The sequence below is a fragment of the Thamnophis sirtalis genome, unplaced genomic scaffold (assembly GCF_051295495.1).
Source record: "Thamnophis sirtalis isolate CommonGarterSnake01/CBP01778 unplaced genomic scaffold, rThaSir2_p1.2 scaffold_1, whole genome shotgun sequence".
NCBI classification, from domain to species: domain Eukaryota; kingdom Metazoa; phylum Chordata; class Lepidosauria; order Squamata; family Natricidae; genus Thamnophis; species Thamnophis sirtalis.
In genome coordinates this window covers 176,703,595-176,775,683 of record NW_028261381.1, presented here as the reverse complement: position 1 = coordinate 176,775,683, position 72,089 = coordinate 176,703,595, and the positions used below count along the sequence as shown (strand labels likewise).

General features: G+C 42.6%; 1 protein-coding gene across 5 annotated transcripts; it reads left to right on the top strand.

The window, feature by feature from the left end:
- The first annotated feature begins 24,660 nt into the window (after positions 1-24,660).
- On the top strand, positions 24,661-46,195 carry LOC148049890 (ceramide synthase 4-like). 5 transcript variants are annotated; one of them, XM_087703394.1, is made up of 12 exons: positions 26,549-27,085; positions 29,267-29,440; positions 30,301-30,418; positions 30,867-30,985; positions 34,335-34,464; positions 35,173-35,223; positions 39,615-39,707; positions 42,048-42,176; positions 44,029-44,135; positions 44,327-44,483; positions 44,672-44,751; positions 44,929-45,012. In XM_087703394.1, the coding sequence occupies exons 1-11, from the start codon at positions 27,030-27,032 to the stop codon at positions 44,723-44,725; spliced, it is 1,188 nt and encodes a 395-aa protein (XP_087559520.1). In that variant the 5' UTR covers positions 26,549-27,029; the 3' UTR covers positions 44,726-44,751; positions 44,929-45,012. The 5 variants fall into 5 exon arrangements, with proteins under 5 accessions (XP_087559517.1, XP_087559520.1, XP_087559519.1 ...); XM_087703393.1 differs by having other exon boundaries at positions 26,550-27,085; positions 44,672-44,765; XM_087703391.1 differs by lacking the exons at positions 26,549-27,085; positions 44,672-44,751 and adding an exon at positions 24,661-24,752 and having other exon boundaries at positions 44,929-46,195.
- Positions 46,196-72,089: the final 25,894 nt, after the last annotated feature.

Genomic DNA, 72,089 nt, shown 5'->3' with positions numbered 1-72,089 from the left:
CCACATGTGGATTTTAGTCCAGTATCTTTTAGCTTCAATGCAAGTCCACCACATGTGATAATATGAGCCCGGTATCTGATGACATTTCCAACACTTTTCTGATTTATTCTTGGACATTCTTGCAATTCTCATTGGGGGTAGATGCCACCTGTAAAACATCTTATACAAATTTTCTCTATATGCAGTAGACATTGTCATTTTATAATTTTGAAACCACAATTTCTGCCATTTCTCTAAATCAATCCCATGCCTAAAGTTTTTCTCCCAAGCTATCATAGTTTCTTTAACTTGTTCCTCTTGTAATTTAACCTCCAATAAATATCCTTATAGTTTTTTAATTACTTTTTCATCAGTACCTGTTAGAATTTTATCTAACTCATTTTGTTGTAAAAACCTTTTGATTTTCTATCTTCATTATATCTAGATTGTATCTGTACATATGAGTACCAATTCATTTCTATCCCTTCTTGTTTCAACTCTTGGATAGATTTGAGTTCACCCTCTGCATTCAATATTTCAACATATCTAACTGTTTGTTCCTTTTTATATATTATTGGATATGAAAATGCTTCAATCGTTGATATCCAGACTGGAATTTTTAAGTAGTGTAATATTTTAACCTTTTCCCAGTTTAACAACAAGGGCTCCCTTATATAATGTCTTCTGAAATAGCCATGTGGTTTAGTTCCCTTATACCATAAAAAAGCATGCCATCCCAACAGTAAATCATGACCTTCTACATTCAATAGTCTAGAGTTTTTTAGTGTTATCCACACATTAATCCACATCAAATTTGTAGCTTGGTAATATAACTCCCAATCAGGTAAGCCCAGTCCTCCTCTAGTTCTAGCATCTTGTAACAGTTTGAGTTTTATTCTTGCTTTTTTCCCTTGCCAGATAAACTTCAAAACTCTTTTATTTAGATCTTGAAAAAAGTCCTTACCCAGTCTGATTGGGATTGTCTGGAACAGGTATAAGATTTTAGGTAGGATATTCATTTTGATTGTAGAGATTCTTCCCATCATTGATAGTTGTAGATTTTGCCATTTCATCAAGTCAGTCACAATTTGTTGTTTTAGTCTAGTATAGTTGTCCTCCTTGAGAGTACTGCATCTAGGTGATAAATATATCCCCAAGTATTTAACCTTGCTTGTGATTTGAATCTGCAAAGCTTCTGACTACTCTTCCTTTTGTCTTGCTGGTGTGTTCTTTGTCATAATCTTTGTTTTGTCTTTGTTTATTTTCAAACCTGCTACTTTTCCACATTCCTCTATTCTTTCTAACAATTTGGGTGCTGTTTCTAGTGGATCTTCAAGAATAAAAACCAAATCATCTGCAAATGCTTGCAGTTTATATTCTTCTTTTTTAATTTTCATTCCTCTCATTTCTTCTTCTCTAATCTTTCTATTTAAAACTTCTAATATGAAAACAAAGAGTAACCTTGCAACCTTGTCTCGTACCTCTCTTTATTTCAATAGAATCTGACAATTCTCCATTTACCATTATCTTTGCTGTTTGTTTATGATCTACCATTCGTATGGTTTGAATAAATTTCTTACCAAAGTTCATCTGCTCCAATTGTACAAACATAAATTGCCAGTTCACGTTGTCAAAGGCCTTCTGTGCATCGAGAAACATCAAAGACATTTGTTTTTCAGGATGACCCTCATAATATTCCAAAGTATTCAAAATTATTCTCATATTGTCTTTAATTTGCCTCTTAGGTAAAAAACCATTTTGGTCTGAGTGGATGAAGCTATTCAAATATTTTTTAAGTCTCTCTGCTAGTATAGACGCAAATAGCTTATAATCTGAATTTAATAAAGGAATTGGACTATAATTCTTAGTTTGTGTTAAATCAGTCCCCTCCATGGGTAGCAATGCAATGTATGCTTCTGACCATGATTTCGGTATTCTACTCTCAGATATCACTTCATTCATGACTTCTAAGAGAGGGAGAGTCAAGGTTTCTTCAAATGTTTTGTAGAATTCCCCAGGTAATCCATCCAGACCTGGGGCTTTTCCATTATTTTGTTTTTTAAGTGCTTTCATTAGATCCATCATTGTTATTTTACTTTCCAACATTGTTCTAGTTTCATCGGATATCTGGGGAAGATTAGCATCCTGTAAATACTTTTTAACTCCTCCCTCTTCCACTTTCTCTTGTTCGTAGAGCTTAGCATAGTAATCTTGTATTATTATTTTTTTCTCAGTGTTTCCATACTGAATTTGTCCTTGTTCATCTCTTAATTGGAATATTTTCTTTGCTTCTCTCTCTTTTTTCAACTTATATGTCAGCCATCTGCCTGGTTTATTTGCATTTTCAAAGTAATTCTGTTTAACGCCTCTAATTTTTTGTTCCAGTTCTTCCTTTTCCAATAGATCCATTTTATGTTTAATTATATCCATTTTTATCTTAACACCGTTTTTGTGGCAATCTCTGTAACTCTCTTTCAAGTATTTTGTAATCATTATCTAAAGCTTTATGCATTTGTCTTTTCTTTAAGTTTCTCTTCCTTGTAAAGTCAATTATCAGACATCTAGTGACAGCCTTCATTGTATCCCAAAGATTCTACATTGATGTATCTTCTTTCCTATTTTCTTTAAAGTAAAGGGCTAGTTCTTTTTCCATTTTTTTGTACAAAGTCTTTTTCTTTCAATACAGTATTATTTAATGTCCATCTAGATCTTGTCCTTTGGCCTTTCCATTTAATTGTGATTGGATTGTGGTCCGCCCAAGTGCTTGCTCCAATCTCAATTTCTTGTATGTTGCAAATCAATTCTGCTGAAGCCCATATCATGTCAATTCTGGAGAATGATGAATGTCTATTTGAATAGAAAGTATATTGTTCCTTTTTGGCATTTCTTTCTCTCCATATATCTTTTAAATTTATTTCATCTATCATCCTGAAGAAAGATTTCAGAAGCAATTTTCTATTTATCTTTATTATTTTGTGTGTTTTATAATCCATGTTCTGGTTCACAATGACATTGAAATATCCCATCATACAAATATCAACATAGTCTAAGTCCAAGATTCTTTTATGCAATTTTTTATAAAATTCATCTTGTTTTTCATTAGGGGCATAGATTCCAATTAGAAGTTTTTTTTTAAATATCCATAACTTCCACCATCAAGATTCTTCCCTCTTCATCTGCATAGATTAATTTTGCTGGAATATTATCTTTAATATAGAAGATCACTCCTCTTTTCTTGCAATTCGCCAGTGCTGAAAACATTTTCCCAAGCTTTGGTTGAGTTAGTAGACGTTCATATCTCTTTTGAATATGTACTTCTTGTAGGCAGATTATGTCAAGTTTTAACTTTTCTAATTTATAAAATGTTTTCTTTCTTTTAATTGCTTAATTAAATCCATTAATATTGATTGTAATCATTTTTCTTTCCTCCATATTTATTCTTTATATACAGGGTTTATAGCTCTAGTAGATCTGGGTTCTCGTTTTTCTCTGCATTTTACACCCCCACCGCACCTTCTTCTTTCTCAATTCCACCTACAGCTCCTTCTACTTTTTCAGTCTCAGTTGTAGGTGCCTCCAGTAGTTGTGCCACTAAATCATCTTTCCCAGTTTTCTCAGCCGTTTCTCTGAAATATTCTGCATAGAAAGTTTCTGCCTTATCAATTGTATCTATCCTGTGTCTTTGTCCCTGCCATGTACATAGTAGACCTTCTGGTATGAGCCATCTGTAATTAACACCTTTTTAAATCCAAACTAGTCAAAAATTGGTATTCTCTTCTCCTCTCTCTCATCTCTCTCGGAATTTGTTTGAGAACTACAATCTCCTTGCCTTTATATTCTAATTTTGTATCTCTCATTTTCTGTAGAATGTGTAATTTGATTGTTTTTTTGGTAAATCTTACATGGACTTCCCTTGGAAGAGCATTTCTCATTGCATATCTTGTATGTACTCGGAACTCTTCGTCTATGCTATCCATCATCTTCTCTTTAGGTATCGCTAATACGTTTGTCAATATCTTGGATATTATCTGTGCTAGGTTCTCTCCTTTTTCTTCTTCTATGTTTTGAAATCTTAAGAAGAATTCAGACCCATCCATCTCCCATCTTAATATTCCACTGCTCTCCCTTTACACATCGCTCAATCTGCTGTCTAACTTCTCAGCTTTCTTCTCTCCTTCTTGAATTTTTCCTTCAATTTTTTTGAATCCTGTCTTCATATTTCATCATCCAGTTGTGGATATTTTCCATTTTTCCTTCCATTTTGTCAACTTTTTGTACTATGCTTTGATTTTGTTGTTCTATTGTCTCCATTCTTTTTTCTATACTCTCAGAGTTCTTTACAATGGTGTCTAACTTATCATCCTTACTATCAGCTCCTGCTTGCAATTTCTGTATCGCTTGCATGATTGCCTCAAAGTTTACTCCTTTCTCTTTTTTTGCTGAAGCATTGACTGTATTGACCTCTGACCTCCCGCTGGTGAGGAGGCAGGTGTTGTCATTGTGGAACCAACAGGAGTTACTTTTCTACTCATATTCAACAGTTTTTGAAAATGAGAGGTTATAAATAAAATGAGAAAAGGGCGAAAGAAAAAGAGGGGGGAGGGTGAAGATCTCACTTAAGAAGAAAGGTAAAGAAGTAAAAAAGAGAAGAGAGAGGGAGATGGAAAAGAAAGAAAAAGAAAAAAACTCTTCAGTCCAATTTGCTCAAAATTTAAAGCGAGCCGTCCATTAATGTCCAAATATATTCAAAGAGAAAAAAGTGCAAAAATGAAACATAAGGTAAAAAACAAAAAACAAAGATACTTCAAGCCACAAAAAAAGAGAAAAAAAGGGGGGGGAGTCAAAAAGTCAAGGAGAATAAAAAAAGTCAATATCTCCCCAGCAAGATAATATGAGAGTAATATAGAAACTGCCACCAAGCTAGAACAAATAAATTCAGTCTGTTCCCCCCCAAGATAAAAGTCTTTCCAAGGTCATTCTTGGCTTCCTTTGCTGCTTCTTATTTAGTCTAAAGTAGGTTTTCAGATATTGAAAAAGTCCAGCTGTGTAAACAAAGCCTGCTTTTACAGTCTGACCTAATGGTATGCAAGGGAAACATCTGGTAACAATGTTTCAAATCCACTAGATGGCAGTATTAGCTTGCGTTAGCTTGTATCAAATTGATACTTAAAAATTTCAGTTTAAACGTTTTCTTCAAAAAATAACAACAAAATTTTTTTAAAAAACTTTTTTGTTTTGTTTTGTGTTGCTCTTCTGTTTGTCTGTTTTTTCTGCAGGGCTGATTTCCTTTCCTGATGGAGGGCCGGATGTCAGCCTCTGTTTTGCTGCTTGCTTTCGGCTGCCATTGAAACGGGGAGGGGGGCATGGTATTTGGGTGAGGGAAGTATTCTGTGCAGGAGTAATTGTAAAAAGGGAGTTGTTCTCACAATCTATTGTGCATGCTGCCGAGAGAGGAGTTGCTGCAAAGGCCAACTGTCCAGCATACCAACTTGATGATGATTTTTGAAGATGTCTCCCACATGACACCTGTGGGGTGTTTGGATTGGACTATGGTTTGGGATTACCAAGGGGAGGGGTTGGGTCACATATTGATATCTATGATTACACACGCTTTTGCCTCAGATCTTGCTTTGCCTAGCTACTATCTACTAATAATCAGTAAAAGCTCTCTTAATTCTGCAAAATTGAGTTGAGTGGTTTCTTTCTTGGATACTGAGGGAAGCAGCCCTGACATGCAGGCAGGAACAGCATACACTGAATCACACTACCAAGTTGTCATAAGAATATCCCAATAAAGAGGACCACAGACAAACCACAAGCAATAAATCTTCCTTTAAAACCCAGAGGTTTATTTCATGAGAAATTTGGAACATGAAAAGCCATCATAACATGATTTACATCAATAAACCATTGCAATGAGGTCAAGTTATGGAGAACAACAGGGCTAAGATCCTCTGGGAATTCCAGATAAAGGCAGACAGGCAGATACTGGCCAATAAACCAGACATATTTGGTCATGGAGGAGAAGACAGAGATGGGGATAGATGCAGCAGTGTTAAATGACAGCAAGATCAGGAAGAAGGAGGATGGGACAGGGGCTAAAGGATGAACTGGAGATATGTGGAATGTCAAGGCCAAAGTGGTCCTAGTGATAGGATCATTTTGGGCTGTGACTCCTAAATTGGTAGAGGTGCTCCAGCAGATCCCAGGAACAACAGCAGAGCTCTGGGTCCAGAAGAGTGAAATGCTAAGAACAGGTAACTCACTGTGTCCATCCTTGTCTTACTTGGCTCAATGGTGACTGTGGAGGAGAGACCCCACCCTGGACCTTTATGTGTCACAGGGGTCAGTGCTGTCCCCTCTCCTATTCCACATCTGCATGAGACCCCTGGGTAAGCTCGTCCATCTCCATGTTGTGAGGTATCCACAATATGCTGACGATACCCAATTGAACATCGGTGCTTCTGGTAAATTAAGCACTGCTGTGCATGTCCTGTCCTTCTGTCTGGAGGCTATGTGTGTCTACGTGTGAAAAAGAGGCTTCTAAGGAACCTCAGCAAGACTGAATGGGTTTGGGTTTGGGGGTCCCCAGTTCTAGGGCTACACCATCTATGGTGCTGGGTGGGGTTGCATTGCCCCAAAGAGTCCCTGCGAGAACTTTGCCTAGAAGGGCCTTTTGACATCTTTGTTTATGTGCCAGTTGCACCCATTCCAGGACAGAGGATGCCCTGGTCATCTCTTGGTTGGACTATTGCAATGCATTTCACACGGGTCTTCCCTTGAAACTTCAGCTGGTGCAAAATGCATTAGCAAGAGCAGTTGTATTCTTGGTTGGCCTCATCACTCCTGAGCTTCTGATGGTCCCTCAAGCCTGATTATGCCAACATCCCTCCAGCTATTACTCTCTTTTCTGGTTTTAGTTCTTCTCTTCTAATTTCCTTTTAAATAATTATTGTATAAAGATTTTAAACAAAGGCTCTTTTCATTATTTACAGCTTTTACTGTTTCATTGTTGGCTGCCCAGTGTGACTTTGATCAAATTTAACTAAACCGTCTAAACATTGTCATGATTGCTCACTCTTACTAGGGCCAAGCTGGCTGCCACCATGCCCCACTAGCAACTATTCTGTCTAAACATACTATGACACAGGCCAAACTCCCTAATGTGTAAAAGTGTTCACTTTCAGGTCGTTCAAAAGGTCAACTACACCTTGGCTCTCAAGTCGGTCTTCTCTGTGGATAAGCTACAAGAGTCATAAACATGTTTTTCACTAAGATGACCTGCAAACGACATTGACTTCCCAACAGATAGGACAATCGCTTTCCCCTCCAATCATCAGAAGAACAGTAATTCTTAATGTATCCCCAGTGGATTATAACCCACAGAATCCTTCCAAGGTTAAACCTGCTTTAAGAAATATTCTCTGAGTCCTCCCGGTGGTGGAGGGCTCTACCTTGTCTTCCAACGAAGCTAACTCTGAGATTGGTGAGACTCATCTGACTTTGTGTCAAAGCCCAGACACAGGTAAGAGAAAGCAAAGTATTTTATTGACGGATTAGTCTTGCAGCCTTATCATTAAAATAAAGTACAGCACATAGTCTAATTTCAGAATAGGACAAATAGGATGAAATAAAATGAAAAAAACACAAATGTGTTAATCCAAAGAAATATCAGATAAATTTTCACAGAAGCTTCCTGTTGTGCTAAAGCTCTGCTGAGATTTCAAATGTTCCTGCAATTCAGCTTCTGCACAAACCTTGATTTCTCATCTAGGAGGGAAGGTGAGAAGAATGGCTGGGCTGCCTCTCCTCCTCCTCCTCCTGCTCTTCTGCCCCCTGCCTCCAACTCTTGCTAAGAAGACTCAAAGCACTTGTGCATTGCAAGAACTCTTACGCAAAGGGGATCAATTGGAAATTTACAGGCCTGGTGATCTGATTATTGGAGGGAATTTGCCCCTACTAACTTTGGTGGGGTCCAACTCACCAGATTTTCAAGGAGACCCATTGCCACGTATTAATAATATTACGTAAGTTTCACCTGGAGGGGGAAAATGTGGGTGATTGTTTTCTTTCTTCTCATGCTCATTCTAGGAATCTTCAGATCTTTTCTCAATAAACAGGAAAGTTCAAGAAATAATCTAGAGTAGTCTTTCTGGAACTGTTCCTGAGGACAGAGAAAAACAGCAGTTTTTACACAAATTCTATGCAGGGGCATGATCTGTCTTTCCAGACATTTTCATCTGGATGATAATCAACCATATAAAAGTAAGGAGGGGAAACATCTTGGAAATTTACTGGCATAGTGAAGAAATCAACTTATGATATTAATTTGGACTTAAAATCAAGCATGTATTAGACAACAAATATAAGAATAGACATGATTATGAATGGATGATTGATTGAAATGGATACGAATAAACAGGGACATTAGGACAGGGACGATAGCACGCTGGTGCACTTATGCACAGCCCCTGACAGACCTCTTGGGAATGGGGTGAGTCCAACAATAGACAGTCAAAGGTTAAGGTTTTGGGGTGGGAAGAAACCACAGAGTCAGGTAGTGCATTCCAACCATTTGTCACTCTGTTGAAAACTCTGCAATCAAGTTTGGAGCGGTTCACCTTAAGTTTGTATGTTTGTGTGCTCATGTCTTGTTATGTTTGAAACTGAAGTAGTCATTGACAGGTAGGACATTGTAGCAGATAATTTTATGTACTACGCTTAGATCAAACTGAAGGCGGCATAGTTCTAAATTGTCTAATCCCAAAATTTCAAGCCTGGTGGCATAAGGGATTCTGTTGTGAGCAGAAGAGTGGAGGACTCTTCTTGTGAAATATCTCTGGACTCGCTCAATTGTATTAATGTCCCATATTTAGTGTGGGTTCCAGATGGATGAGCTTTATTCAAGAATTGTTCTAGCAAATGTTTTGTATGCTCTGGTTAGCAGTGCTATATTACCAGAGAAGAAGCTAGGCAAGATTAGGTTAACAACTTTTAACACCTTTTTGGCAATGTTATTACAGTGGGCTCTGGCCCTTGGATCATTAGAGATGAGTACTCCAAGGACCTGGACAGAGCGAGGGTCATCTCCAAGGCCATGTCCACCCAGCTTGTATTTGTACACTCAAAGAAAAGTTTGATCATTGTCCAATGTGGATCTTGTGAGGAAGAAAAAGCCCTCCTGAGCTTTGCAATCAGCAGAGCTGGTGAATAATGGTCCTTAATAAATCTGGGCTGTGTGACACCCCCCCCCCCCCACTGGAGTCTTTTGCTCAGAACTGAAGAAGCTGCTCTGAGAGAGGAAGAAGAAAATGATTAGGGAGGAAGAAGAGCAACTGGGGAGGATTTCAGAAGAAGGGAGGGAGAACAGAGGGGGGTTACATGATGGCCTGGCTTCTCTCTTTTCTCAGAAATCCATCCAAGTGCAATCAAGGAACATCCTTAAAAAATCCAAAAGACACCAATGGAACTTGAGATTTTCTACTGCAAGGCCAGACACAAAAAAAGGTGAGGCCAACTCCACCAGCACACGAGATCGTTCCTCTAATGTTCCCCAATCTTTTTCTGACTATAGACCCCAACTCAAAAACTACCAGCAGTTCCTGGCCTTGATGTTTGCTGTCATGGAAGTGAACAAGGATCTGCTTCTCCTCTCCAACATCACCCTTGGATTCAACTTGTGTGACAATTGGAAGAGGGAGAGGAATATTCTAATATGCAGCCTCTCCCTGCTGTCCACACGAGGTCAAATGGTTCCAGGATATAAATGTGACTGGCAGGACCCTCTGCTTTCTGTCATTGGAGGTGACAACCCCAAATCCTCAAGGCAGATGGCCTCCATCTTCAGCCTCTTCAAGGTCCCACAGGTAAGGAGGCTGCATTGGATACAGCATGGAGCACACAAATAATCTAAGCGCACACAGAAGGCAAGGATGAAAACAAAGGGATTGTGGGGGGAGGGAACACACCCAGGATGAATGATTTAGGCAATCCATTCTAAAGTTGAATGATTTTTCTATTTTATATGTTAAAATACATCTTTATATAACTGCAAAAAATACTGTCATAATTCTGAAAAGCTGTGTTGGTCAAGAGCCAAGGTGGCGCAGTGGTTAAATGCAGCACTGCAGGCTACTGCTAGATCAGCAGTTCAGCGGTTCAAATCTCACCGGCTCAGGGTTGACTCAGCCTTCCATCCTTCCGAGGTGGGTAAAATGAGGACCCAGATTGTTGGGGGCAATATGCTGACTCTCTGTAAACCGCTTAGAGAGGGCTGAAAGCCCTATGAAGCGGTATATAAGTCTGCTGCTATTGCTATTATTCCTGGCTTTCATAAAAGTTGATTGTCTTTCTGCACCTTTCAGTGCAGTTTATTCTCTGTATCAGGTGGGTGTTTTGTCCTTCAACTTCTGATATATCACAACCAGGAAAAACAGGTAACTGTTGCCTCTTCCTCAGAAGTGAGGAAGGTGAAGCTTGTGAGTCAGTCTGTCTGGTGGGGCATTAACTACACAATGGGGAACCCTAAAGTCACCACTTTCTTTTTGAAAGAAGATTCTCCCTTTCTCCAGCTCGGTGTTGGCTTTGAGTTCACTCAGGGAGACAGAAGAGTTTATCCATCCTTCTTCCAGAATAATCCTCAGGAATCTGCTCAGTATGAGGGTTTAGTGCAGCTGCTCCTGCATTTCCAGTGGAACTGGGTTGGGTTGGTGGCCAACCAAGATGATGGTGGGGAACGTTTTGTCTCAACCCTGATACCAAAGCTGAAGGAGAAGGAGATCTGCCTGGCCTTCACTGAAGTAATAAAATTTGAATTTGACCCGGTTCACGATCCAATATTGCCTCATATTTTAAACACCTTCTCTAAAGATGAAGTGATTATATTTTTTGGAGACTACAGTAGTCCTACAAATGAACTGATGGTTATGTTTGCTAATGAAACACAGAGATATACATCATTACTGAAAGTTTGGATCTTTACATCCTATTGGAAATTTAATGCGCTCAACTATCAATATACATTGCCATTTATAAAGCCCTATCATGGAGCTTTGCATTTTAGGGACCACACCAGGGAAATCTCAGAATTCAGCCATTTTCTCATATCTTTAGACCCTTTCAACCCACGAGGGGACACGTTTCTCCCTTTCTGGTGGAAACTGATCTTTGGCTGCTTGATTTGCAAACCAGGAGAGATCCTTCAAGAGTGGCAAAAACCATGTACTGGAAAGGAGAATGTACAGACTCTGCCATCTCACATCTTTGAAACGAGCATGACAGGTGAAAGTTACAACATCTACAATGCCATTTATGCTGTGGCACATGCACTCCAAGCAACTCATGGATCAGGAGCATGACTAGCCATGATGAGGCTTGGAAAGAAGATCTTAGATGTCCAGACATGGCAGGTAATCTCTGTGTTTTTTAATCCAGTCTGAGATCCTTAGAGCTAACATAGAGATGAAGTTCTCCATGTGTAGAACAGAAAAATAATTGAGTTGAAATGGAGGCCGGAGGTCTTTTAACCCAACCCCATGCTCAATCAGGAGACCCTATAACATTTCACACAAATGGTTGTCGGCCTCTTTTTGTGATGGAGCACCCACAACTTTTGAAAGAAAGCTATTGCCTTGTTTGATTGCTTTCACTGTTAGGAAATTTCTCCTTAGTTCCATGTTTCTTCTCTCTTTGGTTAGTTTCCAGTCATTACTTTTTGTCTTGCCTTTTGATGCTTTGGAAAATAGTTTGGTTCCCTCATCTTTGTAGGAGCCCCTCAAATATTGGATCACGGCTATCTTGTCACCTCTAGTTCTTCTGTTCATTAGACTAGACATACCTAATTCTTGCAACCATTCTTCTTCTGTCTTAGCCTCCGGTTCCCTAATCATTTTTGTTGCTCTTCTCTGCATTCCATCCAGAGTCTCAACATCTTTTTTACATTGTGGCAACCAAAACTGGATGCAGTATTCCAACTATTGCCTTCCTAAGGTTTGTAAAGCGATATTAGAATTTCCCATGATTTCATTCTATCCCTCTAATAAAGCAGACTAGCATTGCACTGGCTGTTTGGGCTGCTGCCACACACTGTTGTTCCCTCCACGTAGAAGTAGTTCCATTGAGGACTACATTTGTTAGCCAATAAAACATCACCTGGTGTTGTTTGCAAATTTATTGCCTGATTATCTTTTCAAAGATCTTCCCATGTATTGCTGTCAGGTTGATTGATATCAATTGCCTGTAATTTCCTGGATCTGTTTTTTCTGCCTTAGTTATGTGACCCTCTTCCCATTATTTGTACTTGTCCTTTTTTTTTCTTCAGTTAGTCTGAGAGTTCTTTGTGCAACCATGCTAGATTTCCTTGCTTTCCTTGCTTTTCTTTTTTAGTGTTAGTAAACTAGACTGGGCATTTGTAACTGTATTTTTCAGAGTTTTCCATGCTTCTTGAGTTGATTTGGCCTCTACAATTTTCATCAATGGGATAGTTCCCAAGCACTCTCTGAGTTTGTTAAAATCAGCTCTTTTGAAGTCTAAATCATTGACTTGATTATGTTATGTTCGGTGGCCTATAATATATGCCTATGATAACAACATTCTTTTTTTCCTTTTATGTTGACCCATAAGCATTCTAGAAGATTTTACTCCTTGGCTTTGTGAATCTCTGTACAGAAAGAAGTGATTTCTAACATATAATGCAACTCCACTTCCTCTTTTGTTAGGTCTGTTTCTTTTGAGTTGTTTGTATCTGTCCATCAGTACATTCCGTCACTTCATCCCACCAAGTTTCCTGAATGGCAAGTCTATTATACTTGCCCTTTTATACTAGTATTTTAGGTTGACCTTGTTTTTCTTTCTTTCTTTACCTCTTTACTCCCTACATCTTTCTATGATTGGTAATCTAGTGCTTTTTGCTTGGAATTGAGTTATAAAGGTCATGAAAATTGCTCCCCTTCCCACTCAATTTTACTTTAAATCCCTCCACATAAGTTGAGCCCATCGTTTTCTGAATATATTTCATCCAGTTCTGTGTGATGCATTCCAGGACTCAACATGGCCAAAAATTCATGAAATTGGTTGGTGGGATTGCATCAAAGCATAAAGAATGGACCTCTATGTCCATTGAAATCATAAATCAGGGCAAGCAATGTGTGGAAAACAAATTCTTAGAGGTGTGGGAAAGTGTTAGCAATTTCTGAAGGTCTCTTTTCTCTCAGCTTCTTCCCTATTTGAGGAATGTCCACTTCAACAACAGTGCTGGAGATGAAATCTACTTCACAGAAGATGGACTGGGATCTGCTCGTTATGATCTTCTCAACTGGGTTCTCCTCCCTAATGAATCTTTTGTCCCTGTGAAAGTTGGAAGAATAGATCCTGGGGCTCCTGCAGGACATGATTTCACCATTAACTCTGATGCAATTGTCTGGGCAAAAAAGGTGAGATGGAAGGTAAAATAAATCCAGAAAAAGACTCATTCTCTTCTGGGGATTCAAAACATCTCCCTTGCTGGAAAACAGCTTACGGAATCAAAAATTTGACAACCGTTTCATGAAAAAGCTGTTTTGCATGTAACATATTTGAGGTCTGATTTATGACAGATCAAAAAGGGTGGAGATCAGGAAGAAATTCTTTTTATACCTAGGATGCAGATGGAGCAGCCAAGAGTGGTTTCCATGGACCACTCCCGTTCAGCTGGATCTCCATCACTGTTTCCTTCAGAAAAGCTATAGCTCAATTCACAATCCTTCTTTTGCATGCCAATCCCCAGTTCCAAACCCCAGAATCCATTGGTGGTTTAGAGTGAAACTCGCCTTAATCCTCGAGAGCTTTTCCTGGTTTCTGCTATACTTGAGTTAACCATTGCTTTTGAAGATATTCCAACGATGGAAAGAAAAATATACAAAAGAATAATTGAAGCATTGCTGAATACATCTACATTATTTCTTTTTAAGTGATTTCCATGGATCATTCTCGTTCAGTTAAATCCTCCTGGTTATTTGTTTCAGAAAAGCTGTAGCTTAATCAAAGCTTCCTTTGGCTGCTGAAGTTCTAGTTCCAATCCCCAGCATCCCTTGGAGGGTTGGGAGGGTCATTCATTTGAATCAGCCAGGAAATGCTCCTGGTTTCTGGAAGTGAGCAATTTCTTTTGAAGTTATTGTGAAGATGGAAAGAGGAATATGGAAATAAAGGAAGCATGTTAGTTGCTTAGTTCATCTTAAGCATTTCCCCCTTCTCTTTCAGAAAGTGCCCTTTGCCAGGTGTGGCATGAAATGGTGCCAGGCAGGAGAGAGGAAAAATGTTCCAGAGGGGGAGCAGGTTTGCTGCTACCAATGTGACCCTTGTCCAGAGGGGACCATTTCTAATCAGACAGGTAGAGCACATTTTCAGTGAAGATCTACCAGGGTCAAGGAAACCATTCAGTAAAAACAAATATCAATTGTGTTAACATTTTTGATAGATTAACATTAATCAAAATATGCAGGCGTTTCAGAAGAATCTCAGTTGGTGGATCTAAACTGGCCTCCCACACAAGCCATCCTTCTTTCTTCTTAGCAATTTAATGCAGGATACATTCGTGGCACAATTCATGAGTTCCCAACTAGACTTTCTAGTCCTACTCTTACATCTAACTACATCCACGAAAACCAGAGACCAAGCTTTTCATGAAGCAGTGGGCTTGAGGTTGAAGCTTTGATTTTCATTATTTAGGGCGTGTTTTTCTGTCAGCGCCATCAGTCTCCCATGAGATAGACTTGTTGGAGAAGAGGGAGATCCATCTAATTATTTCTGCCTCCCCCTCCCTGCAAAAAGATTGCAAAATAAAAAGTAGAGGACTTGATCCTAAAAAGGTGAAAACATAATTGTCTCACACTAACCTGTCCCCAAGATAATCAATATTAAAGGATGATTTCTTCTTTTTGATATTCCATGAAATGCAAAGTACTCTTCATTTCAGATTCTGAAAGCTGTGATCCCTGTCCAGAAGACCAATATCCCAACAAGGAGAAGGACCACTGCATTGCCAAGAAGATCCACTTTCTTGCCTATGAAGATCCCCTGGGATATGCTTTATCTTCTCTTGCTCTTTCTCTCTCAACAATCACATTAGGAGTGCTGGCAATTTTCCTTAAATGTCACAATACACCGATTGTCAAGGCCAACAACCGGGATCTAACCGACATCCTCCTGGTCTCCCTCCTGCTCTGCTTCCTCTGCTCCTTCCTCTTCATTGGGAGACCCAGAAAACTCACTTGTCTTTTCCGACAATCTGCCTTTGCCATTCTCTTTTCCCTTGCAGTTTCCTCTGTCTTGGCAAAAACTGTCATGGTGGTTCTGGCCTTCATGGCTACCAAACCAGGGAACCAGACAAAGAAACTCTTAGGAAAAACACTGACCAATTCCATTGTTATAGCCTGTCCCCTGGTCCAAGCTGTTCTTTGTGCTACCTGGCTAGTAACCTCTCCCCCATTTCCCAACGTGGACTTCCACTCCTTGGTTGGAGAGGCCATCTTGGAATGTAATGAAGGCTCAGCTTTGATGTTTTATACAGTCCTCTCCTACCTTGGTTTCCTGGCCTTTGTCAGTTTCTCTGTGGCCTTTCTGGCTAGGAAATTGCCTGACAGCTTTAACGAAGCCAAGTTCATAACTTTCAGCATGCTAGTCTTTTGCAGTGTTTGGATCAGCTTCCTCCCCACTTACCTGAGCACCAAAGGGAAGTCCATGGTGGCCGTGGAGATCTTCTCCATCTTGGTCTCTGGGGCTGGTCTCTTGGCTTGCATCTTTTTTCCTAAATGCTACATTATCCTACTGAGGCCCCATCTTAATTGTAGAGAAAATATAATGAGACACAAGAATCTCTGATTTATGCAGAGATTTGAAATTTTTATTTTGACTTTAGAGCATTTTTGTTTTTGATTTGTAAAAAATATTGAGACAGCAGCTAGTTTATTAAATCATTGGAAATCAACTGAGGGGAGTAATCACAGACCAATCACTAATCACCCACACTTTCATTTTTCATTAATCTCAGTTCACCCCAGTGTGGCCGCATGAATAACTTGGAAAAATGCTTTGATGTTGAATGTCTCTTATGATCAAAACAAGCTTTAAAAATATGTTGGGTTGGTTTCACTATGTTGGGTTGTTTTGAAGCATTTTTATTTGCATTGTTCCCTGAGTGTTTGCCAAATTTCCTACCAACATTTTCATTGAAATGTTTATTAGGGTTCTTTTAATTCTGCAGTTTAAATGAGCTACCATATTTTGCTCTCTATATACTTCATAGAGAATATGTTTTGTTAATAAACACAATCATGTGAAATAGATCTTAATGGATATTTTCCTGCTCCTGCTCTTTGAAATATTTTTTATCCTTTTCAAATGTTCTGAAGAAAGAAGATGGTTGGTTGGAAGAAAGGAAGGAGGTGACCTGAAAATGGCCCAGAAAATGGCCTGAAAACAGCCAAAAATCCAGCAAAAAACCAGGCATGCCCATGCTGGCCAGTTAGTCTTCGTGAGTGCCAGAGCACTGGAAAACAGCCTCAAAATGGCCCCAAAAATGGACAAAAAACAGCCATTCTCCTGTTTATTTCCACATCATTTTTGGGTGGTTTTCATACCATTTTTCAGGTCATTTTCAGCCCATTTTTGGACTGTTTTCCAGGGCATTTTTGGGACTAAAATGGACTGGAAATGGCCCAGAAAATGGTCCAAAAATGGCCAAAAACAGACATGCATGCACCAGCCAGCTCTGACTCTGTAAATCACTTAGAAAAGTCTGTAAAACACGGTAAAGCGGTATATAAGTGCTATTGCTGTTGCTATTAACACTCTCCTACAAAAACAACAAAAATCAGAATCAACAGATTTGAACTACAAATCAGAGAACTTGGGTGAACAGTGGTACGGTACTTCTAGATCAGTGCTGTCAAAGTACCAGCCTATGGGTTGGATGCGTCACATGCTGGCCATGCCCACACCAAGGTTAGCAAAGGTGGGGAAAGTCCCAACACATCATGTGATGCCGCCGTGATGATGTGAGTTTCAAACCCCTGTTCTAGATCATTCTTTCCTCTCTCCCCACTGCAATCAATTTCTCTGTATATCACTTTGGATTAGCAAATGAGACCTTCCCTTATCACAAAACGCAGTAGACATTTTCAATTTTTCTGTTGCATTTTAGATCTTCTCGGCACAAGCAGAAAAATAATGCATGAATACATGGAAGGGTAGGACTTCTGGCTGACGGATTTGTCAGTCTTTTTCTGATTCCAGTATAAATTGGGAAAGAAATGGCAATCTCTCTCACACTGAATGCTATAATAATCATGGAAGTGCCCTATACATATGAACACATCCTTGTCTCTGTCTACAGTACATTGAATTAATTTAAACAAGAGATGACCAAAACATGAGTGACTGAGTACAGAGATTCATGATGCAGGTAAAGGTCCAACTGGCAGACTACAAGATGTTACACAAAGGACCACCTAGTCACAACTGTCACCTGTTCCTCAAGGAAGAGTTCTGAGACCAGGAGGGTCCTCAGCTATCATTCTAGCTCCATCTGAGGCATGGCAGTGGGCGGGAGGATCATCCCACATGTCTGGCAATAGCTGCAGCCCATTGGAGCCCATTGGGGCTGTACAGCCCATGCTGTGCAGGTGGTTCCAAGCACTGGGACTGCTAGCTAGCTGATGAGAGCTAAATAGCTTGAAATAGATCTATATTAGTGTCCCTTTATTTATTTATCAGCACAAATGCAACACAAATATAAAAAAGGCAAGAGTAAAAATAATGGCTTTCTGTCTGGATGGTCTCTTGGGATGAGCCGATAGACAGAGAAAAGAAGCAGTATGCTCCCTTCCATATTTGGGCATACCAGGGGTTGTGACACAAAATACATACATACGTACACACACACACACACACACACACACACACATATGTATTGTGTTGGTGTTAATTTTGTTAGAAGTGACATGGATTTGCTTACCTTTGTATCCTTGTCATTCAGTGCCGGTTAACACTTGATTGCTAAGAGAGAGATAAAAGCCTTGCAACAACAAACTGTCTCGCTATTGGTTTATTCAACGTGATTGCTGGAATGTGACATCACTCTTCATCCTGAGACATTTCCTCCAGCGTGATTCCCCTCCCAAATACCAAAACTCCCTCCCCCTGTTACTATGGCAGCCGACAGCAAGCAAGCGATATAGAGGCCGATACATGGTTTCAGTATAATGAAACTAGGAAGTATCCCCATTCCCCCAATGACACAGGTCACGTTGGCCAATTGGGTTAATTAGCAGGCTCTTCAGGCACTCCTTCCCCAACCTTATCTGCTGCCAGTGTAGATGACCTTGGCTCTCAGGAGAAAGCTCTTTGTTGTGCCTAGTCATGCATTCCAACCTCCTTCCCACTTTCCCCATCTGTGTGGCAACTGAGGAACAGAAAGATTGCTGCGGCCTGGTTCAGTTCAAAGCTGACAGCTCCCTTTGGAAGCTACAGCTGGCACTGAATGGAGCAGGGTGGACAATGTTATCTACACATGTAAAAGTCTGTTATGCCACCCTCTCCCTTTAAATTGAAGAAGTCCTCCTTGCACAAGAACAAGCCATGGGGGCCCTCTAGAGATTGCTGGAGGATCAATGACCCTGATGGCATCTGCAATCCAGCAAGTGGGGAGGGGGGGACTTTGGAAAAAGTGCAGAGAAGAGCAACTCAGATGATTCAGGGCCTGGAGACCAAAACACAGGAAGAACGGTGGCAGGAATGAGGGATGGCCAGTCTAGAGAAAAGAAGGACCAAGGGTGACATGATAGACGTCTCCCAATATTTGAGGGGCTGCTGCAAAGAAGGGGAGGACAACTCATTTCCCAAAGCACCAGAAGGCAGGATAGGAAGTAATGGATGGAAACTAATCAAAGAGAGAAGCGACCTGGAATGAAGGAGAAACTTCCTAACGAAAGAATTAACCAGTGGAACAGTTTGTCTTTAGAAGTTGTGGGTGCTTCATCACTGGAGGTTTTTAGGAAGAGACTGGACTACCATTTGCCTGGAAAGGTTTAAGGCAAAGGTGTCAAACTCTAGTCCCACAGGGCCAGCCTGGAAATATCAAAGGACCAGTTTGCAGTACCCCTGGGCCTGAAAACCAAGCAGAGCCGAGGTGGCGCAGTGGTTAGGGTGCAATACTGCAGTACTACTTCAGCTGACTGTTATCTGCAGTTCAGCAGTTCTAATCTCACCGGCTCAAGGTTGACTCAGCCTTCCATCCTTCCGAGGTGGGTAAAATGAGGACCCAGACTGTGGGGCCGATATGCTGACTCTGTAAACTGCTTATAGAGGGATGAAAGCCCTATGAAGCGGTATATAAGTCTAACTGCTATTGCTATTGCTATAAATGAGCAAAAAATGGGCCAAGAAATGGGCTCCAAAATGGGTGAAAAACAGGCAGAAAAAAGGCAAAAGATGAGCCTAAAACAGGTTTAAAAAAAAACAGGTAAAAATGGGCCTGAAAACAGGCCATTTGCAGCCTCCACGTCCTCCAGCAAAACAGGCTGCACTGGGGCCTTGGGAGGCCCATTTTTGGCTGGTAGAGTGCTGCAGGAGCCCATGGAGGGTGGAAACGAGGTGCACTACGGCTCCTATGCCCCATTTTGGCTAGTATAGTGTGGCAGGAGGCGTCCATCCTATCCTCCTCCCCACTCCCTGACACACGCCCACGTGCTGGCCTGTGGAGGAGAAGTGTAAAGGTGATCTGACCCTCGAACAAATCCTCTTTGACACCCCTGATCAGGGCCGGATTTTCCTATAGGCTAACTAGGCTTCAGCCTAGGGCCTCAAGATCAAGAGGGGCCTACATTCAAATTGTTAGCAAAATTAAAATTACACTATTCTAAAAACAGTGAACACTAAAACACTGAACCGAAAATAAGGAGAAATTCTACGCATATGACTAATAAACAAACATAAAAATGTATTGGTTAAGATCGTTCCAGTGCCGCGGCAGTTGGGGAACCCACCCACATCCCCGGCACCGGCAGTCGGGCAAGAGGCGCGGCCACTCCCAGTAGCTGCCCCGTTGACGTGGAGCCCACCAGCGGCCAGGCAGGTGAGGGCGAGGGGGCTGAGCCGGGCAGCTGAGCGCAGCAGGGGAGGTGTCTGGCCTCGCTGCCTTTGCCGCAGAGCAGAGCCACCCTCCGTCGGGAGGCCAGCTATATATATTGATATATATTGATATATATCACAGTAATGATGTATCTTATTGTCTCTCATGTAGTTTACAAACTTAAAATGGGAGGTGAAAGGACCTCATAAGTGGAATAGCCTAGGGCCTCTTTTCATCTAAATCCAGCACTGCCCCTGATATAGAGTTTCCTGCCTTAGCAGGAGGCTGGACTAGAAGACTTCCGAGATCCCTTCTAGCTCTATTCAGATTGAAGTTCTGGACTTGCCATCCCAAAGAAAAAAAACATGCAAGATAGCCGGGGGCTTCAAGGGGCGCAATTTTGCTTGCGGCATTCTCTATAACAGCATTTCTAAGAGCTGTGGTGGTGCAGTGGTTAGAATGCAGTACTGCAGGGCTAACTCACTGCTCACTGCCAGGAGTTCGACCCTGACCGGCTGAAGGTTGACTCAGCCTTCCGTCCTTCCGAGGTCGGTAAAATGAGGACTCAGATAGTCTGACTCTGTAAACCACTTAGAGAAGGCTGCAAAGCCCTGTGAAGTGGTATATAAGTCTAAGAGCTATTGCTGTTTACAACCTTGGCAACACAAAGAGGCGTCACTGGGGAATTCTGGGAATTGAAGCCCTAAAATTGAGGAAACAAAACTAGCTGGTGTTGAAAACTGGTGTTCTTCCAGCTAAGTGCATTGTGCAAGGCTTGTGCAATGAATGAGTTTGTGGGCGAGTGTCTTGTGCAAATCTGGAACACAGGTTAATATTGTAGTCCATCCAACCTATTTCACACTGGGCCCTTTCTAACACAATGAAATTTAGTGTAGAAAAAAAAAAAGCAAGGTTTTACACTTAGGCAAGTGTAAACTGGACAGGCACAGACTAGATAAATTTGGCTCAACAGCAGAAACTGTGAGGGGATCTTTGGAGTCTTAGTGAACAATCAAATAAATTGGAGCCAGCACTGTGGTGCAGCACCCAAAGGCCAATACAATCCTAGGCTGCATTGACAGAGGGATGGAATCAAGATCACCAGAAGTGATGCTACCGCTTTATAATGCCTTAGTAAGACCCTACTTGGAATACTGCGTCCAATTTTGGTCACCCCAATGTAAAAAAAAAAAAAAAGATTGTAAGAGTGCAGAGAAGAGTGACAAAGATGATTGCGGGGGGGGGCATTTGGAGGCTAAAACATATGAAGAATGGTTAGAGCAGGGGTGTCAAACTCAAGGTTCTTTTTCTCATTCTCTCTCTCTTTCATTCTCTCTGTGTCATTCTTTCAATTTCTCACTCTCATTCCCTCTCCCTCTCTTTCTCATATTGTCCCCATCTGTCTTTTTCATTCTCTCTCTCTGCCTCATTCTCTCTCTCATTCTCTCTCTCTTTCTCTTTCTCTCTCTTTCTCATTCTCTCTCATTCTCTCTGTGTCATTCTTTCATTCTCTCTCATTCCCTCTCCCTCTCTTTCTCATATTGTCTCCATCTCTCTTTCTTATTCTCTCTCTCTCTCTGCCTCATTCTCTCTCTCATTCTCACTCATTCTCTCTCTCATTCTCTTTCTCTTTCTCTCTCTTTCTCATTCTCTTTCATGCTCCCTTCCTCCCTCTCTCATATTGTCCCTTTCTCTCTCTCTCATTCTCTCTCATTCTCTCTATCTCATTCTTTCATTCTCTCTCTCATTCCCTCTCCCTCTCTTTCTCATATTGTCCCCGTCTCTTTTTCATTCTCTCTCTGCCTTATTCTCTCTCATTCTCTTTCTCATTCTCTCTCTTTCTCATTCTCTCTCATTCTCCCTTCCTCCCTCTCTCTCATATTGGCCCTTTCTCTCTCTCTCATTCTCTCTGTCTCATTCCTTCATTCTCTCTCTCATTCTCTTCCTCCCATGTGTTTACAATCGCCAGAATTACTCCAGGGCGGCGTGAGAGATGGGAAGATCCTCTACCAGTTCCAGACCTTGCGCCAGGCGAAGCTTCTTTATCTTTTGCCCACATTCCAGGGAGGCGTCCACGCTGAACTCCGCTCATCCAAGCACGCCCGTCTTCTCTCTGCCAGATCGAAGCTGGCCGAAGAGCAGCCTGAGTCCCCAGCGGCAGCGACGACAACGGCGGCAGGTCTGGCGTTGAGACGGAGAAGACCGGGCGGGGGGGGGGGGGGTTTAGGAACCCTGGAGAGCATCAGTCCGGGCACCCAAAAGGGGGTTGGAGTAAGCGCTGGGAGGGGGGCATCAACGCTGTTTATGGGAGAGGTGGGCGGGGGAGGGAGAAGAGACCCCCGTCCTGTGTTCGCCAAACCAGCCCGGGCAGAAGCGGATGCGAGATGGAGGGGACGCCGCTGTCCGGGCTGAGTTTCCTTTCTCTTTCCCGAGTGGGCCTCCCGCGGTAGAGCCTGTTGCGGGGTCGCTCCGGATGAGTTTCCTTCATGCCCTGGGTTCCGGTGTGAATCCAGAGAAAGAGCGGAAAACCCGGGTTCTCTCTCCCGTCCAGAAATTCCCTTTCAGAGCGTCCGCCGCCAGACCAAAGTTTGTAGGAAAAGAACAACTTTCGGACCGTTTCTCAAATTTTCCTCCCCCTCCCCCTCCTGCTGCTACTACTGCTAATATTAGTAATAATCCATTTGGTTCAATGGGGCAGCCAAATTGAATGTCTCACATGGGGAGGTGGTTGGAAAGGTGCTTTCCCCAGAGGCAACTGAAGCTTCTTGGATGAGAAGCGAAACCTCTTCAGAGAAAAACCAGGAAGTCCAGTTGCCTCTGGGAAAAAAGCCCCTTTGGGACAACCGGGACCAGGAGGACTGAGGATCCCCATTGACATGGGGATGGGGGTCTTCCTGGATATGTAGGGGGGAAACAGGGCAGGTGACAAGCAAGCTTTGCCCCCCTGTTGCAACCCACGCTCTGTCCCTTCGGTGTCCTGATGTTGCTGGCATCGCAAGAAGGAAGGCAATGCTTTTCTGGTGATTCTGATCTTCTGTCCGACAACCAGAGGTTCTCCGGATACAACTCTGGAGTTGCAACTCCTAATACTTTGCAGACCAGGTAGCCCTGCACAGAGGGAGGAGAGCTGGGGGTTGATGGCAGCCTGCCAACTGCCAGGTCTGCTCTCTGTGGGGCCCCCAGTGACTGGGGAAGGGAAGGAGGAGAAGAGCAGCTGTTGGACATCAGGAGAAACTCAGCTGAAGCTGCTTTTATAGGACACATTTTGCCAGATGGGCTCCAGGCCATGTAGGGATTTTCTTCTAAGCTTCATTGGGTGGTTTGTGCAAGGCTTGTGCAATGAATGAGTTTGTGGGCGAGTGACTTGTGCAAATCTGGAACACAGGGTAATTTTGTAGTCCATCCATCTATTTCACGCTGGGCCCTTTCTAACCCAATGAAATTTAGTGTAGAAAATAAGCAAGGTTTTACACTTAGGCAAGTAAAACCAACCAGATAGTCACAGACTAGATAAATTTGGCTCAACAGCAGAACCTGTGAGCGGGATCTTTGGAGTCTTAGTGAACAATCACATAAATAGGAGCCAGCACTGTGGTGCAGCTGCCCCAAAGGCCAATACAATCCTAGGCTGCATTGACAGAGGGATGGAATCAAGATCACCAGAAGTGATGCTACCGCTTTATAATGCCTTAGTAAGACCCTACTTGGAATACTGCGTCCAATTTTGGCCACTCAATGTAAAAAAAAAAGATGCTAAGACACTGGAAAAAGAGTGCAGAGAAGAGCGACAAAAATTATTGGGGGGGGGAAGCATTTGGAGGCTAAAACATATGAAGAATGGTTAGAGTAGGGGTGTCAAATGCAAGGTTCTCTTTCTCATTCTCTCTCTCTTTCATTCTGTGTCATTCTTTCAGTCTCTCTCTCTCATTCCCTCTCTTTCTCATATTGTCCCTTTCTCTCTCTCTCATTCTCTCTCATTCTCTCTATCTCATTCTTTCATTCTCTCTCTCATTCCCTCTCCCTCTCTTTCTCATATTGTCCCCCTCTCTCGTTCTCATTCTCTCTTTCTCTGCCTCATTCTCTCTCTCATTCTCACTCATTCTCTCTCTCTTTCTCTCTCTCTCTCTCTCTCATTCTCTCTCATTCTCTCTGCCTCTTTCTTTCATTCTCTCTCTCTCATTCCCTCTCCCTCTCTTTCTCATATTGTCCCCCCTCTCTCTTTCTCATTCTCTCTCTCTCTCTGCCTCATTCTGTCTCTCATTCTCTCTCTCTCATTCTCTTTCTCATTCTCTCTCTTTCTCATTCTCTCATTCTCCCTTCCTCCCTCTCTCTCATATTGTCCCTTTCTCTCTCTCTCATTCTCTCTCATTCTCTCTGTCTCATTCTTTCATTCTCTTTTTCATTCTCTCCCCCCTTTCTTCCCCCCCCCCGCGTCTCTTTACAATCGCCAGGATTACTCCAGGGCGGCGTGAGAGATGGGAAGATCCTCTATCAGTTCCAGACCTTGCGCGCTCCTGCCAGGCGAGGCTTCTTTATCTTTTGCCCACATTCCAGGGAGGCGTCCACGCTGAACTCCGCTCATCCAAGCACGCCAGTCTTTTCTCTGCCAGATCGAAGCTGGCCAAAGAGCAGACCGAGTCCCCAGCAGCAGCGACGACAACGGCGGCAGGTCTGGCGTTGAGACGGAGAAGACCGCGCGGGGGGGGGGCTTTAGGAACCCTGGAGAGCATCAGTCCGGGCACCCAAAAGGGGGGTGGAGTAAGCGCTGGGAGGGGGGCATCAAGGCTGTTTATGGGAGAGGTGGGCGGGGGGGGGGGCAGAAGAGACCCCCGTCCTGTGTTCGCCCAACCAGCCCGAGCAGAAGCGGATGCGAGATGGAGGGGACGCCGCTGTCCGGGCTGAGTTTCCTTTCTCTTTCCCGAGTGGGGCTCCCGCGGTAGAGCCTGTTGCGGGGTCGCTCCGGATGGGTTTCCTTCATGCCCTGGGTTCCGGTGTGAATCCAGAGAAAGAGCGGAAAAGCCGGGTTCTCTCTCCCGTCCAGAAATTCCCTTTCAGAGCGTCCGCCGCCAGACCAAAGTTTGTAGGAAAAGAACAACTTTCGGACCGTTTCTCAAAATTTCCTCCTCCTCCTCCTCCTCCTCCTCCTCCTCCTCCTCCTCCTCCTCCTCCTCCTCCTCCTCCTCCTCCTCCTCCCTCCTCCTCCTCCTCCTCCTCCCTCCTCCTCCTCCTCCTCCTGCTACTACTACTAATATTAGTAATAATCCATTTGGTTGAATTGGGCAGCCAAATTAAATGTCTCACATGGGGAGGTGGTTGGAAAGGTGCTTTCCCCAGAGGCAACTGAAGCTTCTTGGATGAGAAGCGAAACGTCTTCGGAGAAAAACCAGGAAGTCCAGTTGCCTCTGGGAAAAAAGCCCCTTTGGGACAACCGGGACCAGGAGGACTGAGGATCCCCATTGACATGGGGATGGGGGTCTTCCTGGATATGTAGGGGGGGAAACAGGGCAGGTGACAAGTAAGCTTTGCCCACCTGTTGCAATCCACGCTCTGTTGTCCCTTCGGTGTCCTGCTGTTGCTGGCATCGCAAGAAGGAAGGCAATGCTTTTCTGGTGATTCTGAGTGAAAGATCTTCTGTCAGTCAACCAGAGGTTCTCTGGATACAACTCTGGAGTTGCAACTCCTAATACTCTGCAGACCAGGTAGCCCTGCACAGAGGGAGGAGAGCTGGGGGTTGATGGCAGCCTGCCAACTGCCACGTCTGCTCTCTGTGGGGCCCCCAGTGACTGGGGAAGGGAAGGAGGAGAAGAGCAGCTGTTGGACATCAGGAGAAACTCAGCTGAAGCTGCTTTTGTAGGACACCCTTTGCCAGATGGGCTCCAGGCCATGTAGGGATTTTCTTCTAAGCTTCATTGGGTAGGAAAGTCCCCCTATGAGGTCCGTCTCAAGGTTAGAGAAATACAGGCGGTCCTCGATTTACAACCGCAATTGAGCCCGTGTTGTTAAGCGAGACATTTGTCAAGTGAGTTTTGCCCCATTTTATTATCTTTCTTGCCACCGTCATTAAATGAATCACTGCATTTGTTAAATTAGTAAGGTGGCTAAGTGAATCTGGCTTCCTTATTGACTTTGCTTTTCCAGAAGGTCAAAAAAGTTGATCTATGACCCAATATGACCACAGGATTTTGCAACCATCATCAATATGAGCCAGTTGCCAAGGATCAGAACTTTGATCATGTGGCCCACGTGTGTGTGTGTGTGTGTGTGTGTGTCTGTCTGTCTGTCTGTCTGTCTGCCTGCCTGCCTGCCTGCCTGCCTGCCTGCCTGCCTGCCATGGCTGTAAGTGCTTTTTTCAGTGCCAGTGTAACTACAAATGGTCACTAAATGAACTGTTGTAAGTCGAGGACTACCTGTAAGCTGGATATTATAGAGCAAGATTGGGTTCATCGTTGTGAAGTAATCAAGTTGTGGCTAATTTAATGCTTGGGAAATGCTTCACACCCAGTTTTTTTAAAAACACTTTCCACACCCAACTCTTTTTACTTTTACAATTTTGGGGATGTCCTAAGGCTGTGAGATGGGCACTCTGTGTGTGTGTGTGTGTGTGTGTCTGTGTGTGTCTGTGTGTGTGTCTGTGTGTGTGTTTCTGTGTGTGTGTGCGCAGAAGCTTCAGAGCTGCTGTCTTAGGTGAAAAGGGTTCGTGGCTGAGCACATTGAGGGACACCAACTGGGGTCTGAGCCCTGGTGGACTCTCTTGAACGTCACAGGTTTTGTGAGCAGCCGCTGTTCTCGGGAGAAGCTGTATTGCGAGGTCTCTTTTGCATTGCTTGGAGGCAGCCTGGGAGATTGGGTGGAACACGTCTCCCCATCGCTTGCTTGACAAAGACTGCAAAGACCGGCTTTCCTGGGTTTGAAGCCTCAGCCCTGAAGGATCCCTTTGCTGCTGCAGATGATTCTTCAAGTCTATGGAGATCCTCAGTCTTCCAGGCCATGGTTGTCCCAAAGGTGTTTTTTCAAGAAAATCTAGATGCCTTTCAGGGAAAAAGCAACCTTTTAGACAACTTTCTGAATACTGAGTCTATATTCCAAAGCAATTTCCCCATCTTAGGGTCATTGGTGAATTTGGTGGGTGCTCCTTCAATTCCCTTATCTGGGTCCTTTATGAAGATGGTGAAGAACACTGGATCTAAGACAGAATCTTGAGGTACCCAAGTGCATACATCAACTATATGTTGATGTGGTTCTATTGAGAACTGCACTGTCACTGGTCATCCAACTGCAAATCCCTCTGATGGTGGTACTATGCCATATTGTTCTATCTTACCAAACAGATGGCTACACTCTACTTTACCAAATGCCTTTCTGGAGTCTAAGTATACCATATCCTTAGCATTTCCTTACTCCACTGATTTTGTCAATCAAAGAAGGCAATCAGGTTTGTTTGGATGACCTATCCTATTTTTTGGAGTATAAGACGCACCTTTTCCCCCCTAAATGTGGGTGAAAATTTGAGTGCATCTTATATACCAAATGTAGACCTGCCCACCCACCTCCCAGCAATTTACCTGCTTGCAGCAAACAGAGAAAATGGGGCTTGCAAAGGCGGCAATTGGGAGACAGAGGCAAATTGCTGGGAGGCAGAGGCAGATTTTCTTTTCTTTTAATCAGGCTAAACTGAAACAGGCTGTTTGCTCTTTGCTGCAAGGTAAGTCAATAACTATAAATGCCTATAGAATGTTCAAATTATTAGACCTATTTTTTAAAGACTGGTTTATTATTGTTCTAGGCAACTTAAAATGAAGAAGCTTTTTAAAATAAGTGCTTGATCTGAAGAGGCCCAGTGCTATTGTATCTTCTTTTAAATAGCAGAGAATAATGTATACTTCCACATCAATTTTACCAGCATCAGTACAAGTATAGTCTGAAATGTAACATTACAAACAGTGTATATCTTCTGTACTGTTTGCTGTTTGCTGCAAGGAGGCAAATTGCTGGGAGGCAGAGGCAGATACCCCCCCTCTTTTTTCTGCCCCAAAAGCTAGGTACATCTTATACTTTGGTGTTCCGACCCCCCCACCTTCTCTGTTCAGGAACGAAAGCCAAAACAGACGTATGAATGTTTTAATCAGTCCAAGCTCTCGTTGGCTGTGAGCCCAAAATAAACAAAGATAAATGCTCTGGTAAAAGTCCTATATCTCATGCAGCACTGCAAACAGACTTCTTTCATCAAGCCACTTATCCAAGTTGGTTTCTCTTGATTTGTGAATGAGAATGTGAACGTTGACACCTGCAACCAGGGCATGGCACAAACAGTCCGTTTATACTCAGGAGATGATCTTAATCAGCAACAGCTGCTCATAATCATCTCCTGTAAGTACTCAGTTGTTCCTTCCATTGTGTAACCCTTCGACAGGGTGCATCCTGCAACAACTCACGAGTGTTTCCCTGAACACTCCCTCTGATCCAAGGTTCCGCTGCCACCTGGTGGCCAACCAGTATCACCTCGCCCTGCTTGGAGTTGACACCCTGTCCAGGGTCCTCCATCTCCTCCAAGGCCGACTCATAAGCCCCCTCGCTGTTGGAGTCTGGCAACAGTTCTAACGGCTCCTGCCGGACCACAACACTTTGGAGTGTCTTATACTCCAAAAATATATGGTACTTTCAACAAACCCATGATGGCTTCCAGTATTCATCTTATTCATTTCTATGTGCTCTTGTAGAAATCTGTTGCTTGTTGACTTTTTCCTGGATTTTCCCACGTAGTGATGTCAAGATGATTGGTCCATAATTTCTTGAATCCATTTTTTCAATTTTTTGAAAATTGGAACCCCATCAGCTCTTTTCCAATCCTCTGGTGGGTCCCCTGTCCTTCAGGAGCAATAAAAGACAACTTCCACTCCTTGCCCATTTCATTCCTATTATTAAGAATTAAATCTACTATAGCTCAACCTACTTCTCTCTGCCACTTTTTGGGATGGCAAAGTTGTAAGCCAGGGATGTGATACATGATCACAGAAGTGTTTCAATCGTCCTTGAATTATCTGTTTCCTGACTTGACCTAATGACACACATAGCAGGAAGGGAAGGAGATGGAGTAGTGTTGCTGTAGGAAGGGCCGAGAGGAGACCCTTCTTCTGAAAACATCAGTGTCCCATCTCACCCCCTGCCTTTCTTCTCTCTTCCCAGGGAGATGGCTCAGCTCACACAGTGGCTTTGGAGACAGGAATACTGGCTACCTCCAGGGTTCACCTGGGATGACATGCAGAAGACAGAGGACATCCGCTATCCCCAACCCCATCACCTCCTGCTCTGCTTCCCCATGGCTCTCCTGCTGGTCGCCCTCCGGTTCTTCTTCGAAAGGCAAGCTATTGCCTTTGCTTCTTTCAGTCAAAACCAGGGAGTAGTGGAAGGAAAAGACAACCCCCCCACACACCTATTTGTAGAGACCTTTCCTTTCCTCCCCACGCAAATGCTTGAAACAGTGGGATGTACCTCTGCCTTTAGAAACCATTTTGGAGGAACTGAATTTGTAAGGTTGACAAATATGAGAGCCAAGGGAAGTTGAACATGCCATTATTATGCCTGACATTGCTTTTTTGTTTGCATTAGCTTCCTGTTCTGACCTAGGCTCTCCCAGCAGCACGAAGCCGAGTCCTTGTCTCTATAAACCTCTTTTATTTAATGTACAGTGAATTCCTCTCCAGGAAAGTCTTTCCTCTCCCACGGTTTTTCAAGATAGTTTCCAATTACTAAGCTTTATCAGGCTTGGAGAGTGGCCAGGCCGATATCTTTCAGATGCTGCAATACTTGACAAGAATTCAGGAATGGACTAATTGTCTCCTGCAACCTCCACTCCCCTTTCACTCCTCTTTTATTCCCTATGGGAGGGGCCATTCACTGTCCACCTGTGGCCTTACACAATATTCCAATTGTGGCCTTACTAAGGCTTTGTAAGGTGATACTAGAACATTATGTAATCTTGATTCTATGCCACTATTAATGCAGCCTGGGATTACATTGGATTTTTTGGCTTTGGCCGCATACTGTTGGCTCATGTTTAAGTGATTGTGCACTAGGACTCCAAAACCCCTCTCACATTTACCGGCATTAAGCCACATTTCACCTAGCCTGTACCTAGAAATAGGCTTTCCTTGCCCAAGTGTAGACCCTTACTTTTAGCCAGTTTTCATTTGCCTGACTGAAGCTGTTGCTTTTTCCAGGAAAATTGCCATCCCTTTGGGCAAAAAACTAGGTTTGCAAGAAAAGGTGAGGTGGAAACCTCCTCCAAACCCAATCCTGGAAGCTTTTTATACAAAGCAGAGGAAAAATCCCCAAAAGGTGAGTTCCTTCTACAAAGATTTGCACACAAATACCACCCATTTCACTCTCACAGGGACAATGGGCAGTTTACAGATCAAAGGATAAACATCATTCAGAAATAAAATATGTCAATATAATGAGAGCCTAATACAAACAATGATAGAATAAGGTAAAAATGAAAAGCTGAGTTGAGTGGCCTTCAGGTGTTAATCACTCTCAGGTTTACATGCCACACTGCAAGCCCCATACAATTTGGCAGAGGCAAGTCTTCATGTTTTTCTGTAAGGCCAGGAGTGTGGAGGCCCAGCACTCTGTCTCCCACCCCTCCTGTATCTCTGATGTGTATTCATAGCACAGAGAAATTGAGGAAAAATTAAAAGCTGTCGCCTGTTGCATTCCCCAGCAATGTGGTTTTGGGACTTGGCTGTGCAGCTTTTCTCACCTGGTTCTGTGTCCTGCCTTCCAGGAAGAAGTCAGAGGTTTAGCCAAGCAGTGCGACCTCCAACCAAGGCAAGTAGAGAGGTGGTTCCGATACCGGCTGAATCAGGACCGGCACAGTGTGACCAAAAAATTCTGTGAAGCCAGGTGAGTGGAAACTTTTGGAGAAGGGCAATCCCTGTGCACTCCATGTGGACCAGAGCATCTCTTAGTGCCCAACAGGATCTTTGTCCCTGCTGATTTTAAAAGAAGATTCCAAATGATATAAGAAGGGTGTTTGTGTTGGATGTCTAGTAGGAATATGCCTGTTTGAAGAGTCTTTATCAATTGATCAAGGATGCTTCTCCCAAAGCTTCTATACTTAGAGTGGGTTTCTAAGCTTGAAGAAAGTTCACTGGGAAAACGAAAGTCTTTGAAATCAATTCAAATTCAAAATCAAACCCTGAGTAGTTGGATTCTGTCAGAAAACTTTGGAGCATAGGGAAGAAGAGACCAGCTGAGTCATCAGTTGGGATGGGGCAATGGGAGAAGATGGCAAGGAAGTGAATGGCAGTAGGTACAACATGGAACTACTTAATTCATTATTTACACCAGTCTACATGCGAAAGAAAAAACAATACCTCAACCTACCAAAAGTAGAAGCATAAAAACAGACTAGTAGTACATGTCCGAATAGGTAAGAAATACCTCTCTACCCTAGATGAGTTCAAATCACCAGAACCAGATGGTTTACATCCCAGAATTCTGAAGGATCTAACAGATATGATCTCAGAATCACTGAACTATATCTTTAAAGATCCTGGAGTATTGGGGAACTACTACAGGACTGGAAAAGAGTTCCCATCTTCAAAAAGGGGGTGGGGGTGGATCCAGGAAATTACAGACCAATCAGCTTGCCATCAATACCTATGAAGATCCTGGAAAAGACTATCAAGCAACAAATCATCGAACACCTAGATGCAAACAAAGTTATAACTAGATTCCAAAACATATGATTGCATTCTTTGATAAAATGATAAAAATTAGTGGACCAACAAAATGCTGTGGGCATAGTATGCTAGGATATCTCAGTAAAGCATTTGACAAAGTAGACCACAACCTACTACTTGATAAGAGAGGAAAATGTGGAATAGAGATCATCATAATCATTTGGATTCATAACTGACAGATGCACTACAATCAACATTTAGTCCTCAATGGAACTACATCAGAGGGTAAGTAAGCAGTTGGGTAACCCACTTTCTTGGGTCCAGTACTCTTTGACATTGTCATCAATGATTGAGATGAGGGAATAGCAACAGCCCTTGGACTTATATATCGCTTCATAGTGCTTTTTACAGCCCTCTCTAAGCAGTTCACAGAGACAGCCTATTGCCCCCAAAATCTGGGTCCTCATTTTACCCACCTCAGATGGACAGAAGGCTGGGTCAACCTTGAGCCTGATGAGATTTGAACTGCTGAACTGCAGCTAGCAGTAAGCTGAAGTAGCCTGCAGTGCTGCACTCTAACCACTGTGCCACCTTGGCTCCTTGGAATAAATGGGGAACTCATCAAATTTGCAGATGACAATAAGCTAGTGGGAATAGTCAACACTTTAGAAAATAGGCTCAAAATCCAGAAGGATCTTGAGAGACTTAAACACCAGGCCTATCCCCCACACACACACCTCAAAAAGGCAAGACACTCCTTTCTCTTTTCCTTTCCCTTCACCATTTTCCCACTATTTTCATTTTCATTTTATATTTTGATACGTTTGTTAAAATTATATTTTAAAAGAAGGAGGGCATTTGTGGGATGCAAAGGAAAGCATCCCCCTTCTGCATCTTACAATCCTGGTAGCAATGCGTTGACTCTGGGTTTTACAGATTAGATTTATTTATTTGTTTATTTATTTATTTGTCAAACATGTACAAGATAACAAGTGTAGGTATGAACATAAACACAAAGGAAGTAAACACAAATAAATGAGGACAGTAAGACAAGAATGGTAGGCAGACTGGTGCGCTTATGCACGCCCCCTTTATGGACCTCTTAGGAATGGGGTGAGGTCCAAGGTAGAGATTGAAGCTGTGAGGAGTCAAGGCTGTAACAATGGATTCGGGTAGAGCATTCCAGGCATTGACCACTCTTGCCGAAGTTGTCTTTTCTGCAATCACGTTTGAAGAGGTTGACCTTCAGTTTGTATCAATTGTTTGCCCGTGTATTATTGTGGTTGAAGCGGAAGAAGTTGTTGACAGGCAAAATGTTGTAGCAGAAAACATTGGCGCAGTTCCAGATTGTCCAAGCCCAACATTTCAAGCCTGGTGGTATGAGGAATTCTATTGTGATAGAGGAGTGGGGGACTTTTCTTGTGAAATATTTCTGAACCTGCTCAATCATGTTAATGTCTGATATGATAGATTGAAAGATCTTACTATATATATAGTATATTTAGTATATATATATATATATATATATATATATATATATATATATATATATATATATATATATATATATATATACACACACACACACACACACACACTATATATATATATATATATATATATATATATATATATATATATATATATATATATATATATATATATATATATATATATATATATATATATATATATATATATATTTAAAGTCACAATAGAGCACAGGTTCGATTCCCAGTAAGGGTGTGGCTAGCTGATGAGAGCTAAATAGCTTGAAATAGATCTATACTAGTCTCCCTTTATTTATTTATCAGCATAAATATAACATATATATATTCATTTTTTATTTTCATACACTCACATGTATATACCATACAGGATTAAACAATAATTGCATCAATTCCTCTTGTCAACAATGCCCCAGAAAATAAAAGCCCAATATACCTCTTCCATTCTCCATACACCTCTTTCTTCCACCACCCTCCAACTTTCTCTCTTCCATCCTTCTTCTTTCCTACTCCTCCTCCCCTTGGTGTATTTCCAGTATATGTTAATGTACTTGGCTTATCCTATTTTTAAAGAAAAATTAAAGAAAAACAGTATACATGTGAAGTCACATTGGATTGAGATCTGACACATCGTGTCTAGCCTAATATATGTCCCTCTCTCCCCCCACCCGACCCCCCGACCCCCCACCTCCGACCCCCCGACTTCCCCGAACCCATACACGGTATAGATTTTTAACAAACACAGTCTAAAATCTAATATTTCTGAACCTGCTCAATCATGTTAATGTCTGATATGATAAATTGAAAGATCTTTATAGAAATGGCTTGTTCACTTACTATGGAAAAGCAAAAAGCTGTGATTTGATGTTAATTCCTTATTCTACTGCAACAGAGAGAGTTGAAAGTCAATGCTTTTTTTCTCTTTTCCTTACTTCTCTCTTTCCTTTCTCCTCCCATCTCACTGCATTTTATATTACTTTATAGCCTAATTGCTTCAGAAGTGAGGGCTGTTGGAGCAGTCTCAATCCTCTGTCAGCTTGACTTTGTATTCCCTTCTAGCACTAGAAGCTCTGGAGCCCCCGTCCTGTTGTCCAATTCTACCCTGATGCTTTTTTTCTGGTTGTTTTCCAGCTTCAGAGCCGTGTATGCCATCATTTTCTTCTTTATGGCATTGGCCATCCTTTACGATGTGAGTGACAACTTTCCCTACTTCTGTTGGTCATTGTCAAAAAACAAACAAACTGGTCATATGTAATGCAGGTATTGGACTTCTCTGCCTCCCACCTCCTAACATTTAATGATAATGTCAGCGTTCCAAGTATCATGTACAATTAAATCAGAATCAAAGGCAAAACTATCCTTAAAGTTCCAATTTAATAAAGCAGGCATTTTAGGCACATCTGTGTTAATCCCAATACTGGAAATGACATCAGAATTCCACCCAGTTAAAAGTTCATGATCTTGTCCCCACACCCATAATCCATCACATGGTCCAATCTTCTTCTTCCACGCTGGCATCCACACCCAGCTTCTTCCAGTCAGGTGTACTGATGCGGAGACAATGGATGACCTTGGCTTCTAATAAAGAATGAAAACAATACATTCCACAATCTCACTCCTGTCTATTCCCCCCTCCCATCAACTATACTAAAGAAACAGCATAATGAAATAAAAGAAAGTGTGGCAGGCCAAAATTCTAAAAGGAATATAATTGCAGGCCTGACAGATACATTTTTGATTAGCAAAAAGGGTCCCTTTTTTAGCCCTTTCCAATATCTTAGTGACTGCAGTTGCTTTGTGGTTTCCTTTCCCTTCCATCGTCCCCTTCATGTCAGATCTAAAGAAGTGTTGGTGGGCTGTTATGATGTCATTTCTAATGAACGGTGCCTTCTTGCAGAAACCCTGGTTCTGGAACGCCCGCGAATGTTTGGACGGGTACCCACATCAGGTAAGGCATTGGTTGACATGTGAATGAATACTTCAGTGGAAAAATATTGTATGAGGCCAAGTGTAAGAAAATCACCAACATGTCCTGGGCAAAATCATTGGACTTTTCTGACTTTCTTGACAAATTTATCATCCAAAGGATGGAGGAGGGAACTAGAGTTATAGCTATTTTGGATTTTGCTCACATTTGCAAACCAGTCGCAAAGATAAGTTGATTTCACCCCTGAATTTGATATCGGAACCTGGGAAAACCCTGGAAAAGATATTCAAGCAGCAGATTTGTGAACATATGGAAATGAATAAATTGGCTATGAGAAGACAGCATGTGTTTGTTAAAGACAGATTATGCCAAACAGACCTTATTACCTTCTTTGATGAAATGACTGAATCAGTGGACTAAATCAGTTGGTTCCACTCCAGGACCAGATGGCGAGAGTGGTCAGGGCCCTGGTCTCAGGCTGTTGTTGCTAAATGCCAGGTCTGTGGTTCACAAGGCTCCCCTTGTCCGGGACCTAATATTAGATGAGGGGGCAGACCTGGCATGTATTACTGAAACCTGGCTGGGCCCAGAGGGAGGAGTCCCCCTCACTGAAATGTGCCCAGAAGGATGTCAGGTGCTTCATCAGCCGCGACCCCAGATAAGGGGTGGGGGAGTGGCTATCATCATCTGAGGGTCATTAGTTCCTCGTAGGATCCCTACTCTGGAGCTTGTCAGGTGTGAGTCCTTGTTGGTGAAGTTGGACCTTGAGGGTCAAGTGGGCTTGTTGTTAACATACCTTCCTCCCAACAGCGTTGCAACAGCCCTCCCCTCGCTCCTCGAGTCATCAGCTGAGCTGGTGGTAGAGTTCCCCAGACTTATGGTGCTGGGGGATTTCAACCTGCCTTCGCTCGGTGAACACTCTGACGGGGCGCAGGAGTTCATGGCTTCCATGACAGCCATGGACTTGACCCAAGTAATCCGGGGTTCAACTCACTCACCGGGTCACACACTTGACCTCGTATTCCTCTCGGAGCAGTGGAGACGTGATCTAGATTTGAGGGGCATTAATATCTTGCCCTTGTCATGGTCTGATCACTTCCTACTGAGGCTTGACTTTCAGAAACCAATCCCCCACTGTAGGGAGGAGGAACCGATTTGGTGATTCCACCCCAGGCGCCTGATGGACCCTATGGTATTTCAGATGGCACTTGGAGAAATACCTGACTCTCTCGTCCACAATCCGGTGGAGTCCTTAGTTGCTGCTTGGAATATAGTGGCAGTGGGGGCTCTAAACCAGATTGCGCCTTTGCGGCCTCTCCGAGGTAGCGGATCCAGGAGGGCCCTTGGTTCACTGAGGAACTCCGGGAGATGAAGTGCCAAAAGAGATGCCTAGAGCGCTGCTGGAGGGCCAGTAACTCTGAATCAGACTGAGCACTGATGAGAGCCTATATCAGGACCTATCTCGTGGCAATACAGGTGGCAAAATGTTTGCATTTTGCCACTCTTATTGCATCCGCTGAATCGCGTCCAGCTGCCTTGTTTAGAATAACCCGCTCCCTCTTGAAAGGGAGGGATGCGGGTGACCCTTTACAGAGCTGAGGAATTTGTTCAGTTTCTAGCGGATAAAGTCGCTCGGATTCGGACAGATCTGGACTCCAATTGCACGGTACCGGGGGAAGGTCTTGAGCGGATATTATGGAGCGAGTTTCAACTTGTCACTCCTGAGGAAGTGGACAAGGCCATGTGAGCGGTGAGTGCCTCCACCTGTATACTGGACCCGTGCCCCTCCTGGCTGGTTTCGACCAGCAGGGAGGTGACACGTGGCTGGATCCAGACGATAGTTAATACCTCTCTCCGGGAGGGATCCTTCCCACTCCTTCTAAAGGATGCGGTGGTAAGACCCCTCCTGAAGAAACCTTCTCTGGACCCAGCCATTTTGAGTAACTATCGTCCAGTCTCTAACCTCCCCTTTGTAGGGAAGGTTGTTGAGAAAGTGGTGGCCTTTCAACTCCGGCGGTCCTTGGATGAAACCGATTATCTAGATTCCTTTCAGTCCGGTTTCAGGCCTGGTTACAGCACGGAAACTGCTTTGGTCGTGCTGACCAATGATCTCTGGCGAGCCAGGGATAGGGGTCACTCCTCTATCCTAGTACTCCTTGACCTCTCAGCGGCTTTCAATACCATCGACCATGGTATCCTTCTGCGACGGTTGCGAGAGGTGGGAGTGGGAGGCACCATTCTTTGGTGGTTCTCCTCCTATCTCTTGGACAGGTCGCAGTTGGTGTTGGTCAGAGGGCAGAGGTCAACCCCTAGGCCCCTCAATTATGGGGTGCCGCAGGATTCAGTCCTGTCCCCCCCTCCTATTTAACATCTACATGAAGCTTCTGGGTGAGATCATACGCCAGCACAGTATTAAATACCATCAACATGCAGACGATACACAATTGTATCTGTCTGCCCCGTGCCAACTCAGTAAAGCGGTAGAAGTGATGTCCCAGTGCCTGGAGGCTGTCAGGGTCTGGATGGGAACGAACAAGCTTGCACTCAATCCCGACAAGACTGAGTGGCTATTGATGCTCCCTCCCGAGGATGGTCCAGCCATTCCATCACTTAGCCTGGGGGGTGAAATTATACGCCCCTCAGAGAGGGCTCGCAATTTGGGAGTCCTCCTGGATCCACAGCTGACTTTAGAACAGCATTTGTCGGCTGTGTCCAGGGGGCCCTTTGCCCAGATTCACCTGGTGCACCAATTGCGACCCTATCTGGACTGGGAGGCCCTTCGGATAGTCACTCATGCTCTCATCACCTCAAGACTGGATTACTGTAATGCGCTCTACGTGGGGCTGCCCTTGAAGAGTGTTCTAAGACTTCAGTTAGTCCAGAATGCAGCCGCGCGAGCGATTGTGGGTGCACCTAGGTACACCCACATTACACCTATCCTCTGCGAGCTGCACTGGCTTCCCATTGGTCTCCGAACACGCTTCAAAGTGCTAGTCGTTACTTTTAAAGCCCTACATGGCTTAGGACCTGGCTACCTGAGAGACCGCCTCCTGCCAATTACCTCCCACAGACCGATTAGATCAAACAGACTAGGCCTCCTCCGGATTCCATCGGCCGGCCAATGTTGGCTGGTGACACCCCCCCCCGGGGGAGGGCCTTCTCTGTAGCTGCTCCAGCCCTCTGGAATGATCTCCCCGTTGAGATCCGGACCCTTACTACCCTCCCGGCCTTCCGTAAAGCGACAACGACCTGGCTGTTCTGGCAGGCATGGGGCAGTTGAATTGTCCAGCCCCATTCTAAGTGGTGAATGTTGTTAACTGTTGTTTTATTTTTTTATATCCCCCTTCCTTTTTTATTGTAAGCCGCCCTGAGTCTTCCGAAAGTGGGCGGCATACAAAACTAATAAATAATAATAATAAATAGTGGACAAAGGAAATGCTGTGGATATAGTATACTTAGACTCCAGCAAGGCATTTGATAAAGTAGCCCAGAACCTCCTTCTTGGTAAGGTAGAACAATGTGGGATAGACAGCATCACCATTCAATGGATTTGCAGTTGATTAATCAATCACACTCAGCAAGTGGTCCTCAATGGAACAATGTCTAGATCTTAATGCAGCAATCCTTTAATACAGTTCCTCATGTTGTGGTGACCCCCAACCATACAATTATTTTATGTTTTCCGTATTTTTTTAAAAAGATGTGTTTTCTGATGGTCTTAGATGACCCCTGTGAAAGGGTCATTCAACCCCCAAAGAGGTCCCGACCCACAGGTTGAGAACCTCTGGTCTAGATAGAAACATGCAATGGGAGTACCTCAAAATATTGTCTTGGTCCCAGTGCTCTTCAACTACTTCAGAAACAACCTAGATGAAGAGATGGAAGGGATGCTCAAGGATGCTTTTCCCAAAGGTGGGGAGGGTTGCTAACATTTGGAATACCATGTCTGATTCTGGTTACCATGATGCCAAAAAGATGCTGAGGCCCTAGAAAAAGTGAGAGCAGAGCAACAAAGATGATATGGAGTCCAGAGGATAAATTGCATGATGAATGACTAATGGAACTACTGGATGTATGTTTAGGCTAATGAAGAGAAGACTGATGGGAGACTTGTTAACTGTCTATGAGGACTAGAAGGACCATCATGGGGTAGATTCATTCTCTACAGCACCTGAGGGCAGGACAAAGAGAAATGGGCCTGGATAGCTCCTTCTCAGGCATGGAATATTAAGAGAAGCCCCAAGCACATGAGGACTCTCTAGGATAGCATTTCCCAAACTTGACAACTTTAAGACATGTGGACTTCACATTCCTAGAATTCTCCATCCACCATGAACACAACACTAGGATATTGTCTTTAGAAGCTGACAATTGGGACTACATGACACCATTTGTCCATTTATGCATTGCAGCCTACCCAGGCGAGCCTTTTGGGCTACTACCTCATGCAGAACTCCTACTATTGGTCCCTGGTCATTACAGTGCCTTTTGACGTCAAACAGAAGGTGAGTGAGCCCTGGCAGAAGAGATGTGGTCCTGCTGGTTAGGAAACCCCATTCAGATCCCAGAAGGAAATGGGTGTCTTCCCTTTGGTGCATGACCAGCATTTATGCCTTTCAGTCAATTTATGTGGCAGCCCGTCTGGCCAACGCAGCTCAGGTAGTTCATTTGAAAACTCCACAATCCATCAGATAAAGGGAAGTTAAACAAAACAAAGCAAGGGAGCTAGTTTGGTGCATCTTAAGGTACAAAACTATATGCTAATTGTGGGTATGACCCTTAAGGGCTCATAGGGCAGTGTTGGCTAATCTTTTCAGTGGGCCAAAAGGGCACCATGCGCAAATGTGTCCATGCATGCGTGCCACAAACAGGGTTAGGAAGTGGGGGAGCCCTTGCAGGGAAGAGCTGAGAAGTTTGTTCAGTTTCTGTCGGATAAAATCACTCAGATTTGGGCAGACCTGGACTCTACTTGGGCAGCACCAGCTGAGATGCCGAGGGAGAGTCTTAGTCAGATTTGCTGGAATGAGTTCAAGTTTGTTACCCCTGAGGAAGTGGACAATGCCATGGGAGCGATGAGTGCCTCTACCTGTTTACTGGACCCGTGCCCCTCCTGGCTGATCTCAACCAGCACGGAGGTAACACAAGGCTGGCTCCAGAGGATTACGAATGCATCTTTACAGGAGGGGTCTTTCCTGCAGCCGTTAAAGGAAGTGGTGGTAAGGCCCCTTCTTAAGAAGCCTTCTCTGGACCCAGTTATTCTTAAGAACTATCGTCCTGTCTCCAACCTTCCTTTTTTGGGAAAGGTTGTTGAGAAGGTGGTGGCGCTTCCCCTCCGACGGACCTTGAATGAAGCAGATTATCTAGACTCCTTTCAGTCTGGTTTCAGGCCTGGGTACAGCATAGAAACCGCTTTGGTCACACTGACCGATGATCTCTGGCGGGCCAGGGATAGAGAACATTCCTCTATCCTAGTGGTTCTTGACCTCTCAGCGGCCTTCGATACCATCGACCATGGTATCCTTCTGTGACGGTTGGAGGAGGTGGGAGTGAGAGGCACCATTTTACGGTGGTTCTCCTCTTACCTCTCTGACAGGTTGCAGTCGGTGTTGGTCAGGTGACATAGGTCGACCCCTAGGCCCCTTAAACATGGTGTGCCGCAGGGCTCGGTCTTGTCCCCCCTCCGATTTAACATCTACATGAAGCCGCTGGGCAAGATCATTCAACAGCACGGGGTTAAGTATCATCAGTATGCTGATGATACACAATTGTACCTCTCTGCACCGTGCCAGCTCAGTGTAGCGGCGGATGTGATGTGCCGATGCCTGGAAGCTGTCAGGATCTGGATGGGGGTAAACAAACTCGTACTCAATCCCGACAAGACTGAGGCTGTGGATGTTGCCCCCGAAGGACAGTCCAGACAGTCCATCCTTGATCCTGGGGGGTGAAAACTTACACCCCTCAGAGAGGGCCCGCAATTTGGGAGTCTTCCTGGATTTACAGCTGACACTGGAACACCATCTGTTGGCTGTGACCAGGGGGGCCCTTGCCCAGGTTTACCTGGTGCACCAATTGCGGCCCTACTTGGATTGGGAGGCACTCCAAACGGTCACTCACGCCCTAGTCACCTCAAGGCTGGATTACTGCAACGTGCTCTACATGGGGCTACCCTTGAAAAGTGTTTGGAGACTGCAACTAGACCAGAATGCAGCCGCACGAGTGATATTGGGTGTACCTAGGTACACCCACGTCACACCGATCCTCCGCGAGCTGCACTGGCTACCTATTGGTCTCCAGACACAATTCAAGGTGTTGGTAATTGCCTTTAAAGCCCTACATGGCTTAGGGCCAGCATACCTCTGAGACCGCCTACTGCTACATTCCTCCCAATGGCCAGTGAGATCCCACGGGGTGGGCCTCCTTCATTGTCAGCCAGACAATGCCGGCTGGTAGCTCCCTGGAGGAGCGCCTTCTCTGTGGCTGCTCCGACCCTTTGGAACGAGCTACCCCCAGAAATCCGGACCTTTCCCACTCTCATGGCCTTCAGAAAAGCTGTGAAAACCTGGCTATTCCGGCAGGCCTAGGGCTGTTGACCTCATTGTTGAGGTCCAGCCCCGATCGTAATGAATATGTGTGTTGCTTTTAACATGTTTTTATTGTCATTTTTTATTCTTCTTCTTTCTTCGATGTAAGCCGCCCGGAGTCCTCCAGGATTGGGCAGCCTATAAATCGATTTAATAAATAAATAAATAAATAATTCCACTCAAAACCACTTCCTCATAATAGGATGTATGGGTCCCATTGAGGAGCTACAAAATTAATAGCTCAGTTGTCTCCTTTTCCTGCAGGACATTATTATGATAATTATCCACCATGTGGTTTCCATCCTCCTCACTAGCTTCTCCTATGGCGTCAATTTCATCCGTATCGGTACATTTGTCATGTTCCTACACGATGCTCCCGATGTTCTGCTGTATGTAAGTTAATGCTCAAGAACACTCTTCCTCTACCCTAAGATTTAAAAAAAAAAGAATATTCTTCTCCTTCCTCTCTTTTTGAAAAAAAAAACACCCTAAAACAAAACCGTCATCCATGTTTTTGGAAAGAGGAGCTCAATCTAGAAAAGAATTTATACCAGCCTTCTCTTGCCTGCAGTCTGCCAGACGTGCTGGGATCATAAAAATAATTGATGCTGTAAGTCCCAATCTGGAAGGCTTCTTTGAAGGTCGAGAAAATACAAAAAGAAAATAGTAATTCAGAGAAAGGAAATGTGACCAGACAAATGCGCGCACGACAAAAGCACGCCGACAAAACAGCGGCGAGAAAACCGTGATGTCATAAAAGCGCCCACCACAACGCGCTGACAAAACCGCGCCCACAAAAGCGCGATTTAAGTTAAGGGTTAGGGTTAGGGTTAGGGTTAGGGTTAGGGTTAGGGTTAGGGTTATTAGGTTGTTATTACTTGTTTGTTGAAGGTGCGCTTTTGTCAGCGCGCTGTTGTCGGTGCGCTGTTGTCGGCGCACTGTTGTCAGTGCACTGTTGTCGGTGCGCTGTTGTCGGCACGCTTCTGCGCTCATTCATTGGCGCGATTTCGACCTCGTGGTTTTCTTGCCGCGGTTTCGTCGGCGCGCTTTTGTCAAGTGTGCATTTGTCGGTGAACCAAAGAAACAGCATGGGAAAAATGGGAAATTGTTTCAAATTTTAGATATCCAGTTTGGAGTTTGAAAGCATGATTGTTCTGTATTCAACACAGAATGTTTGGAAATGAGCTAACCCTCACTTGCAGAAGACTAAGATCTTCCCAGACTTGCAAGCTGCTCTGCATCCAGATTTCTCTTCAGCATTTTCATATTCTGCAAACTACAATTCCCAGGATCTCACTGGGAGACAGAATAAAGGAGCTGCAGCAGCTTAAACCCACAGAAATTTGCCATCATACTATGGAAATCGAGCGTTCTCACAACAGGAGCCTCAGCCACTCAACAATTTCTGCCCCAAAGATGCTTTTTCAAGAAGCAACTGGACTTTCTGGTTTTTCTTTGAAGATGTTTCGCCTCTCATCCAAGAAGCTTCTTCAGCTCTGACTGGATGGAGAGGAATGGAAGGATTTACACTGCTTGCTGGCAGCTGATCATTTCCATCCTTTTAGTGAATCGTTAAGCCCACCTGAAGGTTTATCTCTGCCCTCAGTGTCACCTGAATGATGTGAATGAGTATGGAGCAGTGGTGGGATTCAAATAATTTAACAATGGCTGGGTGGGCGTGGCCATGGTGGGTGTGGCCAAGGGGTGTGACAGGTAGCACTCAGCCTCCTGCACCACCACCCCTGGGAGCAAAAACAGGCTGTATGGGGAAGTGCTGTCACCCCCACATGCCATTTTGGGCCTAATAGGCCTCTCTGCAGCCTCCTGGGAGCCAAAACGGGGTGCATGGAGACCTCTGGAAGGGGCAGGAAAGGAAGGGGAAGGGCTAGTCAGCATATTAACAACCAGTTCGCCTGAACTGGCCCAAACTGGCTGTATCCCACTCACCACTGGTGTGGAGCCTCCTTGCCTGCAGCCAAATGGCACAACCTCCAAGTGGCCTCAACAACTCACTAAAAGGATGCAAATGACCAGCTGTCTGCAAGGAGTATAAATATTTCCATTCCCCACCGTCCAGTCAGAGATAAAGAAGCTCCTTGGATGAGAAGTGAAACATCCTCATAGAAAACCTAGGAAGTCCAGTTGCCTCTTGAAAAAGCACCTTTGAGACAACCGGCACCTGAATGACTGAGAATCTCCATAGACAACAACAACAATTTCTGCTTCTTTTTCTCTTTTTCCTCAGAGTGCAAAGACGTTTAACTACCTGAAATGGCAGAAAACCTGCGACACACTCTTTGTCCTTTTCGCCCTGATGTTCCTCTTTGCTCGTGGCATCTTTTTCCCTTACAAGTACGTTTTGGGAATGCATGGAGAAAGGGCAGGAATTTGACAGCACAACTGCAGAGGCATCTCTCTTTTTTTTTTTACATTTCCCCTCACATCTTGAGACGTCTTTTTTTATATTGTGATGACCAGAACTGAATGGAAAATACGGAGGAGATAACAATTTTCCTCTTTCTTTTTCCATCCCCTCTCCCAAGGATTCTCTACAACACGTATTACTATTTGGCGGAGCTCCACCAGCCTTATTTTGGCTACTACTTCTTCAATGCCTTCCTGATGCTCCTGTATCTTCTTGATGTTTTCTGGTCTTGCCTGATCCTCCTCATGATTTATAGGTTCCTGATCCATGGCAAGGTAAGGGCAGAAACTGGGCACTCAGTACTCATGAAGGTGGGAACCATAGGCACATATTTGGGAGACAAGGAGAAGGTGCCAATTACTCTAGTTGAACCCTGCTCCAATTTCATTTTCATTCCGTGTTGAGTCTGATGCAAGATTCCTTGGTCCTGCTGATACTCGCTCTTGTCTCTCATTTCCCCCAGTTTGAATTGCAGATTACAAGCTCTGCAGGGCGCTTGAACATCGGCCCCATCTAACAAAATGACATTCAATGTAGAGAAAAGTAAAGTATTACACGTAGGCAAGAAAAACCAAGAGGACACATACAGACTGGGTGAAATCAGGCTTAATAGCAGTAGTAACCATGGGAGGGATCTTGGAGTCTTGGTGAACAACCAGTTAAATATCAGTGTGCAGCAGCAGCAGCCAAAAAAGCCAGTTCTCTACTTCTCTGTTGTAGTTGGGAAACGATGTGCGGAGCGATTCGGAGAGCAGCGAGGAGGAAGGCGTGGATGAAGCGGACCAGAAGGCAGAACAAAAGCAAAAACAAAACAGCACCATTGTCAAGGAATTGCGCAGCAGGTGTCCAAATGAAGCCATAGACACGAATACGAACTTGTAGTTTTACATAAATAAATATGTTTGGGATTAGTATCTACAGCAGATGGGACTGAAACAGAGAGGTGGGGGCTATTTTCCAAGTTCACCTGAAGACCAGACAAGGAAGGATGGATGGAAACTGACCAAGGAGAGAGATTCAACCTAGAAATAAGGAGAAATTTCCTGACAGTGAGATCAATCAACCCATGGAACGGAAGTTTGTTTTTGGAAGCTTCATCACTGGACGCTTTCGAGAAGAGATTGGACTGCCATCTGTCAGAAATGGTGTAGGGTCTGGACCAGATGACCTATGACCTATGAAGTCCCTTTTGACTGTTATTCTAATTCTATTCTATTTTCCATTTCTATTTCTTATTCCTATTCCTATTATTCCTATTTCTATTCTGTTGTCAGGCAACATCGTGAGGTAAATCAAGCAACCCACAGCCCTCACAGAAGATAAAGGCGGGAAAAAGGGGAAACTCCCACTTCACACCCACAGCAACCAATCATAGCACAGATTGCCTCATGCAGGAGCCAGAACTCTCTGCAATGGAGCTGCGTGCATGTGGGTGCTTGCCAGCCATTTGCACGAACCACCCCCTCTTCTTCCCCCACACCTGTCTGCAAAGCCGGAAACGTTGGGGAACTCTGCCCTAGAATATAAAATGAGAATGAACCTCCTCCTTCTAGCACTGATGAGGTCACCTAGTTTGGTCATGAAATGTCTGCCAGAGAACAATCAAATTGTTTGGGTCCCATAGGTCTCTCTTGGGAGGCTACCATTCTGGTGGGAGGGGGAGGCTTGGGGAAATTCTTTTGCTTGGGGTTTTCCTTTGTTCCTTTCCTGGCTTCAGTGTAGTTTTGGGGAATTGGGAGGTAGTGGGGGGAGAATGGGCCTCTGGAGAAATGAGATCATGGCACCCGGGAACTGCCTCTTATCACCTTCTCTGCCTGAAGTTCTCACCACATCTTCGCCCCTTGGGATTGGCTGGAAGTTGAACTGGACATTGGGAGGGGCCTCGGGGAAAGCGGCTTAACCTAATGCTTTGGCGTGGAAAATTCAGATCCTGCCTACACTCTCTCTGCTATCACTGTCCTCCAATAAAAGTTCCTTTTGAAATGCTTTTCATTTCAAGAGTTCTGCTTTTCTGAGAAAGACGGTGAAGCAGGACCTTACACAATGTCAGAGAGCACCAAGAACCTCTCACTTCAACCCTGAGCCAACATAGCATACAGTTTGGCTAGTCTAGAGAAAAGAAGGACCAGGGGGGACTTGATAGCAATATTCCTATATTTGAGGGGCTGCCACAAAGTAGAGGGGGAGAACTTATTCACCTTTTCATCATATGTGGTGATTATAAACAAAAGCCAAGGATTTCTGGCGCCAGATAAAGACATGGTTGGAAGAGATATTAGATCAAAAGATAGATTTAAAACCAGAACAACTCCTATTAGGAATAATAAAAGAAAAATATAGTAAAGAAGTGAACATATTTAATGCTGCATGTGATAACCGCAGCAAGATTAGTATATGCACAAAATTAGAAAAACAGAGATGTCCCCACCGAAGAAGAGGTAATAAATACAATTTTAGATTTGTGCAGAAATGGACAGACTGACACTAGAAATCAAAAATAGAGACGAGACATGAATTTTGGAACAAAATGGATCAATGGTTGGAAATGAGGAAGAGGAGCAGTAGTGGGTTTCAAAAATTGTTCGAACCTACTCTGTGGGTGTGGCGTCCTTTGTGGGAGTGGCTTGCTGCCCATGTGACTGGATGGGAGTGGCTTGCTGCCCATGTGACTGGATGGGAGTGGCTTGCCGCCCATGTGACCGGATATGAAGATGCCGACGACACTTGTCAGAACCACCTTAAATTACCCCACACACAGCACTGGCATGCATAAGAATATGATGTAAACTTGTTTGTTAAAAGGCATCTTTGGTTTGCGTTAAAACAACTTCAACACACGCAATGTTCTGATTGCACCACAAATGCAGTAGTCATCCTTACCTTTCACAGAGGCACTGAGTTTTATAAATATGAGCATGATAGTGTAGAATAATCATATCCAAGGACCAGTGGTAGGTTTCAAAAAATTTTGGAACCTCTTCTGTAGGTGTGGCCTGCTTTCCGGGTCCACTGGTGGAACCTCTTCTGACCGGTTCGGTAGATTTGACAAACCGGTCTACTGAATAGGTGAGAACTGGTAGGAACCCACCTCTGAAGAGGAGTCAGAACAGAACATTTGGGAGGATTGTAATATTGGAGCTGGATCATCCATAGATACCTATATAAAGGAGGATAAGGGGTGTGTTAATAAGATTAACGTAGCTATATACGATAAGTAGAAACTGTACTTGTTCTTATGTTAAAATATGTATGGAAATGACAAAGCCAGAAAGATCGCTCTATGTCCAATGCTTGTAATGTTTATTCAATATTTTTTTTAAAAAAAGTGTTAGGAGAGAGTGGGTTTTGCAGTGGAGGAGGAGGAGAAGGGAATGGTGGGGAGAAGGAGGAGGAAGAGGAAGGGGAAGAGGAGAATTGGGGGTCCTTGGTGATCTCTGAGCTTGCTTGTCGTCTTGTAGACACTTCATTACCCATACTAGGTAACATCATCAGTGCTAGTAAGAAACAAGCAAACTCAGAGAGCACCAAGGACCCCTCCTGTCAACCCTGAGCTACAAATATTCTTCTTTATTAGGATTTACGTGTATCTGGTCATTAGCACTTTTCCTGAGAGTCATTGAGGCCACTTCTTTTGGGTGGGGGGGTGTTATCTGTACCTTCAGGGTCACCTGAACCAGAGTGCAAATGTGTGTGGAATAGTTCTGGACAGAGAGGACCATTGGATAGAAAGAGGGGTAAAACATGGCCATCTGTGTTAAAATTGACCAGCCCTCTGTCAACAGCCGGGAAGGGATTCAACCCTTCCTGTCTACCAGACAGTCCTTTCAGCAATCTTCAAGAAGGTTCCGCACCCATTTGTTCTCTGACTTAGGCGACCCTCAGGACACAGATAATAACTCTAATTAGGTTAAGGAATTAAGAAGTTCTGTAAACAGGGAACACTCTGTCCTTTCTATCTCTATTAAGAGCTTGTTTGGCAGAGGTTCAAAAAAGAAACTTGGGTGTGAAAGTTGTTTAAAGGAGAAGAAGGAGCTGGGTGTGGAATATTTCTCACTGGCTCAAGGTAGACTCAGCCTTCCAAGGTAGGTAAAAGGAGTACTGTGATTGTTGGGGATTAGATGCGGACTTTGTAAACCACTTAGAGATGGCTGCCTGAACTGTTCTCTCTAGCACTGATGATGTTACCTAGCTGGGTAATGAAACGTCTGCAAGCTCAGAGAGCACCAAGGACCCCCACACTCCTCCTCTTCCTACTCCTTCCCCTCCACTCTGCAAATCCTACTCCCTTCTGGCACTGATGATCTTATCAAGTTGGGTAATGAAACGTCTGCAAGGAAACAAGTTCAGAGAGCACCACGTACTTCTCCTTTCAACCCTGAGCTACAAATATTCTCTTTTATTAGTACAGTTCTCAGACCTCGGAAGGATGGAAGGCTGAGTCAATCTTCAGTCGGTCAGGATCGAACTCCTGGCAGTGAGCAGTGAGTTAGCCCTGCAGTACTGTCTTCTAAGCACTGCCCCACCACGGCAGTGGAGGTGTAGAGAATGCAGCAAGCAAAAATGGCACCTCTCGAGCCCCCAGTGAGGCTCTCAGCGACCTTGCATATTTTTTCTTTGGGGTGCCAGATCCACAACTTCAATCAGAATAGAGTTGGAAGGGACCTTGGAGATCATCTAGTCCAACCCCCTGCTCAGGCAGGAAACCCTACACCTTTCCAGACAAATGACTGTCTAGTAGTCTCTTCTTAAAAGCCTCCATAACTTCTGGTGGCAAGCTGTTCCACTGGTTAATTGTCCTCAATGTTAAAAAGTTTCTCCTTAATTCCAGTTTCCTCCTTTCCTTGATTAGTTTCCATCCATTGTTTCTTTTTTAAAAAAAATATTTTTATTTTCAAAACAAACATACAAATCCTCCTTCTTTACATACTGTAGAAAGTGTATCAGTTGGTTACAAAAAGCTTTTGTGCATCCCTTCCACCGTCATCAAATATAGTTCATATTAACTCTAATATCTTAACTTGGATATTTATTATATTACCATCATCATACCTCCCTTTTTATTTGACTATGATTATTTAAACGTCCTACATCATAAAATATACCAAGATTTAATACATAACCACATACTGGCATTTCATTTACTTATTTATAAAATCCTCCATTAACATTAAATCCTCCTATCCTATTGTAGCTAAACATCCATAATATTTAATACCAAAATCTTTCTAATCCTCCTTTCCAAATCCCTGTTTACCATTTACATCCAATTCCCTTATATTATACCCATACATGTATATAATTTATAATCATTATCCTTTCTTTATTTAACTATATCCTATATCATAACATTTTCCCCCTAATAATTAAAATTTAGCTGTGTCTAATTTTGTTCCTTTTTATTGTTAGTATTATTAATAACCTTTATATATAGTCCAAAAGGATTTCTAGCCTTCCCTTCCCGGGTAACATTCAATATTCATATCCAATTATTACTTATCATAACATTACACATTGTATACATTACATCCATCCATTGTTTCTTGTCCTGCCTTCTGGAGCTGGGAAAATAAGTTGTCCCCCTCTACTTTGTGGCAACCCCTCAAATATTAAAATATTGCTATCATCCCCCCCCCACCTTAATCCTTCCTTTCTCTACGCTCCCCAAACCTAAATCCTGCAACCGTTTTTCTATGTTTTAGTCTCCAGGCCTTTGATCATCTTAGTTGCTCTTCTTTGCACTGTTTCCAAAGTCTCAACATCTTCTTGGTAATGTGATGCCCAAAACTGGGTGCAGGATTCCAGGTGCGGCCTTACTAAGGTTCAGGGTGGATTTGATTTAAATCAAGTCAATTTACATCATTTACAATCACTTGCATAATTCCAATCACTAGTAAGGAGGCTTTATTTAAAACAACTCAATTTAAATCCTAATTTTTAAAGAACAACTGTTATCTCTTTCCTCCTCTGATCTGCTGTTGACTCACTGATAGTCCCAATATTGCAGAATATACAGCCTCAAGTTACATAACTAAGCTCCACTCCATGCTGAATAAATTAAAGTATTAATGTATTTTCAATGGAAAATTATTCTTAGATATATTTTTACTCCAAAAGCATTTCATTGAAATAAATTTGAAAACTAAATTTTTAAAAAATCCAATTTAAATTTTAAAAAAATCCATTTTTAAAAAATCATCAATTTCTATCCAGGCTGCTAAAGCTTATAAAGAGGTACTAAGACTTCATGTGATTTTGATTCTATGCCTCTGTTTATACAACCCAGGATTGCATTAGCTTTGTCGGCTGCTGCTGTTCAGGGCTGGCTCATATTTAACCTATCGTGCACTAGGCCTCCATCATACTCCCAAGTTGAGGCTGGGCTGACCTTGGGTGTTGATGGTGGATCTTAAAAGGCTTTGCGACTTTTCTCACCTCATTTCTTCTATTTAAAGTTTTTATTTCTTTTAAGGCAAACATTTCATCATTCCTCAATCAGTAAGACATCGAAGTACAATTTTTTGTATGTCAAAATAATTCTAGTTTACCACCAAATTCTTGTCTAGCCTAACATATACCCCTCCCTCCCTCCACCCTCTCCCCCAACCCCCCTCCACCTCCCCCCCCAGACTTCCCAGAACCCGTACACGGTATGGATTTATAACAAACACAGTCTAAAATCTGTTGAGAAAATAAAAATAAAAAATTAATAACATTTTACATTGACCTTAGCTTCTTCTTGCTGAACCAACTTTAAACAATTTAAATCATTTCTGATCTTAAGCATAGGGTAACTGGAATTTCTTGGTCCCGTATTTATTTTGTATATAGTCAATCCATTTTTTCCAGTCTCGTTTATATCTCTCATTTGAGTGATCTTTAAGATATGCCGATATTTTAGCCATCGCGGCTAAGTTTGTAACTTTCAATGTCCATTCTTGAGTTGTAGGCAAGTCTTCCTTCTTCCAGTATTGCGCCACCAACAGTCTTGCTGCTGTTATTAGATGCAGAATCAAGTTAGTCTCTACCACTGTAAAGTCAGTACATATACCTAGTAAAAATAGCTGAGGAGTAAACTTTATCCTTCTTTTAAAGATATTTTGCATAATCCACCATATTTTTATCCAAAATGCCTTAACCTTTTGGCAGGTCCACCATATATGAAAATATGTAGCATCGAGAGAGCCACATCTCCAACATTTAGGCTGTAAGTTCGATCTCACCTCATTTCTTAATCCCAGTCTTTCTCTGCGTGGTTTGACTTTTCGTTTTACTACAGCCTGCAGATCCTGTGCATATTTGGCTGTGGGCATGATGACATCAGCGTAATACTGGTGGTTGATGCTTGTTCCTAAATCCAGGCTCACCTTCTTACAGTATATATTAATTCCCTCAATATATACTCAGCATAGAAGTTGAATAAATACAGGGAGGAGATGTACTCTTGTGGTTTTCCTTTGCTAGCCCTGGGGCCAGCCTGTTCTGTACATTGTGTACTTCGCAATGTGTTAAAGAGGATTTTTGCATGCAGAAAATGAGGTCTTCTGAGATCTTGCCTGTCTCAGCGCATTCCAAAATTGGATGCCATTCAAAATCAACAACAAAGGTCTGTGTTGGTGGTTGGTGACTCACTACTCAAAGGACCAGAGTCAACAATTTGCAGACCAGGCAGCTGCTTAAGAGAAGTTTATTGTCTCCTGGGTGTGAAGGTAAAGATGTGACAGAAAGGCTCACTAAAACAGTCAAGCCGACCTATGGTTATCCTTTTCTCTTCTTCCATGCAAGGAACCTGTCAGAGCTCTCTGCTACGACCTGTCCGTCTTGGGTGGCCCAGCATGGCACAGCTCGTAGCTTCATTGAGCTACACAAGCCCCATTGCCATGACAAGGCAGTAATCCATGAAGGGGAACGGCCGTATATATAAAAAGTTATATGCTGGAGCACGACACTCCCTGCCTGTTAGCAACCGATTCCACTCTTGAGTTCTGAGATGGTAGCATTGGATGAGCTGCCACTGCTTTTTTGCTGAAGTGGTGAATTACTGCTGTTGGTCTGCAGGGGCCTCTCTTAGTGACGCAGGATAAGTGGCAGTTGGGCTGGGTGTTGATGGTGCCATTCTTCTATTCTGACTTCTGGCCCAACTCATCCCCATCCTTGTCCTCCCTGCCTTAACCACCTGTAGGAGAGAAACGGAGACCTCCCCTCCCTTCAATAGCTATAGCACTTAGACTTATATACCACTTCACAGTGCTTTACAGCCCTCTCTAAGTGGTTTACAGAGTCAGCCTGTCGCCCCAACAATCTGGGTCCTCATTTTACCCAGCTCGGAAGGATGGAAGGCTGAGTCCACAACAGCGAGGATGAAGAGAGACCCCGAATCAGGAAGAGAAAGGAAGCTCAACCAGGGACAGTAAAGCCCGCTCCACCGCTCCAGCTTGTGGTCGCTTCTGCTCGGGCTGGTTGGGCGAACACAGGGCGGGGATCTCCCCTCCCCCCCATCAATGCCTCCGAGGAAGGACGCAGAGCGCTTACTCCCACCCCTCCTTCCGGCGCCCGGACTGATGCTCTCCAGGGTCCCCAAATACCGCCCGCCCGCCTCCTCAGTCCCGACGCCCGCCTTGCTGCCGTGGCTGTCTCGGGTTGCCTTTTGACCGTTTCTGGCCCGGGTGAGAGTCGGGTGGGTTGGGCGAAGGCAGGACGGGAGTCTCTTCCCTCCAATAAGAAACAGCGTTGATGCCCCTTCACTCCAGGAAGAACTCCGAGGCTCACTCCAGTCCCCTTCCCCATCACTCCCAGCTGTTTCTCTGAGAAAGGGGGCGATGGGAGTTGGAGACGGGAGGAGGAGACCCACCTCTGCCCCCTAATCTCATTTCCCCGGTTGGCATCGCCGCTGCGCCCGAGCAAGTTAAGGATACGCCAGGGGTGGGGTGAGGTCTCCTATCTAACCCCCGAAGCGAGAACGCTCAGGGGCTTTTGTTTCTTTCTCTCCCCCTTGAACCCCGCTGACCTCTTGTCAAAAGTGGAACCCCCCAACTTCCCCAACAGGAAAAAGGGGGCGGCAGAATTCGGCGCCCGAACCGATGCTCTCTGGCAGCCCGCCCGCCTGCCTTCTCCGTCCCCGACGCCAGACTTTCTCCACCCTTCGCACTGCTCCTGGAGCGGCTCTTCCGCCGGATCCGATCCTGCGGAGCGGAGGAGAACGGGAGACAGCGGACGGGGGAAGCTCAGCGGGGGCGAGACCACCCAGACAAGGTAGCCTCTGAGCGTAGGCAAAGTGCCCAGGGGCCTCAAAGGGCAGGAGCGCCTATTGCAATTTAAGGAATCTGTGAACGGGACTTAGACAGCGCCGCCTCTGAGAGCGTGCAGAGGGCGAAACGGGAAAGAGAAGGTCTATGATTTTTCAGTTCCTGCCCTTACCCTTGGCCGACCGGGACCCTTGGCGGCCCCCAAATCGGCTCGCTGCCAATGCTGGCATCCAGAAGCCAGTGTGCGATCATCGCAGGGGGCTTGGGGGGGGGGAGGCTTCTGGCTGAACTGTTTTAATTAGCTATAACATCAGAAAAAGCCCATAAGCAAAGTATAGGTGTAATATTGCACATCTTAACAGCAACGAGGATTATATTTTCACATTACTGGAAAATGTAGAAACACCTGGAGACAAAGAGATACTTAGGAAGATATTAGATTGTGCAGAAATGGACGGATTTAGGTTGAAGATTAAACAGAAAGAAGACACCAAACATTATCAAACATGGACTTTATTCCACCAGTGGTTGGGAAAAAGAGGTGGAGATTAAGAACGTCAGCTGTACTGTTAAGCAAATTAAATAACCCAGAATACATGCTGTCTTTAAACACTAACAAAATGTAAACAATAGAAAATCAATAAAATCTTTTCAAAAAAGGAAAGAGAAAATTGCATTCACCCATTTAGCAAGTAAAAGGCAGTAACCCAGTTCACCTCCATGTTTAAATTGTCTGCAATTTCAAAGTTCTCCTTCCTCCCCCTCGCCCCTCCCCCACTAACTCCTACAAAAGCCTTTTCTTAGTTAGAAGGGAAATTATCTACTTCCCAATCAAACAGGGCAGCATTCCCCAACATTTCTGGGTTGGCAGCCCAGTGTGTGGGGGGGACAGGGACGGTGGGAAAAGGTGGAATGATTTTGTGCAAGGGACAGGCACAACACGCACACGTGCATGCTTAGTTTCACTTGTGTGAACTGTGCACGCCAGCACCCACCACTCGCACAAGTGGGGTTGTAAGCACCGGTGGCCGCTACTCACATGACTGGGGCTGCAAGTGACAGTGAGTCGGTTGCAAATAGCCCATGGCCCGCCCCGGTAGTGGGCCACAGGTTGGGGACCCTGAATATAGGACATAAGATATATTGGGGGAGATTGCAAGGGACAAAGAGGAAGGAGAAGATGACTTTAATGCACAGGTATATGTGGTACCTTGCTCAATAGTGGGACCATGAGAGGGATCTTCTAGTCCTAGTGGACAGCCATTTACTGTATTTTTCAGAGTATAAGATGCACTCAGGTTTTGAAGAGGCAGTTTTTTTAAAAAAGTAGGTAGGCAGATAGAGGGATAGAGAGGGAGAGAAAGAGAGAGAATCCAATAGGTAGGTAGGGGGAGAGAGAGAGTAGTTAGGTAAGTAGGTAGCAGGGGTGGGTTCCTGCCAGTTCTAACCTCTTCTATAGAAGAGGTTCCACAAATCTACCATGCCGTTTAGAACCAATTCCAGTTCCCTTCCTCCCCACCCATCCGCACATCATCAAGATGAAGAGGGACAGGAGGAATTCTGGGAGTTGAAGTCCACAAGTCTTAAAGCTGTCAAGTTTGAATACCCCTGGGGGTTTTTTTCTAAAGGTTTAGGGGTGCAAGGGTCTTGTAACTTGACAGCTTTAAGACTTGCATGCTTCAAATGCCAGAGTTTCTAAGCTAAGCAAGAGCGTTGTTAAGTGAGTTTCACCACATTTTACAAGTTGGCCATGCCCACCCAGTCACATGGCTGGCTAGCCACTCCCACCCGGTCACATGGCTGGTAAGCCATTCCCACAAAGCAGGCCACACCTAGAGAAGAGGTTCTAAAAAAATTTGAAACCCACCACTGGTAGGTAGGTAGGTAGGTAAAGGGATAAAGAGAGAGAGAGAAATAGAGAGAGAGGGAGAAATGCAGTAGGTAGGTAGGTAGGGAGACAGAGTGTGTAGATAGGTAAGTAAGTAGAGGGAGGGAGAGAGAGAGAGAGAGAGAGAGAGAGAGAGAGAGAGAGAGAGAGAGAGAGAGAGAGAAATACATTAGGAAGAGAGAGAGAAAAGGTAGGTAGGTATATAGGTAGATAGAGGGGAGAGAGAGAAATACAATAGGTAGGTAGGGAGAGAGAGGGAGAGTAGGTAGGTAGGTAGGTAGGTAGGTAGGTAGGTAGGTAGGTAGGTAGGTAGGTAGATGTTTCTAGGTGTATTTATCCATGTGCTGGAGAAGGAAATAGCTGACAACCTATAGCACCTAAAACTTTGTTACCGCTGGCACAGCACTTGATCAATGTAATTCTCATCAATCACTCTAAACAACTTTCCGAAAAGAAAAAAAAAGTTTTTAAACTCTGCAAACTCCCCAAATTGGCCCATTTTTCGCAAAAAATGGGCCTGGTTTTTTTCAAATAAAAGGCATGAATAGCCTTGGGGGGGCTTGCAGAGTGCTCGGAGGGGCAAAAACGAGCAAAAAATGGCCCGTTTTTCACAAAAACAGACCATTTTTTTGTCAAAAAATTTGCATGCATACCCTTATGGAGGCTTATAGATTGCTCCTGGGCATTGGGGGGGGGGGTGGGCAAAAAACAGCCTGTTTTATGCTTATTTCTGCCCTCCCCAGCCCCCAGGAGCTCTCTGAAAGCCTCCATAAGGTTAGGCACAGACATTTTGTTGAAGGGGTGGGGCTTCAGGAGGCAAAAAATACTGCATTCGGTGTATAAGACGCACCCAGATTTTCAGCCTCTTTTTAGAGGAAAAAAGGTGCATCTTATACTCTGAAAAATATGGTAAATATGAGCCAGCCATGTGCTGCAGCTGCCAGAAAACCCAACACAGTTCTAGGCTACATAAACAGAGGGATAGAATGAAGATCATGGTGGCGCAGTGGTTAGAGTGCAGTACTGCAGGCTACTTCTGCTGACTGCTGGTTGCCTGCAAGTTGGCAGTTCAAACCTCACCAGGCTCAAAGTTGACTGAGCCTCCCATCCTTCCCAGGTGGGTAAAACGAGGAGCCCAAATTGTTGGGGGCAATAGGCTGACTCTGTAAAACCACTTAAAGAGGGCTGTAAAGCACTGCAAAGCAGTATGTAAGACTAAGTGCTATTGCTGTAATAGATTTGTCTATGGAGATTCTCAGTCACCCAAGTCATGGTGGTCTCAAAGGTGTTTTTTCGAGAGGTAACTGGGCTTTCTGTTTTTTTTTTCTTTGAAGACGTTTCACTTCTCATCCAAGAAGCTTCTTCAGCTCTCATCCAAGAAGCAGCTTCTTCAGCTGAAGAAGCTTCTTGGATGAGAAGCACAATTGTCTTCAAAGAAAAAACAGAAAGTCCAGTTACCTCTTAAAAAGCACCTTTGGGACAATAATAGTTAACACAGGGATTTGATTACTTCATAGTCCAATCTTCAGCATCTCCAAGGTTCCACAGGTAAAGAGGTTTCTTTAGATTACTGGTGCACTCTCTAAAATGCAAAGACCCATGGAAGGGCATTATAATTTCAATATGTTTTGAGATCCCATCACACTTACTTTCCAATGGGAACTTAAGATCCAAACTTTGCAAAATGATGTCTTTGTCCATTCTTCATGAGCATTCATTGACAATACTAAATCTGTAATATTATAGGAGCCTCCAAACAGAACAATCACTTCAGCTTTAGACCAGGTTTTGAAACTATGAAGTATTTCATCCTTGTAGTAGTGAAAATATCCTATTTGATCATTCCAGTGAAGGTCAGGCAGATCTCCTTCTCCTTCAGCATTGGCGCCAGAGTTGAAATGAAATGTTCCCCATTGTCACTTTCAGGGGCCAGAAGCCCAACCCAGTTCCACTGGAAGTATAGGAGCAGCTGGACTAAACCCACATACTGAGGAGATTCCTTGGGATTAATCCGGAAGAAGGAAGGATAAACTCTTCTCTCTCCCTCAGAGAACTCAAAGCCAACACCGAGCTGGAAAAAATGAGAATCTTTTTTCAAAGGCAAAGTAAAAGTTGATGTTACCTCTTTGGAGGGTGACCATTGTGTCTTTTCTTGCCCCACTAATCAGAATGTCTCTTTTTTCATTTTAATCTCCTTCCTGTCAGCGTTCCAAATACCATGCAGAATTAAATCAGAGTCGAAGGCAAAACTATGCTTAAAGTTCCAATTTAATAAGACAGGCATGTTGGCATCGTCCTGTGGGATTCCAACTCTGGAAGTTACATCAGAATCCCACCCAGTTAAAAGTTCATGATCTTGTCCCCACACCCACAGTCCATCACATAGTCCAATCTCCTTCTTCCATGCTGGAGTCCATGCCCAGCTTCTTCCGGTCAGGTGTGAAAGTGCAGAGACAAAGGATGCCCTTGATTTCTAGTAAAGAATGAAAAACAATACATTCCACAATTCTACTCCTTCTAATCCCCCCTCCCATCGACTATACTTAAAGAAACAGCATAATGAAATAAGAGAAAGTGTGGCAGGCCAAAATTCCAAATATATACTAACTATTAGTTTATTAGGTTCCTATGGATAGGCATGTCTAGTAATAAATCAGTCTAATTGGAACTTCACATTAGTCTTAATGAAACTAATAGGTAACAAAACTACCAGATTGCACAAGAGTCTTAAGAAGGACAGTGAACGGTTATGCAGAACCAAAGATGAAAAGTTGCACATCTGGGAGGACCGAGCGTCTACATCTGCCTGGTTTTAACACAATCTTGCACTTCTGAATATGCTTTTCTGTTCTTCATGTTAAAGCAGAATAACAGAGTTGGAAGGGACCTTGGAGGTTTTATAGTCCAACCCGCTGCTCAAGCAGGAGACCCCTGTTCTGACCCAGCCTTAGCAGAACCAAGAAACAGATTCCTTGTCTCAAAAAACCCCTGTAGTTATGTAGTTACTTTGAATTCATGGCATTCACACACAGAAAAGTCCAGGCAATAATCATTAACTGAAGTATCGACCTTATCAGTTCCTTGGATAATTGCCAGGCCAGAAGCTTCCAGCCACAAAGCTATACATTAAGCTCTCTCAAACAATCTCTGATACACCAATCATGATGAACAAATATTTCTAAAGAAATCCAAACAGCTGTCTCCTACAACACCACTCTCCTATTGCTTCTATTTATTCCCCAGCCAGAGAGGGGCATCCCCTTTCTTCCCGAGTTGGCCCATGGTCCTCATTTGTTCTTCTCTCCAGACAACTCTGCACATATGCCCATCTAGAACACGCCACAGCTGTTCCTCTTCCCCACTTATATTCAATTCTGAAGGTAGCTGGAGAATGTTGGACGGCCCTGGCTCTATCTCTGCTTCCGAAGCAGAGCGTCTATCAGAGCCTTCCCCATATTCCAGGACTGGCCCATGTTCCTCCCCAGCCTCCTCTTCATCTGAGTCTGCCGCCAGTTCTGCTGGCAGCAGGTGGGCTACACAACCGCATACCATTTTAGGTTGTCCAGTCCCTTCTTAAAAGCCTCTGGTGTTGCAGCACCTACAACTTCTGGAGGGCAACCCTTCCCCTGATAAATTGTCCTCGTTGTCAACAAATGTCTCCTTATTGCAGAAAATGACAGGCTTTAGACTTCTCAGGATACAGGAGAAGTTTATTTGGCAGCCAGGTTCAGAAAGCTAACCCATGGCTAGCATTGCAAGTTCTGAACAACCTTCATTATCGAAGCACGCATTCTTATAAATTCTCAAAAGCAGCGCAACACGAAAATACTTAACTCATTTCTGATTGATTATTTTGGGGGGAAAGCCTTTTAAGTAGATGGGGATCTTACTTCTCCTTTTGTCTTGGGACACAGGTATGGACTACCTGTCTTTAGCAAACTTTATTTGAACCTTGTGGTTTGGACTTTTGACATAGAGACATTGGTTAGAACATCTTTTGGTTAGAGGCTGATGACATTTCCTTGTCCCTTTAAGCAAGCTTCTAACTGTCCCTTTTGCCACGTCTTCATTCTTATATGTTTAATCCATATTTTATTCTACTTTATCCTTAGTTCTAGTTTGATCACTCCTTGATAAAGTTCCACCTTTGCTTCTTGTCCTGCCTTCAGGTGCTTTGGTGAATAGGTTGACCCCCTTTTCTCTGTGACAGTCCCTCGAATATTGGAAGACTGTTATCATGTCCATCTCTGTTAGACTAGGCATACACAGTTCCTGCAATCTAAATTACATTAAATTAGTCTGAATTAGTAGACCAGCGAAATACTGTCGACATAATATACTTAGACTTCAGCAAGGTATTTGACAAAGTAGACCACAACCTATTTCTTGTTAAGCTAGAAAAAAGTGGGATCGATAGTATCACCATCAGATGGATTTGTAACTGGCTGACAAACTGTACTCAATGAGTAATCCTTAATCGTAGTATATCTATATGGAGGGAAATAAGTAGTGGTTCCGTCTTAGACCTAGTACTGTTCAATATCTTCATAAACAACTTAGATGAGGGAATAGAAGGGGAACTTACCAAATGTGCAGATGCTACTAAGCTGGCAGGAATATCCAACACCCTAGATGATAGGCTCAAGATCCAGATGCATCTTGGGGAGGAGGAGCCAATGTCACGACGAGATGGTTGTGTGGTCTCAATGCTCTGAGACCACAGCCAATACTTTTGCCACTGGGTGGCCCCAACGGACCTAAACCATCCCGAAGAGACGGTGAACAGGAAGATTACGTCTTGCTGATCTCAGGGATATCGCAAAATCCTCGAAAGAAGCAAGGGAATATCTTCAAGCCGGTGACAAATATTAAGTTTTCTTCGTCTCTCTTTGTGACTCTCTGTAATTCACAGATTAAAGCTTTCCTCTTTATCCCTGTGGCTATATACAAAAAGAAACTCTTTAAGACCACTTCCTGGGAGGAGCCTACTGGTGGAGGCAGCAAAAAATCAGCTGCCTCCGAATTCCTGGCTACGTACCTGTTTAGAGGATCTTCCATCTGACGTCTTATCAGGTTTTCTTATCCTTCAGGCAAGAAGGAAAGAAGAAACTGTTTTGCTGGCAAATGCTCTTCGATTTTTGCAGCTTTTGTGCTTGCAAGGAAAGGGGGGCTAGCCCAAGGCAGAACGGCTGTCCGTGCTGGGAACTTCAAACTGCCTTGTGCAGGACAAAGTAGGTCTCTCCCACTCTGCTCTAAGTTTTGTTTGATTTATTCTTATCACGAGCTGGATCCGTCTACTGTGGACAATAATTGCTTATCAACATTTTAGCTTCTTTTCTTTTTCTCCTCCGAAAAATTATTTACTCAGAGGCTTCTAAAATGGCACCGAGCAGGCTGGTTTCTCCGGTAATAACGAACACTTTCTGCTAATCCTCACAAGAATGCAAAACAAAAGAGATTGCTTATCACTTGTTTTGGTTTCACAACAGAAGAATTTTACTCCTTCATTAACCTTGCTTATTTGGAAGTTAAATGGTGATGAATCTGCTGAATGGTCTGGTTACAATGTTTACTCACTGAAAGTTTTGCCAAGCCTTAAACTTCAAAATAAAAGCCTCTTTATTTAAAGCTGCATATTTAGGCAATAGGGTTTTATTAACTGCAGGCAGATAAATTTTGAAATGGCCTCAAAACCAAATATTAACTTGAAGTCGTCACCCTCTACTTCCAGGGGCACATCCTCAGTGCCTGGCACAAAGCTGCAGCCTCCGCTTCCTACGCCCCCTGCTGGGGATGTGTTAACGAAAGAATTTTTCTTGAGTAATCTAAGCGAGGCTCTTAATGCACAGACAATTAAAATGGAAGATAAATTTAGAGATAATAGAGAGGAGAGAAAAGAGGAAATAAAAGAAATGAAAGAAGAAATTAAAAGTGAAATAAAAGGACTTAAACAGGAGCTGTATGAGAAATTTGAGGCTAAGGTTGATAAAATTAGAGACGACATGCTGAGTCTTGTAACTGTATTAACAGAACATATTTCTGGAGTGGAAGATACTCTAGAGGTTCTTAATGATGCCAATGCTAACTTGACATTGAAAACAGAGGTGGTGGAACAAAAAGTGGAAAATGCTGAAAAAGAAATTATTATGATACAGTACCGACAAATGGAGTTCGCATTAAGAGTAAGGGGGCTGCGTGAGGAGAAACAGGAGAACCTGAAACAGACCCTATCGGAAGCTTTTGACCGCCTGATGGGAAGACCAGGGACCAATCAAGACTGGCGAATTGACAAAGCTTACCGCGTTAACTCCTGGCTGGCAAAGCAGAAGCAGCTTCCTCGAGACATCGTTATATATTTCACTACAAGAGAGTTTAGAAATATGGTACTGCAAGCATCTTATAACACTAAGCTTCAAATTGGCGGTCAAGACCTGGCTGTTTTGAAAGAGATACCACCTCAAATGTTAAGAGCCAGAAGAGACTACGCTTTTTTGGTCGAAGAGCTCAGAAATCGTCAGATACAGTATAGATGGGATGCACCATTTGGCATCATATTTACATTTGATAAGCAAAGATACCGCCTCAACACTGTATGGAAAGCCCGAGATTTTTATTATAATATATTGAAGGCCGGACACCCTGCACCATCTGGACCTAGAGAAAGACCACAAGAAGGACAGGATAGACAGCAAACTACACAACCACCAGACAAGATGGAGCATCTCTCTTCTCTAGAAGTGCAAGGTGCTATGGAACCAAGACCTAGCCGCATGACTACTAGACGTATGGAGAAACAAGCTAAAAAGCAACAGCATCAACAATCATCGGCCATCGATCAAGGATCTACAACAACAAATCTGGAAGCAATGGGAGGAGCTAGACCTAAGGTTAAACAGGCCGTGCAGGAAGCTCTAAAAATGCTTCAACCAACCAAAGATGACAACTAAGATTTTAACATGGAATGTTAACGGACTGAACTCTCCACAGAAGAGGAAGAAAATATTTCATTATCTCAAACAGTTTAAGAACGATGTAATTTGTTTGCAAGAAACTCATATCAAGTCAACTGATCAAAAATATTTGATCAACTCAAAACTTGGTCAACATTTTGTAGCTTCTGCTATGGAAAAGAAGAATGGTATAGTTGTATACTTAAGAAAAGACATGAAAGCTGAATTAATAGAAGCAGATCCCTTCGGAAGATATATTGCTTTAGACTTAATCTTAGAAGGGAAAAAGACATTACTTTTGGGAATTTATGCTCCCAATCAACAGCAAGATAGATTCTATAGAAATCTTCATGCTAAATTAGTACAATGGGACTATAGTTCCTGTATACTATTGGGTGACTGGAATGGAGTGATAGACACTAAGAAAGATAAGAAGATTTCCCGCCTAAATACCAAGATGCGAGCAAAGTTACCCAAATCTTTCTTTGACATTATGGATGATTTTGAATTGAGAGATATTTGGCGAGAAAGAAATGCAGAGGAATGCGACTTCACTTTCTTCTCGGACAGGCATCAATCCCTCTCAAGGATTGATTTTATTCTAACCACTAATGATTTGCTTTCTAGGGTCAAGAAAACAAAGATTGCAGCTAGGATCCTTTCGGACCACAACCCAGTTTGGATGGAGTTGGGAAGGGTAGTGCAGGCAAGAAGGTCTTGGAGATTGAATGAAAACTTATTTAGATATGAAAAGTATATTAATGATTGTAAAAAATTACTATCTGAATATTTTGTTTTGAATATGAATAAGGGTACATCTATGGAATTTGTATGGGACGCAAGCAAAGCGTATATGAGAGGAGTTTTGATGAATATAAATAAAACACATAGAAATAAGCAAGGGTTAAAACGAACAGAACTGGAAGAGGAAATTAAGAGAAAAGAGCTGGAGTTAACAATGAACCCAGACGATACAAAGGTTAAGGAAGCTATTAACATATTAAAATCTCAATTTGACATGTTGATCTCTGACCAGGTGGCTACTAATCTATTATATGCAAAACACAATACTTTTTGTAATGCAAACAAACCTGGCAGATGGTTAGCTTATCAGATTAGGAAAAAAAGGAAAACTCGAAATATATCTAAACTGATTTACAGAGGGAAGGAGGTGTTTCAACAGGAAGAGATCCAAAAGGCTTTCTGGGAATTTTTTACAGAACTGTATAAAGGGGATAAAATTAATGGTTTAGACATAGACAAATATTTAGACAAAGAGAAAATACCTTCAGTTAGAGAAGAACACAGGCAAAAATTGAATCAACCAATAACCTCGGGGGAAATCCTGCAGGTAATTAAGCAATTAAAGTCAGGGAAAGCACCAGGTACAGATGGTTTGACAGCGGTTTACTATAAAAACTTACAGTTAGAAATGGTAGAACCTCTTAGAGAATTATTTAATATGATTCAAATGGAAGGTAAAGTTCCTCCATCTTGGAAGACAGCGTTTATATCTTTGATACCCAAGGAAGATCAAGATACTACTCAACCCAAAAATTATAGACCTATTTCATTACTGAATGTAGATTATAAAATTTTTACTAAAATATTAGCAAATAGGTTAATGTTGGTCATTCAACAATTGATACATACGGACCAAACAGGTTTTATACAAGGGAGACAGATGAAAAGTAATGTTAGATTAATTATTAATGCATTAGAATATTTGGGAAAGAACAACCAGATTCCTGCTGCGTTTATATTTTTGGATGCTGAGAAGGCCTTTGATCGAGTTAACTGGCAATTTCTGTTGAAGATACTGCAAAAAATGCAGATAGGAGATAATTTTTTACAGTCAATTAAAGCAATATACCAACAGCAAACAGCACAAATCATAGTCAATGGAAGTCTAACAGACTCTTTTCAAATTGGAAAAGGTACAAGACAGGGCTGTCCTTTGTCCCCATTATTGTTTATTATAACTTTGGAAGTATTGTTGAATAAAATACGGGGCTTGGATGGTTTAAAAGGGATCAAGATTAGGCAGCAAGAATATAGAGTCCGCGCTTTTGCGGATGATTTGGTCATAATATTGGAACAACCGCAGGAATCTAGTATGGTTTTAATGAATATGATTAATCAATATGGTCAAGTGTCGGGCTTTAAAATAAACTTAGGAAAAACCAAAATATTAGCTATAAATATGAATATTAAACAAAAGGAAGAATTAGGAGCGATGCTAGGATGTGAGGTAGTTAAAAAAGTCAAATATCTTGGAGTTAACATTTTAACTTCAAATGGGAAATTATATAAGCATAATTATGAACCACTTTGGCATAGTATACAGACAGAGATGAAAAAATGGGAGAAATTGCACCTATCTTTGCTGGGTAGGATAGCAGCAGTGAAAATGAACATTCTACCAAAATTTTTATTTCTCTTCCAAATGTTACCTATACTAAAAAAAGATGCGAACCTTTTAGAATGGCAGAAGGGTATCAACAAATTTGTGTGGGCAGGAAAGAAGCCGAGGGTAAAGATGAAAATAATGCAAGATGTACGTGAGAGAGGAGGATTGAAACTACCTAATTTAAAACTATATTATGATGCAGTGGTATTATCTGTAATTAGTGATTGGATTCACTTAACCAATGATAGAATATTGAACATTGAGGGACACGATCTGCTATTTGGTTGGCATGCTTACCTGTTATTCAACAAAAAATTGGATAAGAACTTTAAAAGTCATATTTTAAGAAATGCTTTATTGCGGGTCTGGAAGAAATACCAATATAAATTAAATGACAAGATACCCATGTGGGCAATTCCTAGACACGCAATTGAAAATATGAATACAGCACAAAAACAGGACAGAATTACCTACAGACAGCTTCTTACCTCGGAAAGGGGGGTATTACAATTAAAATCTTTAGAGGTATTAAAAGAGGAGAAGGTAGTTCAAACATGGTTCCAGTATGGGCAATTACAGGCTAGGTGGAAAATAGATCAAAAAATTGGTTTTATTCAAGTTGAGGATAATCTGTTTAAACAAATAAGAGATCAAAGCTTAATGCATATAAAGAGGATATATAATGTATTAATACAGATGGATTCGGAAACAGAATTAGTTAAAGATTGTATGATAAAATGGGCTCAAAATATTGAGGAACCAATAATGTTGGATACATGGGAAAGAATTTGGGTAAGAAATGTGAAATTTACACAAGCTCAAAATTTGAGAGAAAATTTTTACAAGATGTTCTATAGATGGCATTTAGATCCTAAAAAGTTGGCTTCTATGTATCCGAATGTACAGCCTAAATGTTGGAGGTGTGGTTCTCTCGATGCTACATATTATCATATATGGTGGACCTGCCAAAAGGTTAAGGCATTTTGGATAAAAATATGGTGGGTCATGCAAAATGTTTTTAAAAGAAGGATAAAGTTTAGTCCTCAGTTATTTTTACTAGGTATATGTACTGACTTTACAGTGGTAGAGACCAATTTGATTCTGCACCTGATAACTGCAGCAAGACTGTTGGTGGCGCAATATTGGAAGAAGGAAGACTTGCCTACAATCCAAGAATGGACATTGAAAGTAACAAACTTAGCTGAAATGGCTAAAATATCGGCATATCTCAAAGATCATTCAAATGAGAGATATAAACGAGACTGGAAAAAATGGATTGACTATATACAAAATAAATACGGGACTAAGAAATTCCAGTTAGCCTATGCTTAAGATCAGAAATGATTTAAACTGTTAAAAGTCAGTTCAGTAAGAAGAAGCTAAGGTCAATCTAGAATGTCATTAATTTCTTTATTTCTTTTTTCTCAATAGATTTTAGACCGTGTTAGTTAAAAATCCATACCGGGTACGGGTTCTGGGAAGTCGGGGGGGGGGGAGGAGGAAGGAGGGTGGGGGGGTGGAGGGAGGGAGGGGTACACACAACAAAAAAAAATTGTACTTCAATGTCTTAATGATTGACAAATGATGACATATTTGTGTTTTTTTTAAAGAAAAAATAAAAATAAAAAAGTTCTAAAAAAAAAAAGAAACTCTTTAAGAGTGTTTACGCTCTTAAAAGCAGCAGAATACTCTTTAAATGTTCAAAACGGAACGTTTCTTCCTTTCTTTTCTTTCACAGATTGCTAACTTGACACCTCAAGGCCTTGTTTTGGCTACACACTGATAAAAGAATGCACAGATGTCCCTTTGAAATTTGATCAGAGAGGAGAAATCTTTCAAGCTAAGGTTGCTGTGCTTGTCAAGAATGACACAATACCCAGAAAAAATAGAGGTCTTGATTTTGCATACTTTCAGAATTGCATAAATTATTAAATAAAGAAGAAAAACAATTCAAATACTTAGAACACATAACAAGAAAATAAGATGAAAAAATTGAAAATGTTCATCAAATGCAAAATGGTGTGATTGAAACTCAAAACACCGAAGTGGAAAATGAATATAAAGAGACTAAACCTGCTGATATCTATGGTAATTGGTTTGTTCCTGAAAATGGAAAGAATGGAATACAGAAAGAGGAATTAAACGGAGAGGAAATATATTTCAAGGGCCAACAGATAGAAGAAGATAAAATTATGGACCTAAAGAAAGAAATTCCACTAGCAAAAGTTTTGATAACACTGCTGACAATCAAAGACAAACTGAACAAGGAAACAGAAAGAGGGCATCAAGATTATATGAGAGATCTTACAAGCAAGGAGTTGCTAAGAGAAGTCTATACAAAGCTGATCAAGAAGATGACTAGAGGATTGATACCATAAATGGCAGAAGATATGAGATTGTTTTGTTATTGGAAAGATACAGGTTGATAGATGGAAGAATATAACTTAAAACCAGTTAAATTTAGTGAAATTTAGTAATAATAGATATAATTAAACAAATAATCGATAATGATAATAATGTATACAATGTGTAGTGTTATGATAAGTAATAATTGGATATGAATATTGAATGGTACCCATGAAAGGAAGATTAGAAATCCTTTTGGATTATATACAAAGGTGAATAAAAAAACTAAGTTAGATACAGTTAAGTTTTGATTATTAGGGGGAAAATGTTATGATACAGGATATAGTCAAATAAAGGAGGGATAACGATGACAATCTATATACATATATATGAGTATAATATAAGGAAACTAGATGAAAATTGCCAACAGCGATTTGGAAAGGAGGATTAGAAAATCCTGTTATTAAATATTATGGACGTTTAACTAGGACATAGGGATTCAGTGTTATTTGAGGATTTTAGAAATATTAAATGAAATGCCATTATTTGGTTATGTATTAAATTTTAGTATATTTTATGATGAAGGATGTTTAAATAATTATAGCCAAATATAAATGGAGGTACAAGGGTAACATGTATAAATATATGAGTTAAAATACTTGAGTTAATATGAATTAATCCTTATGACTGTGGAAGAGATGCATGAAAACCTTTTGTAACCAACTGATATACTTTCTACAGTATGTAAGGAAGGAAGATTTTATGTGTTGTGTTTGTTTTGGAAAAAAATAAATATTAAAAAAAATATCCAGATGCATCTTGAATACTTGAACACTATGCCCCATCTAACAAAATGAAATTCAATGTAGAGAAAAATAAATTCAATTCAATTCAATTCAATTTATTAGATTTATAGGCCGCCCAATCCCGGAGGACTCCGGGCGTAAGTGTAAAGTCTTACACTTAGGCAAGACAAACCAAAAATGCACATATAGACTGGGTGAAACCAGGATTAATAGCAGTAATTGTGAGGGGGATCTTGGAGTCTTACTGGACAACCAATTAAATATGAGCCAACGGTGTGTGGGAGCAGCAAAAAAAGCCAATGCAATCCTAAATTGCATTAACAGAGGGGTGCAATCAAGTGAGGTACTAATGGCATTCTATAAAGGCTTTCTAAGGCCATACCTAGAATACTGCATCCAGTTTTGGTCACTACACTATAAAAAGATGTTGAGATTCTAGAAAGATTGCAGAAAAGAGCAACCAAGATTATTAGGGGACTGGAGGTTAAAACATACATTGCAGGAACTGGACGTGGCTAGTCTAGTGAAGAGAAGGAACAGGGGAGGCATGATAGCAGTCGTCCAATATTTGTGGGGCTGCCACAGAGAGGACAGGTCAAGTATTTTTTCAAAGCACCTAAAAGCCAGACAAGGAATAATGGATGGAAACTGAACAAGGAGATATTCAATCTAGAAATAAGGATAAATTTTATGACAGTGAGAGCAATCAACCCATGGAAGAGAAGTTGCTTTCAGAAGTAGTGGGAGCTTCATCACTAGAGGCTTTCTAGAAGAGACTGAACTGCCAATGGTCAGAAATGGTGTAGGGTCTCCTGCTTGGATGGGGGATTGGACTACATGACCTAAATGGTCCCTTCCAACTTTGTTAATCTGTAATTTGTCTATGGAGATTCTCAGTCATCCAGGTCAGGGTTGTACCAAACGTGGTTTTTCAAGAGGCAGATGAACTTTCTGGTTTTTTTTCTTTGAAGACATTTCCTTTCTCATCCAATAAGATTCTTCAACTCTGGATGGTGGAGAATGGAAGGATCTATATCCTTGCATTGGATTCATATCTTTCCATTCCCTGCCATCCAGTCAGAGCTGAAGAAGCTTCTCAGATAAGAGAAGCCTCAAATGTCTTCAAAGAAAAACCCAGAAAGTCCAGTTGCCTCTTGAAATAACACCTTTAGGGCATGAGTTCCTGCATGTGTTCATCTTAGTTTTCAGCCTCCAGCCATCTAATCTCTGCACTCTTTCTAGAGCTCCAGTATCTCTTTTATGTGATAGCAAAGTTGGATGCAGTATTCCAAGTGTCTTCTTAACAAGGTATTATAAAGTGGTACTAATGCTTCTCATGGTCTTGATTCTATCCCTCTGTAAAAGCAGCCTTCGTCCATGAGGGCAAAACTGAAGAACTGAATATCATCAGCCTAAGAAAGATACCTGATGTCAACCGAGAAGGCCTTATTCATACACTCTGAAAGATGGTGGATTGGGCTCAATCTCTTCCCACCAACCAACACTGAATTCGGATGAAGGAGAGAACCACATAACAGGATGCACAAATTCTCTGTTCCTCCCGCTTCTAATTTCGTCTGCTACTCTGCGGTGACAAATAAACTAGTTATTCCCAGTTACAAAAGTATAACTGATTCTCATGTGCCAACAAACCCCCCATTAGCACTCATACTAGCTGACCAACTATGGCCCAAGCCAAACTCCATCTTGTATGCAGGAGGTCAGTTTCATGGAGGTCAAATTCACAACTTCACCATGACTCCATCTGCTCTGTGCATTACAAGAAACACAAACATGCTGTTTTTTTCATTCTGGTGTATGAGAAGCTATTGCTACTTGGGTAGAACAATTGCTTTCCCTTGCAATTATCAGAAGTACAGTAATTCTTTGGGTATCCCCTGTGGATTTCTTGACACACATTTATCTCTTCTAAGATAAAACCTGCTTTAAAATATATGTCTGAGTTCTCCAAGCGGGGGCAAAACATGTCACTTTAGCTGTCTTGGAACGAGCTCACTCCTGGGTTGAAGAGACTCACATGACTTTTTTTCCTCTATGGTCACAGCCCAAACACAGCTAAGAAGAAGCATTGTTGATATAAATTTCTCTTGGTGCCATTCAGGTGGCACAGGTGGTGACTGCTCTGCTAAAGGTCCAGTGAGATTTCAGAAGCAGCCTTCAAATCAGTTTCTGCATAAACCTTGATTTCTGTTCTAGGAGGGAAGGTGATAAGAATGACAGGCAGGAGTCATGCTGATGCTGATGCTGATGCTCTTCTGGCTCCTGGCTCCAACTACACTGAAAAGGCTACGCACCATATGTGTCTGCAGGAGTTTTATTGGCTTAGATAAAAGCTACTATAGGCCTGGTGATCTCATTATTGGTGGGAATTTGCCCTTGGGAACTATTTTAGAGACTCCTGTCAGAGACTTTAATAGACTGAATCTTCCTTTCAATACTAGGTAAGTTTCAGCTGGAGGGAAAACATGCATGATAATTATTCTCTTTGCTTTAAATTTAGGGACTTCTTTTCAGAAATACTTCTAATATTTGTACTGCGCTGGTTTAGTGCACATGTTCTGCTTTTCTCAATAAATTACCAAGCTCTTAAAATCGGTTGGAATTCTCAGTCTCTTCATCAGGAAGATGATAAACCACAAAAATGAAGAGGGGAGCTGTGCTGGCCTAGTGAAGAAGTCAAATTATAATATTAATCTGAAGAGTAACTTGTGGTAGAAAATTCAAATAAAAGCTCAGCACTCTTCAAGTTTTGGGGAGTTGCAAAAATCCCTCTCAGTTTGGAATCAGCCGTGCTGATGAATAAAAGCCTTCATTAAATCTATGAGGTGACCCCCCCCCCCCCACTGTAGTCCTGTGCTCAGCAATCCTTATCCCACCTGGAGAAGCTGCTCCAAGAGAGCAGCTTAAATAATTACGGTGAAAGGGGGGCAATTGGAAAGGATTGCAGCCACTGCAGCAATGTGAATATGGCAGGGATGATCGAGACTATAAAACAATCCATAATTTCCATATAAAGGCTTGTCTCCTTTCTCACAAAGTCATCCAACTTTAGCCAAAGGAAAAGCTTTGAAAAAATCCCCAACCAATAAAATTTGGGAGTTTCTTCCCCCAAAAGTCCCCCCAAACAGTGAAGCAAATTCTATAGCCATGCACAAGATTTCCTGTCATGTTCTCCAATGTTTTTCTCACTACAGAATCATCACCAGTTATTACCAGCAGTTCCTTGCATTGATGTTTGCTGTCTCCGAAGTCAATACGAATTTTCTTCTGCTCCCCAACATCACCCTTGGCTTCCACATCTATGGCCATTTCCAGAGGGAGATATTTATTTCCTTAGACAGCCTCTCCATTCTCTCCTCAGGAGGCCAAGTGGTTCCAGGTTACAAATGTGATCATCCGGATATTCTGCTGTCGGTCATTGGTGGTCTCAGTGCCAAATCCTCACAACTGATGGACTCCATCTTCAGCATTTTTAAGGTCCCACAGGTAAGAGAGCTCTCTTGGATACAGTGTGGAATAGACGAAGGTCAAAAGCACACAGAGAAGCCAAAGATGAAACTAAAGGTAGTTTTGGGGGGGTTGGGGAGCATATAATGAACTTTAGACTCTTAAAGGGTAGCCATCATTTTAGTGTCATTTATTTGATGTATCGGGTTGTTGGTTTCTTCTCTTGTCTTCCAATGTATCACAACCAATGAAAATAGCTAAGAAGGAGAGCCAAAAAGAAAGGAAAAAAGATTAACAAGTCAATAGACCACTACAAAACTGGAAAATGTTTAAAAGATAGAAATATGAGATAGACTATACCAAATAAATATTATACAAAATGACTTAAATGTAGTAAAAATGGTCATATATAGAATATATAGATTATTATATATAGAATGAAAACAATGTATGAAATAATGTAAATGCACAAATATACAAAGCTATAGTTATAAAAGGTTTACTTGTATAGATAAAAAAATCACAACAGATATGTAAAAAATGTAATGTGTTGCAAAGATATGAAGTTTGTACAAACAAAATAAAATATTTTTTTAAAAAAATAGCTAAGAAGGAAAGAAGATTAATTTTGCCAGTCAAAGTGAGTCAGTGTGACTGCGAGGGCCATCAACCACACAATGGTCACTACTAAAGTCAGCATACAACTTTGACTTGGTCTTTGAAAAAAAGAATCTCTTTTTCTCCAGCTGGGTGTTGGCTTTGAGTTCTCTC

Excerpts from the sequence above, each read along its gene's own strand:
- LOC148049890 (XM_087703390.1), top strand. The coding sequence starts at position 27,030 with ATGATTCTTCAAGTCTATGGAGATCCTCAGTCTTCCAGGCCATGGTTG. Across the intron at positions 27,086-29,266 it reads AGGCCATGGTTGTCCCAAAG|GGAGATGGCTCAGCTCACAC; the intron begins GTGTTTTTTCAA and ends CTCTCTTCCCAG. Across the intron at positions 34,465-35,172 it reads CATTGGCCATCCTTTACGAT|AAACCCTGGTTCTGGAACGC; the intron begins GTGAGTGACAAC and ends GCCTTCTTGCAG.